Source organism: Manis pentadactyla, chromosome 12 (assembly GCF_030020395.1).
Source record: "Manis pentadactyla isolate mManPen7 chromosome 12, mManPen7.hap1, whole genome shotgun sequence".
In the NCBI taxonomy this organism is placed as follows: domain Eukaryota; kingdom Metazoa; phylum Chordata; class Mammalia; order Pholidota; family Manidae; genus Manis; species Manis pentadactyla.
In genome coordinates this window covers 35,938,324-36,010,412 of record NC_080030.1, presented here as the reverse complement: position 1 = coordinate 36,010,412, position 72,089 = coordinate 35,938,324, and the positions used below count along the sequence as shown (strand labels likewise).

At 42.7% G+C, this 72,089-nt stretch overlaps 1 protein-coding gene and 1 long non-coding RNA gene across 2 annotated transcripts in view; both read right to left on the bottom strand.

Moving 5' to 3' along the window:
- Positions 1–27,467: 27,467 nt before the first annotated feature.
- On the bottom strand, positions 27,468–60,812 carry LOC130679708 (uncharacterized). The gene is made up of 3 exons (XR_008992716.1): positions 60,689–60,812; positions 47,349–47,472; positions 27,468–28,821 (listed from the first exon to the last, which is right to left on the bottom strand). It is a non-coding gene; the product is annotated as an uncharacterized LOC130679708 (long non-coding RNA).
- A 9,897-nt stretch (positions 60,813–70,709) lies between these two features.
- The window catches only part of SOD2 (superoxide dismutase 2), a 10,377-nt gene continuing 8,997 nt past the window's right edge, over positions 70,710–72,089 (bottom strand). Inside the window, exon 5 of the mRNA XM_036886688.2 lies at positions 70,710–72,089. This exon is cut by the window's right edge and continues 1,455 nt beyond it. The gene's annotated coding sequence lies outside the window, so the exon portion shown is untranslated.

Here is a 72,089-nt window from a genome sequence, read left to right as displayed (position 1 = left end):
CAGAAAGCACAGGATCCTTTCCATCTCAACATGATAAATCCCTAGATTCTCTATGGGTTTTGGTTGAGCCTGATTTCAAAATTGACTCCAAATATTTCAATTTTAAATACAGATACCTAAACACAATTCAAACCTCTGGGTATTTTTCTAAATTTCTCTACCTCTTGGGAGCCAATAAATAGTATTTTAGGATTTAAACCATCAAATTTTGAAGACTCTCTAGCCTAACCCTGTTCAACTAAACCAAAGGATTTCAGACTTTGAGTATTTTGAATGGTATTTCAAGTCTATTTCTGGTTTGAGTTTAGCATTGTTTAGCAATGTTACTTAGCATTATAAGTAAACATGTCATGTCTGTCATCTCTTTTGATGTATTTGGAGCCTGGGATTTATAGTCATAAACTATTCACCAAGCACGTCATCCTCATAACAGGAATCAATCAAATCATCACGGTAAAGACGGGATTGGTGTGTCAGACATACTGATGACATTCTAGGCCGATGACACAACGCCAGGAAGGCAGTTAACTGGAGAGGACATATGTTCAACCTAATGTAGAACATTCTCAAATGATACACAGGCCGTCTTGCATCTTGTATGTTTTCCATAAAGCAATAATTGGTCAACACCTATGCTAATAAGAAGATAGCTTTGTTATTTCTTAGAGAATATGTTGTTTAGATAAAGTCCAACTGCTCCCAGAATAAAATCTTTCACGGAATCTCTATTTTGAAGATATTGTCTGTCCCAGACTTGTTATTCAAGATATTGGTATCTGTAGTGGGTTAAATGATGGCCCCCAAAAGTTACATCTACCCAGAAACCGTGGATGTGAACTCATTTGGTAAAAGGGTCTTGGCAGGTGTGATTAAATTAATGGTCTCAAGGTGAAGGGGTACTCCTTGATTATCTGGGTGGGACCTAACTCCAGTGATACGTTCTTAGGAGATAAAAAGACTCCAAAGAGGAGCTCCAAAGAGGAGCCCGTGTGAAGTCGAAGCAGAGACTGGACTATGCTGCCACAGATGAAGAAATGTTTGGAGCCACCCAAAGCTCAAAGAGGCCAAGAAGAATCTCACCCCTACAGCTCAAAGGGCATGTGGCCCTGCAGGCAGCCTGATACTAGCCCAGGGATGAGGATTTCAGACTGCTGGCCTCCAGACTAGGAGGGAATGAATCTCCTTGGCTAGTGGCCATATCACTCCCATTTTGCCTCTGTAGCCACATTGTCTTCTCCCCTGTGTATATATGTCTAATCTTCCTCTGCCCCTTTCTTATAAGGACATTTGTCATGGCATTTAGGACTCACCCACATAACTAGGAAAATCACCTCATCTCAAAATTCTTAACTTAATCACACCTGCAAAGACCCCTTTTCCATTTACAGTTCCAGGGATTTGGACTTACTATGTTAGGTGGCAGTGTCTGGAGAGGGGTGGCTCTGCAACTCGGTTTTTCATCTGCCTGCCACAACTCCTGGGTCTCACTGGCGTCACACAGTAAAGACCGACGCGGACCAGCGGCCCTCCTCCACCTTGTGGCATACCAGCTGGAGCCCTTGGGTGCTATGACAGCAAGGAAAGAAGAGAGATGGGAAAAGATTCCAGGCTCTTAAGTACCTTGGCCTGCAATCAACTTACAGCATTTCTGGTCACAATCCATTAACCAGAACTAGTCATATGAACCCAACCTCACTGTAAGGAAGGCTGGCCTGTGTAAGGGGCAAATGGGTATCTGATGTGCATTAACTTTCGTTTTTACTTGCTGAAAGGGGTCATAAAATTATATGGGATCTGTGCCACGGGAGACAACTACTGCCTCTGTCACCCAGCACTGTGCCCCACTTGGTCCTCTGTGGCACCGCCCACCCCCCTTTGGGGAACTGCTCCTCCCAAGCTATGTGGTTCCAGTCTCAGGGGGCAGTATTTCCCAGTCTGCCCAATCAAAGTCTTAGGGTGGAATTTTCCATTTCAGTGTCAAGAAGAAAAGATATCTTCCTTTGCCAGGTTGGTGCAATCAGATTCTGACTACCCAAAGCTGGTGCAAAGTGCGCAAGGTAAGGGTAAGTCCTGCCCCAGATCACCCTCACTCCTCTCACTATCTGCAAGTCCAGGGTCTCCGCTGCTACAAATGTGAAAGTTCCTACCACCTCGTAAGTTCAATAATTCATTAGAATGACTCACAGGACTCAGGAAAACACGATACAGCTTTATGATAGCAGAAGGATACCAGTCAAGACCAGCCAAATGAAGAAAGACGTAGGACACCACCTGGGGGCACTTCCAACGCAAAGCTCCTGCATCCATAGGATGTCAATTCAGCACGTATGATTGCCAGTACTTTTTATTGGGGTTTCACTCTGTAAGTACAATTGATGGGACACTTGGCCATGTGATTGAACTCAATCCCCACTCTTCTCCCCCCACCCACGCACTCCCCGCCCCCAGGAAATTGAGCAAAAATCGCCTAGCCCACAGCCCAAACCTTCTAATCACACGGTTGGCCTTTCCGGCATGGCCAGCGCCCACCCTGAAACTATCTAAGGGCTGAGCATGAGTCACCTCATTAGTATAAACTCAGGTGTGGTCCAAGCAACCCACAGTGAATTGCAAAGACACTCTTTTCACTCAGGAAATTCCAAGAGTTCAGAGGCTTTCTCCCAGGAACCAGGCACAAAGGCCAGCCAAATTATCAGACAGCAGCTGAGATGATAAAAGTTTTTATTGTCTGCTAAGCAGGTCACCTCCTCTCTACTCATTCCCTCTGCCCACCCCCATCACCTCCCACAGAGAGGAAAAACCCTTGTGATAGAATAAATCCAACACAAAGAGAGATGAGGTGAGAGATGGAGGGGGAGAACACGCCCCCACCGCATCGTCTGTTGTCTTCGATGCAGCCCTGCCTTTCCGGGCTACAGGGTCAGGAAACCCCAGCCCTCGCTTCAGCTACATGGAGCTAAGTTCCATTACTTGAAAGCCAAAGAGAGGAATATCCCTGCCCTTCAGGGGCATGCTGCTTGACTGAAGAGTGAGACACACAAATGGAAAATTAAAGAACAAGTGCCAGGCAATAATTTAAGAATAATCACATATCAATTTAATAGTAAATACCAACAGAGGAAGACAGATGGTTCTTCCAAGGAAGGTTCAAGAGGCTTGACACCTTTATTCTCATTCTCCCTTTATTCAACAACATGACCATGCTTGAAACGATGGGGCGAAATCACTGTGAAACAGATCTAAGAGTAGGAGGAACTCAAGGAACCGAGTTGGATCTTATTTTATACTCCAAGGCGTTTTTCACTATCTTCAAGGAAGTGGGAGTCCACTGGAAGTACGAGCAGAACCACAAAACTCTGAAAATACCTATTGATTTTAAAACTGAACACCAGCATCACATTTCAACTACTTTTTTAAAATATTGGTGTACATATTCCAAAGTAGATTGAAAATGTATCTCGATGAATGAAAGGTGGAGAGTAAAAATGGAAAATCACACCAGTAACAACATCTTCCACTGCTCAAAACATTGAAACACTACTTTGTACAATAGGCATGTTTCCAAGAATCTCTGTGACACTCCATATTCAGGTCCTATTTTCCATTGATGACTATGGTTATTTCAGAGTGAAAATCTGCTCCATTCAACCACACAACCAGCTGTCTGTGATTTCTTTTTTTTTTTTTTTTTTTAAGTCCAAGCAAAGTCTTTATTCAGCCAGCTAGCTGGGGCCGACAGCACCTCCCCTGACACGCAGGTCGAGTCCGAGCTGTCGACCTGTCTGTGATTTCTTCACCAAACCCTGTTGAGCCGGTAAGTGTAGCAAAAGACATTGCTTCTCCAAAAAGTATGTTTTGTGACACAAGCAGCATCCTGAATCTGCTGTGGGTGCCGTGAGTGGAGCCAGCCTGGCAGAGCCCCACTTGGAGCGCGTCTCACCAGTGCCGCCCAGGACCCCTCCTTCCCTGGAAGTGCAGCCCCAGGTATGGTTCTGGGGGCATGGGAGCAGGGGCAGCCTCCACCTCCAGCACCAATTCACAGAGCTTTGACAAGGAACTTTGGTCTGAAGGGTGCCCTTAAACCTGAGAAAACCGGACGGGTCAGACACTCCTGGATGGCGGTGAGAGTGACTGACAAAGGAAAAGCTGGGAGACTGGCACTTGGTACCTGGTGAAATTACCTGGTGAATGAATCCCTCTCCCTACACGCTGGTATATCCTTTTGAAATGCAAATGACGTTTTTGCTGAAATGACTTTACCCTCATGGATGTGTACTTTTAGTAAATTCTGATTCCTGGGAATAGTATATCTCAGATCTACCCACTGGTGTTTCTATGAGCCAGAAGTGAGTTTCCATGGTGATGATATGCTTCCAGCATGGCCGTTTAGAAAACCAGGGCTTCATAAAAAACGAACAGCACCTGAATGCCGATGGAAGACACTGCCCAATGGTGGGATGGTGGAGGTTTGAGAAACGAGCGTAGTAACTACCATCTATGTGTGCTCACTGTGTGCCAGATGCTGTGTTAAGAATTGTATAAATATCTCATATTCTCATAATGGTCTTAATTGTGTAATTAAATGCTATTATCCCCATTTTACAGATGAAGAAACTGATACTCAGAGATGTCACCCACTGTAGGAGGCAAATGTTTATCCTGCTTCAAAACCCACATTCCCAACACCTGCCCCCACATAGCAGATGCTGCTGATTGCCTTCTCATTGCCATTACCTGGCTCCTCAATACTTGCCAAACCCCAATTTTATACTAGCAAGCACCCCTTCCCCCATGACTCAAGTAAAGTATCATTTGTGTAAGCCACACTGTCCAATAGAAATTGAATGTCGGCTACAAATGCAGGCTACATATGTCATTATAAATGTTCTAGTAGGTACACTGAAAATACTAACATAAAAGAAAAAATTCATTTTTATAATGATTTAACCCAATATAGTAAAAATATTATTTCTACATATAATCAATTCATCAAATTATAAGTGAAATCCTATAAAATTATAAATACAAGGACAATAAAGAAAATAAAGCAATGTACATGGATAGAGAGTGAGGGGATGAAGATGGTCAGACTTTGAGCGGACACGGGGTATGAGGCGTGAGCCACATGGAATCAGAAATAAGCACTGGAAGCTGAGGGAAAAGCAAGTGCAAATTTTTCAGGTGAAGCTTCAGGACCTGTGGGGAGTCTGAGGAATATTCAGGAGGTCGATGCAGCCCGGAAGGAGTAAATAAGGGACAGCAGAAAGGCTGCAGCCAGAAGGTGAGGCTCTGCATTAGGTAGGGGTATACAGCCTGCTGTAAGGACTCTACCTTTAATTCAAGCACCATGAAAAACCACTGGAGGGCCTTAAGATAAACGACATGCTCTGTCGTCACATTCAACACACCCACTACTGAAGTGAGACACTGAAGGGGAGCAAGAATAGGTTATAGAGACCAGTTAGGAGTTATGGCTACAGTGATAGCCCAGGTGAGGACTGATACTGGCTGGAACTGAGCTGGTGAGAAGCTGTCAGAGTCCGGATATAACTTCAAGACTTGCTGGTACTTGGGAGATGTCAGAGAAAGTCAGGTATAATGCCAAGATCTAGGGGTAGATGAAAGGAAAGAATGGAGTTGCCATTTGCTGAGATGGGACAAGTGGAGGAAGAACAGGTTTGAGGCAGAGAAAAAAATCAAGATCTCCACTTTGATGCATTAGGTTTAAGAAGCCAATTAGATGCTCCATAGTCAAGTTGGCTTGGGGGACTTATAATGTGGATTCATGAATCTGGAGCTGGGTGGAGAGTCCCCAGTTGGAGGCCTAAACTTGGGAGTCATTCGCACGGAACTGATATGTAAAGCCATGAGACGGGATGAAATCACCGAGGGAGAGAACATGAACAGAGAAGGTCTGAGGACAGCTCCTGGGGTGTTTCAATCTTTGAAGCCCAGAAAACCAAAAGGAGACTGAGAAGGAGTTTCAGTGCAATAGAAGAGGACCAGGAGAAGCCAAGTAAAAAGACACTCAGGGCAAAAGGAGGAATCAGCTATGTCACATGCTGCTAACGGGCCAAGAAAGGAAAATTATTCACCTGTGGGACCTTGATGAAAATAGTTTCAGTGGAGTGGTGGTCATGAAAGCCCAACTGTGCCCACCACCACCGGCCAGCAGGGAACTGCAAACCAGTCCACCACAAGACACCACCTGCCATCCGTCAGGACGGCCACCACCAAACGGACAAGAGGTAATTTGCTGGAGTAGCTCACAGAACTCAGGATACCTGTTTACTGACTAGATTACCTGTTTATTACAAAGGATATTAAAGGATATAAATCAGCAGCCAGTTGAAGAGATACATGGAGCACGGTCCCAAGCAAGAGCTGGTCCTTGGAGAGCTTGGGGTCAGCACACTGGCATGTGGAAGCTTCTGGTTCCTCAGCCAGGAAGCTTACTGAGGCCCTCCTTTTGAATTTTTATGGAGGCTCCACTACATGGGCATAATTGATTAAATCATTGGCCATTGGTGACTAACTCAACCTCTAGCCCCTCTCCCCTCACTGGAAATCAGGTTGGTTCCCCTGGCAACCGGCCCACATCCTCAGGTGTTTTCTAAGTGACCTCATAAACATCAACCCAGTTGTAGTGGAAAAGGACTTACTGTGAATAACAAGTGTCTTGGCCAGTGGGTTTCAGCCCCGGGCAAGCTCACTATGGATTCAGTGGGACCGAGGAATGACAGCGGAACTTCCTGGGGTGAAAGGGTTTATTACCTGGCTTGTTCTCCCAGCGATAAAGGTTGAGCACTAGAATTACGTCTGGATCCAACAGTCTGCAGGTCTGTAATCCTCCGTCGTCTCGGCCTCCACGCCTCTCTACCCCCGCGGCTGTCTCAGTCTCCATCCTCAGTGCTGCCCCCACTCCAGTCTCATCTCTGCTCTCCAGCAGCCTTGCATCCGTGCCACCGATTTGCCCAGGGCACTAAGCAGGGCTCTTTATATAGAGTCAATAACGACATATTGCCCACACGTGTATAGTGAGCTAGCCAACCAGGCCAGGTGAGAATCCTAGCCACAGGAACCTTCACTTTATCCACACCAAGACACCCATTTCACCTTTATGCCTCTGAAGCATTTTCAGGAATAGGGACAAGAACCAAATACTGTAACAGAAGATGTTCCCATTACTCTTACCGCTCAGGAAATTCCAAGAGTTTTGGGGGCTGTGAGCCAGGAACCAAGGATGAACCAAATGTATATGAGAGGTGCATTTTGGTCATCTGAATGACCAACTGTATATATTTGTACAATATCACAGAATGGAAGCCTGTAGGCTTGGAGCCATATCCCTCTCAGACTATCCTAAGCATCAAGTTATAAAAACAGTGGGGAGCTATTTGGCCCTGGGGACAAAAGGATAGAGGGAAAAGAACCTATCAAAGGACCGGCTTTAGCAGCTACAGTCTCTCCAGAGATTTTAGCGCTTAACCAGTCTTACCAGCAAGGTCAATTATTCATCCCCTTAGCTACAGTATAGCACTACTAATGACTGATTGAGTCAGTAGGTCAGTTAATGCCACTGTTGGGTGAGGGGTCAGTTGGTTCCTGGAAAGAACTTTGTAAAACAATGCAAAAGAATGGTTTGAAAATGCCTGTATTTTAAGAAATTTGTATGGAAAACAGAAATTCTGACACTTGCAGTACCACACAGATGAGAGGTGGGGGGCTGGGCCAAGTGGTGGTCAGCACTTTCAAATGTAGAGCAGAATTGTCATTAATCTTAAAGTGGAAAAATAGAAAATCATCTGACAAGAAGGTGAAATGCAGAACATTTACCTATTTTTTTGCCTTACTAAAAAGTGACTTTGGAAGTTGACTTACTGAACAGATTTTGTTTACATTCTTTTTTTTTTTTGAGAGGGCATCTCTCATATTTATTGATCAAATGGTTGTTAACAACAATAAAAATTCTGTATAGGGGACTCAATGCATCATTAATCAACCCCAAGCCTAATTCTCAACAGTCTCCAATCTTCTGAAGCATAACGAACAAGTTCTTACATGGTGAACAAGTTCTTACATAGTGAATAAGTTCTTACATGGTGAACAGTGCAAGGGCAGCCATCACAGAAACTTTTGGTTTTGATCACGTATCATGAACTATATTTGTTTACATTCTTAAGTAATAACACTACTCCAAATAATCATCTCAGTGAACAACTACACATAGTGAGGATTTAAGGAACATTCCAGAATAGATTATTGCTATGAAACACAAATTTAAGAGTTAAAGGGAGTTTATCAAGGAAATGGTATATTTTCAGTTTTAAGCATTTTATATGGAAAATCTCAATAGTATAATAGTATACAATTTCAATAGTACAATTATAATTAATGAATCCTCCATGCCCCATAACTGAGCTTCAAACAATTGTCAACACCTGTCAATCTTGTTCTACATGCCCTCCTGCTTTAGCCCATCCCAGCCACTCTGAAGCAATCCCAGACAGCCTATCGGTTCATAAATACTTTGATATGTATTTCACAAAGATCAGGACTTTCTGGGATTTGTGATTTAACATAACCACAATACTATCCTCGCATCTAAAACTGAATCATTCTTTAATACCACAGTTGCTGTTTGAATTGAGAATCTTCTGAGAGAGTTCCATGCAAGTAATTTAAAACATTGTACTTTAAAGTATTCTTAAATTAAAATGAATATAAACATTATGTGTAACCATAAATATATAATGAAGTAGAATACAAAATTGGTAGGAAGTTTTTTGGTTTGTTTTACTTTTTTCAAATTTCTTCAAATATAAATACATGGAATTTTACATGGAATATATTTAAAGACTTTTTAAAAGTATATTTACATACATTGAAATAAGTAAATACATAGGATATATTTAAATAAATAGATGGGGTAATGTAAAAGCTGTTTGCTTGTTTTCTTGTATGCTTTTACCCATATAACCACACACACTGGTCAGCTCTCAATCTAGTATGTGCCTTCCTAATTTTTTTTCCCCAAGTGTATTCTTCTCTTGTAAGTATTGTAGGTTGTACGGTGAAAATTAAAACCCCTGAGCTTATATCCTTGGGCTACTTATACCTACACATACAAACATATACCATATATACATGGTGGGAACACATTACACAGTTTTCTGATTCTTGATTTTCTCACTCAACACTATGAAATCCACTGGCTTAGCTCTATTCATCCTCTTTAATGATTGCATAATCCTTAAGCATAGCCCATAAATTGTTTGACCATTTCCTTGACACTAAGATTTCCTTTTTTTAAATTTTTTTCCCACCACAGTCATCCTTACATATATGTCATTGCTTCCTGGTAATTCTATACCTATAGATTCAGTTCCTAGAAGTACAATTGTCAGGTCAAAGGATATATGTTTTTTATGTCACTTTTTGTATTGAGGCATATACAATAAAATGCACAAATCTTAGTGTACATCTTGATGAATTTTGACATGTGTATACACTCACGTAACCAAAGATATATGCACTTTTATATCCAGAATATAGGAAGATTTGTTAGAAAAAAAAATCGTGATAAAGAAGAGATGCTAAGAGAGAGAGACGTGTAGGGGCCAAGTGAAAGAATTTTGCAGAAGGGTGGATGATCAGCTCCGTCAGGTGGTAAGTCCGGGGCAAGGCTGACTCTTTTCTAATTCTTTATGCCGGGAAGCATTTAGAAAAATATTTTTCTCTTTAACCTTAGAGTTCTGCAGTTTTACTAGAAATTGCCGGGGCATATCCTTTTTCTCATCAAATTGGCCTAAGAACCTGGTTTATTCTTTTAAGAAGTTAGATTCTCAAGAGAATGAGAAGACAAGCCACAGGCTTGGAGACTGTTACCCAAAATATACAAAGAACTCTTCAAACTGAACATTAAGTAAACAAACAACCCAATTTAAAAGTGGGCCAAAGATATGGACAACCTACCAAAGAAGATATACAGACGGAAAGCAAACATATGAAAATATGGTCTACATTGTATGTCATCGGTACAATGAAACTTAAAACAACCATGAGATACCCTTTCTCATCTATCAGAGTGGCTAAAATCCAGAACACTGACAACACCAAATGTTATCAAGGATGTGGAGCAACATGAAAGCTCATTCATCGCTGGTGGGCATACAAAATGGTGTGGTCGCTTCGGAAGACCATTTGGCAGTTTCTTAGAAAACAAAACACACTCTTACCATAAATCCACCAATTGCACAGTTTAGTATTTACCCAAGTGAATTGAAAACTTATCTCCACATAAAAACCTGCACCTAGATGTTTATCTCACTGTTATTCATAATTGCCAAAACTTAGAAGCAACCGAGACATCTTTCATTAGGTGAATGGATAAATAAACTGATAAATCCAGGTAATGGAATATTATTCAGTGCTACAAAGAAATGAGCCATGAAGCCATGGGAAGACATAGAAAACCTTAAAAGCACATTACTAAGTAAAAGAAGTCAATATGAAATGGCCACATACTGTATAATTCCAAGCATATGATATTCTAGAAAAGGCAAAACGACGGAGACATTAAAAAGATCAGGGATTGGCAGAGGATGAATAGATGGAACATACAGGAATTTTAGGGCAGTGAAACTACTGTATATGATTCTGTAATGGTGGAGACATGTCATTATATATATGTCGCAATCCATAGAATGTACAACACTGAGAGTAAAGCCCTGTGGGCTTTGGCAGCTAGGGCGGTGTCGGTGTCGGTTCCCTGATGGTAGTAGATGTCCACTCTGGGGGGTGGGGGCCATTGATTGTCAGGAGGCTGTGAGTAGGGTGGAGTGGGTATGTGGAAACTCTGTTTTCTGCTCAGTTATGCTGTGAATCTAACACTACTCTAAAATATAAAATATATTATTTTTTGAATAAAGAAGAGAGATGGGCTCAGGTGTTTGCTTCAGTTCAAAGTTTTTTTATTATTAATATAATAGTTGTACCTCCTCTGTTGCTTTCTTTTTCTCTTTCTGCTCCTACTATTCACAATTCAAGGTTTTAGGATCTATACTCCAAGTTTCTTATCCTTTTCCATTTGCTTTCCATCTTTTTTTATCTTTGGTCTATATCAAGATATTTCTTGCCTTTGATTTTTCTAAGATGCTAATTCAGATCTCCATGGTGACCTTCCTCTCCTTCAATTCATCTACTGAATTGTATTTAGTTAGGAAATTATGGGTTTTAGATCCACAAAGTCTGTGCTATATTTAAATCTCCTTCAATGCTGTAATTTCAAAAAAAATTCAAATGGCCTTGTGTTCTCCAGCAGCTCTGTTTGCTTCGCATCGTCCTCCGCCATCCTTAGGAGGGATGCTGCCATCCTTTGTGGGCTCCTGTCTTCATGTGCCCTGGTGGGAGCTGTCTCAAAGGCAGAGCCCTCTCATCCACACAGTCCACATCATGAACACAGAGGGTTTCAGTCTCTGCTGAGGCCCCTGGACAGAGCCTCCTTGTCCAGTTTCAGGGACACAAAAGACCCAGCTCACCCACTCAGCCACCTCTTGGCCTCTTTAGGGCCCGAGGGCCCAGGCACACTCACAGGAACTAATGTTAACCTACCCCCAGGACATTCTCAGAGCTCAGAGTCCCTTGCACCCAGCTACCCACTAACCCTGCCGTCATTTGCCTCAGAAGTAGAGCAGGGAGACTAGAGTGGGGAGCTGTGTTTGTGGGAGAGCTTCCCAGAGTCCCCAGATGAACCCTCAGGGAAAGCAGGACATCACGTACAGGTGCAGGCCGGAGTGGCCCCAGGAAATACCCCGGCCCTCTAGAGGTGCACATTGCTCTTTCTTTGCGCTTGATGGTATTTTGGTGGGAACAGTGAGAAAATGGAACCACTGAAACCTGGAAGAACAGGGAGGTGAAAATGGTCTGATACATTGAAACAGATGCTTGGAAAAGCAAGGATCTTTTAAAGGAATTCTCAGAACATGACTAACTGGTCCAATTGCACTTAGTTGGCCAAAAAATTAGTACATATATTAGTCCTCTTGGCTGCTATATCAAAATACTGCAGAATGAGTGGCTTAAAGAACAGACATTTCTCGCCCAAAGCAATATACAGATTTGATGCAATCCCTATGAAACTACCAGCAACATTCTTCAATGAACTGGAACAAATAATTCAAAAATTCATATGGAAACACCAAAGACCCCGAATAGCCAAAGCAATCCTGAGAAGGAAGAATAAAGTAGGGGGGATGTCACTCCCCAACTTCAAGCTCTACTATAAAGCCATAGTAATCAAGACAATTTGGTACTGGCACAAGAGCAGAGCCACAGACCAATGGAACAGACTAGAGAATCCAGACATTAACCCAGACATATATGGTCAATTAATATTTGATAAAGGAGCCATGGACATACAATGGCGAAATGACAGTCTCTTCAACAGGTGGTGCTGGCAAAACTGGACAGCTACATGTAGGAGAATGAAACTGGACCATTGTCTAACCCCATATACAAAAGTAAACTCAAAATGGATCAAAGACCTGAATGTAAGCCATGAAACCATTAAACTCTTGGAAGAAAACATAGGCGAAAACCTCTTAGACATAAACATGAGTGACCTCTTCTTGAACATATCTCCCCGGGCAAGGAAAACAACAGCAAAAATGAGTAAGTGGGACTATATTAAGCTGAAAAGCTTCTGTACAGCAAAAGACACCATCAATAGAACAAGAAGGATCCCTACAGTATGGGAGAATATATTTGAAAATGACACATCCGATAAAGGCTTGACGTCCAGAATATATAAGGAACTCTCACGCCTCAACAAACAAAAAACAAATAACCCAATTAAAAAATGGGCAGAGGAACTGAACAGACAGTTCTCCAAAAAAGAAATACAGATGGCCAACAGACACATGAAAAGATGCTCCACATCGCTAATTATCAGAGAAATGCAAATTAAAACTACAATGAGGTATCACCTCACACCAGTAAGGATGGCTGCCATCCAAAAGACAAACAACAACAAATGTTGGCGAGGCTGTGGAGAAAGGGGAACCCTCCTACACTGCTGATGGGAATGTAAGTTAGTTCAACCATTGTGGAAAGCAGTATGGAGGTACATCAAAATGCTCAAAACAGACCTACCATTTGACCCAGGAATTGCACTCCTAGGAATTTACCCTAAGAACGCAGCAATCAAGTATGAGAAAGACCAATGCACCCCTATGTTTATCGCAGCACTATTTACAATAGCCAAGAATTGGAAGCAACCTAAATGTCCATCAATAGATGAATGGATAAAGAAGAAGTGGTACATATACACAATGGAATACTACTCAGCCATAAGAAAAGGGCAAATCCAATCATTTGCAGCAACATGGATGGAGCTGGAGGGTATTATGCTCAGTGAAACAAGCCAAGCAGAGAAAGAGAAATACCAAATGATTTCACTTATCTGTGGAATATAAGAACAAAGGAAAAACTGAAGGAACAAAACAGCAGCAGAATCACAGAACTCAACAATGGACTAACAGGTACCAAAGGGAAAGGGACTGGGGAGGATGGGTGGGTAGGGAGGGATAAGGGGGAGAGAAGTAGGGGGGTATTAAGATTAACATGCATGGGGGGGTAGGAGAAAAGGGAGGGCTGTACAACACAGAGAAGGCAAGTAGTGATTCTACAACATTTTGCTATGCTGATGGACAGTGACTGTAAAGGGGTTTATAGGGGAGACCTGGTATAGGGGAGAGCCTAGTAAACATAATATTCGTCATGTAAGTGTAGATTAGTGATACCAAAAACAAAGAAAAAAAAAGGGCAGTTCCTGTGTGGTAACCTCCAATGAGTTCTACACAAGGGTATAAAGGGCATATAAAAGTGTAGGCAAAGGGTCTTTTTGCGTCTATACAGAAGATCAAAGCCTAATTGGGCTACCCCGAAAATGAACTAAGATACGATATGAAAGAGAACTTCCAACATCAGCACTCTCTGGAAGACTCATGCCAGAAGATGATCATCAAAAAACCCCAACAAAGATCCATGCACTGCTACAGCTGTAGATGCACTCATCCCACCAGTTCCTGGACTTGCCATGGGAATGAGGAAGGAGATATGTAAGCTGGCCTGTGCATACAGTAAAACAACAAATTTGACTGGATCTATACTGTTGGAACTCAACCAAGAATTAGGAGAAGTGCAAATTGTAGCGCTCCAAAATCTTACAACTACAGACTATTTACTGTTAAAAGAACATAAGGGATGTGAACATTCCCCAGGAATGGGTTGTTTTGATTTGTTTGATTTCTCTCAGACTGTTCAAGTTCGGTTGGACAGTATCCACCATATCGTGGATAGGTTTTCACAGATGCCTGAGGTGCCTAACTGGTTTTCTTGGTTTCACTGGAGATGGCTGGTAATTACAGATATGCTTTGGTTATGTAACTATACTCCTATTATGTTAATGTGTGTGCACAATTTAAGTAGTAGCTTAAAACCTATGCATGCTAAAGTACTCTACAAGAAGATATGTCAAAGAAATAATCAATCTTCCCATGTTTTCTTCCGCCTGCTACTTCTATAGCTTTTCTTCTTCCTTCCTAATTACAACACTTAAATAGAATTTGTGCCTCATATCGAATTTACCGAGTATCATAATTCTTCCAAGTGGTAAAGATCCGCAAGACAAATGCTGGGCATAGAAGCCACAGGGCATAAATATGCAAAGAAGTAAAAAGCTAACCTTTTCAAACAATAAGGCTTCCCTCTCACTTACCAACTTCACATTTCCCTGTATGGCCCCGGAAGATGACTGGTTAGCCAGAGACGGGTAAGATTCCTCAAGGGAGGAACAACCTAAGACAGGCACAGTCGCAGGGGGGCCATCAGGTGAGAAATTGGGGATCAACAGAGGTGAGGCTTAGAACCTCACCCCCCCTGTTCTGAGAGAAATCTTCTGCATATGTGGATGTTTTATTGCCCTTGTCTAGCTTGGATTAACACATAGTCTACAGGCACACACCTGATCATCTACATTTGCTCTCTTACAACACTAAACTATGTTTTCTACCTTTATCTTGTATCTACCTACCACTTCAGCATTTTATTAAAAATAATAATAATAAAGAGAGAAATGTGGTATCCACATATAAATCAAGTATAAAAACCAAATGAGTATTCATATTTGAACTGACTGTTTAGAGTTCATAATGCATGAGCAAAACCGAAAGTTTCTGTGATGACTGCCCTTGTACTGTTCACTATGTAACTTATTCATTATGTAAGAATTTGTTCTCCATGTAAGAACTTGTTTGTTATGCCTCAGAAGACTGGAGACTGACGAAAATTAGGCTTGGGGTGGATTAATGATTGTGCATTGAGCATTGACTCCCCTATACAGAATTTTATTGTCGTTAACAACCATTTGATCAATAAATATGAGAGATGCCCTCACACACACACAAAAAAAATGGACAGACTTCCAATCGTAAAATACATAAGTAACCGGGATGTAATATATAGCATAAGGAATATAGTCAAGATATTGTAACAGCTTGGTAGGGTGATAAAAAAAAATAAAAAAAAAAAAAAAGAACAGACATTTCTCTTGCTTCTGGAGGCTGGCAGTCCAAGATCAAAGTACCACTTGATCACCTGATTCAGTTCCCAGGAAGGCCCTCTTCCTGGCCTGCAAAGAGCCCCCTTCCCGCTGTGGGCTCACATGGTGGAGAGAGAAGTCTCTCCCTCTTTCTCTTCTTATAAGACCACTAACCCCATCATGAAGACCCCAACCTCAGGACCTAATCTAATCCTAATTACCTCCCAAAGGTGACTTCTCAGCCTGTTAGGTGTTAGGCCTTCAATATGTGGATTTGGGGGGCACAGTGCGATCCACAGCAGTGTACGGCCACTAACTGCTATGTAACAGACACCCCCCAAATCTCAATGGCTTGACATCAGGGGATGTTCTCACTTACATGAAATCTAACTGGAAGTAGGATATGCTCCATGCGGACATTCAGAGCCCCAGGCTGACAGAGCCTCTGCCATTTTCAGTCTGACTCCTAAGATCTTTCTAGTAGCCAACATCCAGTTAGAATAAAGGAAGAAAAGTCAAGGCTCCTACATGGGAGATTTTTCTGGTTGAGTCCTGGAAATTATCCACATTAATTCTATTTCATTTCTTTGCCTATAACTCAGTCATGAGGCCTTCTATAACTGCAAAGGAAGCTGGGAAACAGTCTAACCATGTGCCCAGGAAGAAAAGGAATCAACTCTGGTGAACATCTGGCACATTGTCCCAGAAAGCCCTATTCATAAACGTATTGGGCATTTAACCCCCTAAGATTCCTTGCTCCCAGTTACCTAGACCTCCAAAATTAACATATGATGACTCAGATTTGGGCTTTTAACAGAACACATATGTTTTATAAGTTTCCTCATTGTTGTCAACTTCAAGGTAAGCCTTGCATTTATATAATTAATTTAATGAAATCCTAAACAGTAATGTTTTCAACAAGAAGGGTATTATTTATGGGACTTATTACTAAAAGTTTAATAATGTACAATGAGCCTCTGGGTATATTGCATCTCTATAAAAAGAAGGAAAATTACACCAAACACAGCAATAGATAAAGCAGCCAATTTACCCAAGAAAGAGCAGCAGAACAATCCTCAACAGAGTGCAGACCAAAGGCCCAGCTTACATCATGGCCAGTGGGTCAGCAGCCTTGTTCTTTGACCCCAGGTATATATGGGTAGCTTTTCAGGATCCTTTTCTGCCAGATAAGCCAGTAGGTCCACGTCCAAATACTGCACGCCAGAGAAGGACCTCTCAGATCATCCTTTCCAGTGGGAACCAGTAGGGTATCTGAATCCATACCCTTCAACTCTTGGGCATGCATTTAGATTTTATCTTTGAAATATCACTCATATCAACCCACTTCTCCACAACTCTGCCCCTGTTATCTTAACTGAAGCCACCATCATCTCATGTCTCACCTGGACCATGCACTGACCTTCTTAATAGTCCCCTACAGCCATTCTGCCTTCTTCTCATCCACTCTGCCCTTGACTAAAACACTGTAAGAGTTGCCCATTGCTCTAGAAAGCAAACATGGCTTGTCAGAGTCTGTGGGGCTCCTCCCTATGCTGCAGCCCCATCTCCTGCACCGTCCACTGTGCTTCAGCCACACTGGCCATTTCTCTGCCCCTGTATGTACCGCATGATCTGCCAGAAGTTTCTGTTGGCACACTTCTCCCTTCATCCTGCCTCCTGATCTCGGCTCGGACCTCATTTTCCAGCAGAACCTTCCTAACGTCTTTGAGTAGGTTCAGGAGAACAGAATTTGCTACCCCAAAAAATGTCTCTTTGGCATAAGGATTATTTTATGCCAAATAATCTTCAAAATAAAAATAATTATTTTGAAGAAACAGCAGACACTGGAGAAGCACTGAAAAACAAGCAGAAATTACCCTTTTGTAGAGATATTTACATGTATGGGGGAAATCTCCATTTGTAAGGGTATCTTCCTGTTCCAGGAAGAGGGGATAACTAAATCTTCAGTAACTGTTTGATGGAGAAGCCAGAGATTCAAATCTGCATAACAACTATGCCCTTATTTACTGTGCTTCTTCTGGTAACTCCCATACCTGACTTCCTACCCCTAACATCTTTGGTCTTTAAATGATGGTATTTAAGGTGATGGCTTTAGCCATTTCAAAGAGCTACTCAGTTTTCCTGGGTCTCTCCCAGGTACACAGGAGGTATTCGTGTCATCAAAGTATTGCTTGATTTCTCATGTTAATCTAACATCAATCTAATTATTAGACTAGCTGAAGAACCTAGAAGGGAAAGAGGGGAAACTTGTGTGCCTACATTGGTTATACCCTATCACGGGCTCTCGTGTCACAGTGCCTGTCTCCTGTACCACATACACTGATTTGGGTCATATGGTGGATGTCACTTACCCCCATAGAGAGTAAGTTCCAAGGAGGCTCTGTACCCCCACTGCCCAGCAAGTTGTCCAGCACAACACAGGTCATTCTTAAGTATGTGTTGAGAATAAAACAATGATGGAAGGGCACCTGAAGAGTTTTCTGCACTTTTCAAAGTGCTTTTGCACAGAATATGAAATGACCTTCACAATTTCGTTTTGAAGTCAACATTGGCACCTTCTTTCTTTAGACGAGAAAACCTAGTTTTCTCAAATTTAGTTTTGTTTTACTCCCCTGTGGTTTTTTTAAGGGTACTTCATTGCTCCTGCTCTTATCTTTATTATTTTTTGTCTTTATCTCTTTGGGATTTGCTCTATTGATCCTTTCTTTACTTCTTAAGTTCAAGTCATAGACTTATTAAACTTTATATATATGTTTAAAGCCAACAGTTTGCCTCTATAGATGGCCTTAGCTACATCCCACAATTTTTGATAGTTTTTATACTTAGTTTAAAATATTTAAATTCCTCATTATGGTATTTCCTCTAGGAACCATTTAGAAGTATTCATTTAATTTTCTTAAACGTTTATGTAACACATGAAATTTTCAGATGTCTTTTTAGTTGCTCTTAAATTTTGTTATACTTTGAGGAGAGATTTTATTATTGATTATATCAATTCTTTGGTTTTGTTGAGATTTCCTTGACAGTTAAGAATATAACCAACTATTTTTAAGTGTTCCATGAGCATGAGGGCTTGAAGCCTGAAAGTGACACCGGGCGGCCCCTTGGCTGGGGGGCTGGGAGACTTAGAGTTACCTGCTGTTTCTGTTGAGAAACATAGATGTAGAAAGGGCATTTTTTGCTTCCTTCTATCACAGTGTAATAAAATACCAGCAACTATTTCTGTTGATTGTTTATACATTTTTGAGCCATCTGTGCCATCTGCTGTGTTAATTAACTACTTTACAAGCGTAATCTAAATTTGTACAATACCCTCAGAGGGTAGATTTTCATTGGCATTCCCATTTTATAGATAAGTTTATGTGGCTTGTAGAGGTTAATCACCCTTCCCAGGGCAGTTCTGAGTCAGAGCTGGATTTCTCCCAGGTTTATATGACCCCAAAGTCTGCCCTTAGAAGTACGACCCACTGGACTGTCCAAGGGACTGAGCTGCCGGCCCTGGGTGGGGGCTGAGCCATGGGAAGCAGGGAACACCTTCCCTTCCAGCTAAAGGAAGCGGGGCCCTCTAGGCTATGGACAGCTCAGAAAAAAGATGTACATGTCCAGCAGGATCTGTTTTCCCCTACTTGGTTTTACAACAGCAAACTGTTTTCTCCTAATTGTTTTCAGTTACGATTAAATCAAGTTTCAGTTGTTCATCAAAATCAGAGGCAGTGTATACAAACTACAAATTGTGAAACGAGTTAGACATAAGAATGGAAGAACAGCATAGAGAATTTAGCCAACAATATTGTAATATCTTGGTATAATAATGGGGTAACTGCACCTGTTGTGGCAAGCATCTAGTAATGTATACAATTATCAAGTCACTTTGTTGTGCATCTGAAACCAACATAATATGTGCAACATAATTATTGCAAAAAAAAAATCAGAAGCAGTGTGGGAATCAGGATGAGAGCAGCTGGGCAAAAGGGCCTTGGAGCTCCAGTCCTGGAGCTGCCCACACATTACGGCCACTCCCTCTTCTTCTTCAGGATAGTAGGGCCCTCCCCACCTGGGCTACGGCAGCAGTAAAGTGCATCTTCTCTGCTTAAAATGTATCCAAGCCAGGGTTGCAGATAATGAGATATAGATATAATACTATTAAGACAGGAACAGAAAGCATCTGAAAGGAGAAAAATCAATATACCAAAAACCTAAGTTAATACACTTACTTTTAGTGAGCAATCAAATTTACTATGAGCTTTCTGGTAATTTTGGCCAAAAAGGAAATATGGTAGGTTCTGTAACATGCAATAAGAGCAAAGAATGAATACTAATTCAGCAAGAAAGGCTTTTTTTCTGACACACCATCTCTTTACTTCTTACTGTGGATTTTATAAGTGTTCAAAGCAAATGAAATCATTTCATCTCATGTGGTTAGACGTGTTCATACTGCTTATCTGTTGTTGACCATAAACTGCACCTAATACAGGTATGAAACAAACCCACGTAGAAGTAATGAGTCTAACAGATAGCTACGAAGCTCAAAGTAAAGCAGCTTGAAGCCAACACTAAGTCATGTAGGGTAGTGGTCAAAATGACAGGCTTTGTAGTCATAAAGGTCTGAGATTGTGCAGAGTATTAAATACATCTAAAAAGTTACCATAGAGCCTGGTATATAGCCAGTGTCAATAAACTAGTATTTTTAAATAATGGCTCCCTTGCTCCTCACTTTGGCATGCTGTGATACCAGGTACAGCCCAACCATCCACCATGTGTCTAATAATCTGGGGCCAGAGGGTACTCCAGACCTAGATTGTCTAGCTGCAGATCCTGGTACCACCATCTGCCTTGGGAAAGTTCTTAACCAATCTGGGCCTCAATTTACATACTTGTAAGGTAGTCATAGTAATGGTACCCACCTCACAGGGATGTTGTGACAATTAAGTGGGTGAATACATGTAAAGCAATTAAAGCAGTGCCTGGCACATCATAAAGGCCATGTAAATATTAGCTACAGCCATGGTTATTTCTCAACAGAAGAGAAACGAGGCCCACAATTAAAATGTATGTCCAAAATACTGTATGTTTTGGAAGCTCTTTCCAGAGGGAAAACGAGCCAGGAATTGAAGTGGAAACTTGAATACCATGTATTTTCAGTGGAGTTTGTGTCGACCAAACCTGATGCCCATATTCCAAATGCTGAGAATTTGTGTTCTGTAGCTGAGACTACGCCCATAGTTGAATAATTCTTCAAATAAACCTGGACTCTTCTATGAACAGTTCTCTGTTTTCAGTTGTTAATTAACAGAGACTTAATGTGGTTGTGTGGAAGTCGCCTCTGTTGTTTTTCCCAATCATTCACCTGCCACAATCTCATCTAGAAACTGGCCATCTGGGTGGGTCTCACGGGGGTAGCAGTTAATCAACAAGATGGAACTGGGCACCTTGGCTAGAGCAGCCCGCTGGAATGCAATTTAGCCTTCAGCAGGTTTCCATCTTTCTGACTGTTTCTCTTTTACAATTGAAACAATCGTCTCTCTGCCTCACAGGGTCACTTACATGATGAAGCAAGATTACACAGGAGTAAGATTCCCCTTAGCGCAGTACCTGGCCCAGAGCAGAATCCTGGGAGCTGTTTTCCACCGGTTGCCTTTCCTCACGGGGGAAGGAGATGAGCTGCAAGGCGGTGGACTAGCCTCAACCCCGCAGGGGACCACGGCCGGGACAAGAGCTCAGGGGTTTGCAGGGTGTGACTGAGCGCAGACCCCACACATCCCCGAGCAGAGCGGCAGCCTCTCAGGGGGGTCCGGGGGAACCCACGCAGACCCACGCTGACAGCAGCGCCATGGGGGCAGGCAGGTCTGGGCCCCCTCGGGAGGGCGAGCGTCTGATCGAGCGCGGAGGGGCGGCGGGTCTGACGCAGTGGAAGATCTCCACGGTGTCCCGAAATGTCGTCGAGGGATAAAGTTACACATCCCTTGTGTCATTGGTATTGTTTCTAATTGAGTCCATGAATCCACCAGGGTCACGGAGGTCCCTTTGAAAGGAAGCCCTGGAGAAGTGGGTGGCCCTCTTCTTTCACTGCTCAGTGACTAATAGTCTTGTTTTGTTTTCTGGAGTGAGAATTCTGTGAATGTTTTAAGAAAGAAAACAGACCTTTTCATACAACCCAAAGCCTCTGCTTTAAGCTGCTCTGAAGCCCCAGGGGGAAAGCACCCCCATGGCCCTCTTTCCCACCTAGGCGGGAAAACAAGGACACAGCTGGGCACCAGCTCCCGTGGATGGAAAACACCAACAGCCTCATTCCTGAGCTTGAAAGCGTGATAGGAAATTCCGCAGAAAAGAGAGCTGATGGCCCATGTTCTCACCTTGGTCATCGGGAAAAAGGCAGAACAGAAGCCTCTTTTAGTGAAATGAAGCCCTCTGAGTCCTGTGTCTGCACAGAATGGGGGGTCCCCTGCAGTGGCCCCAGCAGTGGGAGCTGCGGTAGCTCAAGAGACAGAGAAAACCACCTAAGTCAGAGGGAAATCCAGCCGAATCCATGTCGCACCAGGGTGGGTGGACCAAGGGCTGAGGCAGTACTGCCTGGTTCCCAGAATCATACTCACACTCATGGTTGGGACACAAAAGATAATTTGTGGGTCTGAAAGGCGATACATGCTCACGTGAATTATGTTTAATCATCTCATGATTGCTAAAAATAGGGCTGAAACAAAACAAACCCACTGCTATAGAAACCACTACCTTCTGGTGGACATACTCCTTTTATAGTTGTGAATTTCTAATTTATCATTACTTCTTCCCAAAATCACTTTGGTTGGAAGTTTGAGTTCTACCAGGCAGTAACTTCTAAAGGAAGTGTGCCCTTTAACCTTCCCTTAGTTTCCAAAAATGCCACAACACCCTGAATGTGTCATTCCACCCACAAATACCTCCCACCTGGGAGACTGAGCCAGCAACAGAGTGATGTAAACAACACACAAACACATGAAAACCAGTTCGGCGGCAATGATGAACTGAACGATGGAGGTACAGTAAGAAATCTATATTTAATTCTCAAATAGTACCGGGAGAGATGCAGCAATGAGTCAGTGAGGAGAAGGAGCCACATGCTGGGAGTGGGCCAGAGGTCTTGTGGAAGAGATGAGCCTGGATTTGAGCCTTCAAAAATAAGAAACTGGGGAATCAGAGAGGCTAGAAGACATTTCAGGGCAGAAAGATGATGTGAATAAGTCAAGAAATCAGTACTGTGTAAAAGTTCCTTAAAGGAAAATTTCATCACCTGATATCAGAGCCAACCAGCGATTAAATAAATAAGCAGGAAGAGTTCATGTGCTACCCTGCCACCTCTCTGCTGTTGCTTTGCTGCCCCAGGTTGCTGGCATGCAGGGCCAGCTCCAGAATTTGCAGAACCCCATGCAAGATGAAAATGCAGAGTCCCAGTGGAGTGGGGAAGTGAGCCTCCCCTTCCCTTGGACCCATCACCCCCGTCACATGGAATGGGTGACCTGGCACCACTGCCTGGCCCAGTTTGAGATGCTGAAGAGCCTCTCCAGGGTGAAGGACAGCAGGACGTGGGAATGTGGGCCTCCCCAGCCAACACCTCAGGAAAGAGGGCAGCAGGGATCCCGGTGGGCCTGGGGAGAGAGAGCTGGGCAGGATCCAGGCCGCAGGAGGCAGGATGCAGGCAGCTGTGAGCATGTCCCAGGGAGGCAGTGGGAGGCCCACACACATGCTGTGCCGTCCCGGTGGACCTCACTTACAAAACACAAACTCAGATGAAATTAAGAATTTCCAAGACGGCAACCGCAGAGCATCCAGCATCCAGAGATGGTGCCCCATCCATCAAGCCAGCCCTGCTGGCATCTCGCAAGGGCCCACCCTCCCTAGGCATCTCGCCATCCTGCAGGCCTTTCTGTCTAATCCCCCACCAGATTCATAGTTACAAGCACATTCTAAACCAGTCTGAAAAGCTCATCCTGCTAATCCTTTATGAGCAGGGGACCCCCACTTGTGCTTAAGCCATGGTGACCCTATGAGGCAGTGTTTCTTTGGGGCCACAGGACCAGCAAGTGGAAAGACCCATGTCAGCAAGTCACATTCCAGATGCAACCAGGCTGCTAGTGCAAAGATGAGGAACAAAGTGGAGGGGGTAAAAGATGATTCAGAGATCCTGGGGCCAGGTGTGTGAGGCCTCGCTGGCCCTGGCGCAGAGTTTGAATTTTATCCTAAATTCAAGGAAAATATATAGAGGTTTCTCTGCGAAGAAGGGTACAGTCTGAATTAGATTTCAAAAGGTCCCTCTGGCCATTGTGTGAAAAAGTGATTATAGTGCCTGTATGAGCTTCCTAAAGCTGCCGTAACTTCGGGTATCCAAGCTCAGGGTCTTCAAACAACACAAATGTATTGTCTCGCTGTTCTGGAGACCAGAAATCCAAAACCAAAGGTTGACAGGGCCACACTCCTCCTGAGGGCTCTAGGGAAGAATCCTTGCCTGCCTCTTCCACTCTGGTGGCCCCAGGCATTCCTGGCTGGTGGCTGCATCATGCCTGTCTCCTCCTCCTTCCGCACAGGCTGCCTTCCCTGAGTGTGTGTCTGTGCCTCTCCTCTTCTTAAGGGCGCAGTCAGATCAGATCAGGGCTCACCCTACTGATGTTACCTTAACTGCACCTGCAAAAACCTATTTCTAAATAGGACACATTGAAGATTCCCAGGGGTTAGGACTTCAACATAGCTTTTGGGAGGCACAGTTACACCCACAGCAGGGGCACGAGACAAAGGCAGGGGATGTCATGGGCTCCCACAGTGTGAAGATAGAATGGCCATGGCAATGGCTGGGGGAATGAAGAGGGGAAAAGAGGTAGGTTTGGGGTTATGCTTTTGTAACTTTATACACAAGGCTTGTGGAGGGTGAGGGCAAAGTAACAATTGAGGATGACCTCTAGAATTGGACTAACACAACAGGGAAGATGGTGGTGCCATTCACTGAGAAGAGAAAGCTTGGAGAAGGTCAGGTTTGGAGGGCAGATCCATAGCTGTATTCGGAACCTGTTAAATCTGAGATGCCATCTAACCATGCATATAAATCTGTCAAGAAAGCATTTCTTGGATATTTGTGGCTGGATCTCAGGTGAGAGGTAGGGACTGGACATGTGAACTTGGAAATTAGCAGCATATTGACCTGCACTTGAATTTCATTATGAGTAGGACAATTGAGACTTTGAATGAGGAAATAATTGTGAAGTAAATGATAAAGACTATTTTAATCATTTCACTTTTTCAGAGTCATAACTTGAAGCTTCACAGCTAAATGAGAAAGTGTCTTAATTTATATGGGGTACCTGAGGAAGTAAGGTGGGCTGTGTAATGCTGGCTTTGATACTCAAGGATACTCAACTTCCAAACCCTTGAATGTGGTTATCAATCAAGGATAGGTAAATCTTGTTCAGCATGATAAAATTTTTCCATATTTTGAATATTTGTTCTTAAATCCAAAATAAGCCTAAAATAAAGTGTCTGGCTCCACTTTTTGATGCTCGACTGCTGACAGCCTTTAAGCCTCACCTCTCACTCTTCCCCTCTATCCAACTGAGAGAGCTGATAAGACAGCCTGGGGCTCCCTCCTTGACCCCAGGGGGAGCGTCAAACCGCGCCAGCCTCTTCCCGCGCAGGGGGACTCCACCAGCCGGGGTCACTCAGTCAGACATCAGCCCCTCTTACAAGGGGAGCAATAGGGGGAGTTGTTTTCCATTGAGCCTCTGCAGAGCATGGACTGAGAGCCAGCTGGTAGCTTGCCAGCTTCCTCGGGGGATTTTTTTTTCCAGTACAAATCAAATTCTACACTTGAAAGAGAAATGTTGGTAAATTATAGAAATTTGCCTCATGTGTATAGGGCCATAGGATGGGTAGAGGAGGACGAAGAGATGAAGAAAGGGTCATGAAGCCTTGGCCAGAAGGAACAGTACAAAATAATACCCTGTAAGTTGTCAAAATAAAACAAGTGGTTTTGTTACCTGCAGAGCATCTGCCTGTGCAGTTCGAATAGTGTTTGCTCTAAACTACTGACAGTTTTCAGGTTATGCCTTCTCAGAGTCAGTAACCTCTGAACACGGGCTATGTCTTGATTCCATACCCTGTTGTGTACTTGTTTAGAGGAAATGTGCACCGAATTACAGGAAGGCTTGGTGGGGGCACAGGGTTTTGGGTCTGGTATGAGCGTCTCTAACAAGAACATGAAAAAGCACACCCTTTGAGCCTGTGCAGGAGAAGGGGGGCAGACAATTAGGGGGCATTGAGGACAGACTAGAAAGGAGCTCCAGCCCCAGGCTCGTAACTGACCCTAGGAAATTCATTAACATCGTGCTTCCTCAATTCCTCCTCTACAGAAGGAAGAGGTTACAGGGGATGGTCTCTAGGGTCCAAAATCATTACAGTCCCATAATTCAGCCTGAGCCCAGGGCATCACACTTAAAAATTAGCAGGTGTCAGGGAGAGGACACGGCCAGATCCAATTCCTTTCTAGCACGGTTTTTTTTTTAACCTGAGAATCCTTCTCAGTGAGATTCCCAGTCTCAGATCCTAGATCCTAGGAGATACCCCACTAAGCCCTGGCAGAGCAGCAGCCGCTCTCCTTCCCAGTGCTGAAGTTGCTGGATGCCAGTTTCCCATCTCTGCCACCCACCCCTTTTGAAACCACCCTGGGAGGGAGGCGACTGGAAGTAACTCGACCCTTTCAGCTCCTGTGCACATTGTACAAGTTTCTCCACGGGGGCCGCCGCAGACACCAGCTCCTCTCCGCGGCGTCCAGCTGCTGCTGTGCAACAGGAGAAGCGGCGTAAACCGGAGGGGACAGGGACAGCCGGCCCCGCCCGCGCCGAAGGGGCGGAGCCAGGTGAGGCGGCCAGGCACCGGGCACTGGCGGAGGCTGGGCCTCTCTGCGTTCCTGAGGCATGCGAGGAGTCCTGAGAGCCGAGTGGGGCTAAGAATGCTTTGGCGGTATCGATTATAATGCTTTTCACATGGTGCCGTTGGCCAGCCAGCCACCTGGAACATCTGTTTCTGGCTCTGAAACTGTTCATGGAAAATGCTCCAGCCATTGCTTTCTCCCCAAGCTCTCGTCCACCCTCAGCCACCCCCCTCACCTCTGGCACCACGTAAAAATCAAGATAAAGCTGGCTATCCTCATGGTGAAGACTAAGTCAGGTTCTACTGACTAAATTTAGGACTCTGCAGAAGCTACGATTAATTCACATCGAAACTGCATTCAGTTATGCCAGGAAATAAAATAGAGTTAAGCTTGGGCTCCTTGACATTAAGAGTTTCTCTCCTTTGTGCACTTATCATACACTCTGTGCACCAACCATGACTTCCTCCCTAAGTGATGCATATATTGCTATGGAATTCGTTTCTCCCTTCTTCCTTACAGATGGAGAGGTCTTCCCCCAAATTTTTCCTGCTTCCTGTCTACGAAGGTCTTCATCCACATGAAGCAGAATGACCAGCCTGGGAAGCTGAAGGACATCAAGCCTGGCCAGAAGCAAAATGACACTTTTACTTCCCTTTGCAAGATCAGAGTACACCCATAGGATTAGTATGTCCCTCATGCTATTTACATAATTCTATGAAACAATCAAATACAGAAAGATCATTCAGTCTTTGGGGGGCTGTGAGAATGAAAATGTCCATCTGGCTTAAGAGGAGCCCCTGGTTAGCAGGCCACCTCTGATGAGAAGTTCCCATTCTAGCAAGATTACCCCCAACACACACACACACATACACACACACACACACACACACACACACACACACACTCACACACATTCTTGCATATCAGTCAGAAGGGAACTAATTGTAATGTGTGCAAGCAATGCTGGCAGTAACAAGGCATAACTTATTTATTATCTCTGTGTTACAAATGAGAACATGCTGGCCCAGAGAGGCTATTTAACATGAGCATGTTCACAGCAGTGGGAAAACTCAAGTGTTTCTGACTCAAAAGCTTATTCTAGGTCCACTCTATTCATTGGTCTGGATGCTACTTGACTACAAAGGAAAGGAGAACAGAAGAGATTTTTTATAAACACATTAATCAGGTTGAAGAAGTTTCCTTCTGTTCCTAGTTAATGGAGAGATTTTATCATAAATAGCTATTGAATTTGGCAAATGCTTTCTCTTGGTCTATTGAGATGAAAATAAGGTCTGGTTTTTGGTTTAGTTTTGTGTGTATGTGTGTGTTTTCTTGTTTTTAGTTTGTTAACATGGTGAATTACATAGACTGATTTTCAAATTTTAAACCAACTTTGCATTCCTGGAATAAATATATTACATTCCTGGCAATAATATATCATTGTGTTTATATATTGTTGGAAATAATTTGCTGGAAGTTTGTTAAGAATTTTTACAACCCTTGCATGATGATATTAGTCTGTAGCTTTCTTATAATGTCTTTGTTTTCTTTTTTTATTGTTTACTATGTATTAAGAATTAACATTAGCCTCATAGAATGACCTACAAAGTATTCCCATTCCTTCAATTGCCTACAAGAGTTTGGGTAGAACTGATACAATTTTTTCCTTAAATGGGTGGTATGATTCATCAGTGAAGTAATCTGACTCCATAAGTACCAGAGCTTTCCCTGCCACCATTGGAACATTTGGCCTATGAGCCCCACCCCCTGTCCTATTTGCTCCCTGGTCTCATCCTCAGCTGGACATATCCCTCTCAGTTCCCTGTTGTATCTCACTCTTCCAAGCAATAATGGTGAGATGGTGAGTGCCTGACTGGGCAGTGCCCATGAGGGGGCTGGGAATAGGATGGGGCTCTTATTTGAAACCAGCAGATGATCATGAGAGAAGTTCAGCTGTGAATGGAACCAAGACTAAATGAGTAACTGGTTCCGATCCAACACGAGCAAGGAAGTGGTGTTGAATGAGGTAGGGAGGCTGGTGGGAAGGAAAAAGGGGCCAACCGTGGTCCCTTGAAGACAATGAGTTAATAACTAGACATTTATCTTTCAGTCCCAACAGAGCGACAAGTAACATCCAGAAGTAAATACTCTTCATATCCTGCCATTAGCCAACCCTTCCCCTAGATGCCTCCTCAGCCAGTCATCGGTGGGGATCCACGTGCTCTGGTGGCCATGGCCCCAGGCCTTCTTCCTCTTGCTGAAGCTCACCTTCTGCCTTACCTACTGCTTCCCATATTCAGCTTGCGACCTGTGAGATTACAGAAAATGCATGTATTGGTGTCTGGCCCCAGCTGTTGGCCCAGACCTCCTAAAACCCTTGTAATTTCCTAAGTGATAAGAGTACTAGGAGCATTTCTTGTTTTAAGACAGTTGACTCTTGAACAACATGAATTTGAACTGCATGGGTCCACTTATGTGGGTTTTTTCAGTAAATATATTAGAAAAAGTTTTGGAGATTTGCAACAATGTGAAAAAACATTTTCTTTTCTCCAGTTTACTTTATTGGAAGACTACAGTATATAATGCATATAACATACAAAACATGTTAATCAACTATTTTTTATTGGTAAGGCTTCTGGTCAGCAGGAAGTTATTAGTAGTTGAGTTTTGGGGGAGTCAAAAGTTATGCTGGGATTTTCAGCTGCGTGGTTGTCAGCACACCTAACCCTTGCATTGTTCAAGAGTCAACTCTATTTTTCTTTGACCCCCCCCTGACATAGGGCTCCTAAAACCCTTATAAATTCCTAAGAGATAAGAGCACTAAGAACATCTTTCATTCTGAGGTGACTGTAGGTAGGTGGGTTCTTGGATGGCTCCGGGATGAGGGCTGGTCATCAGAAAGACCAATCCATGACCAGAAGCTTGGAACTTTCACCCCTACTCCATCCTCCAAAGAGGGAACAGGGGGTTGGAAATGGTAATTGATCACTCCTACCTAAGGAAGCCTCCATAAAATCCCAGTAGTACTGGGTTCAGGGAGCTTCCAGGCTAGTGAACACATCCACTCAAGGAAGGTGACACAACCCATCTCCAAGGTGACAGAAGCACCTGTGCTCAGAACCCTCCCAGACCTTGCCTTCTATATCTCTTCATCTGGCTGTTCATCTGAATGCTTTTTCATATCCTGTAGTAAACTGGTATATGTAAGTGTTTCCCTGAGTTCTATTACCCACTCTAGAAAGCTAGTCGAAACTGAGGAAAGGGTCATGGGAACTTCCCGTGTGTAGCCCCATTGGACAGAAGTTGTGGGTAACTTGGGGACCTGCTACATGCAATTGGGATCTTAAGTGGGGAGCACCCTTATGAGACTAAGTCTTACCTATGGGATATAGCACTAACTCCAGGCAGATGGTGTCAGAAGCGAGTTAAACGCAGCTGGTATTGCAGAGAATTGCTTGGTGTGGGGGAAAACATCCACATGTTTGGTGACCAGAGTGTCAGAAGTGAGTGTGTTGTGTGAGTAGTTAGGGAGACTCACAGTAAAGATCACACAGGTGGAAACTGAGCTTCCTCTACACACTCCCTTCACTGACTTCCCCTGAAGTGGGCTCCCAGTGTCACTGTCCCCACTTACACTTGGATAAGTAGAGATGGAATTAATCCTGCTTCCCCACCTACTTTACCCCAACAGGAGTACTTGCCCCACCCTTTCATGAGGTTCTGCTGCCAACTACCTCTTCAGACCAGCATCACACTCTGCAGACCAGATACTGCAAACAGGTAGTCCCAGGTGGCAAAACCTTAAAAGTCAGGAGACTTTTACATTAAAATATTAATATCCGGGAGGGGCGGAAGATGGCGGCGTGAGTAGAGCAGCGGAAATCTCCTCCCAAAACAACATATATCTATGAAAATATAACAAAGACAACCCTTCCTAGAATAAAGACCAGAGGACACAGGACAATATCCAGACCACATCCACACCTGAGAGAACCCAGCGCCTCGCGAAGGGGGTAAGATACAAGCCCCGGCCCCGCGGGAGCCGAGCGCCCCTCCCCCCAGCTCCCGGCGGGAGAACAGCAGGCAGAGCGGGAGGGAGACGGAGCCCAGGGCTGCCGAACACCCAGCCCCAGCCATCCGGGCCAGAGTGCAGGGCGCTCGATACTAGGAAAACAGGGCAGCAAGAACAGTGAGCGGGCACTGGAGGCTGGGCGACAGAGGACATAAGAAAAGCGCGCGACCATTTTTTTTTGCTTTTTTGCTGTTTTGTTTTGGCGAGCGCTTTTTGGAAGTCTTAAAGGGATAGGGACCCCAATACTAGGGAAACAGGGCAGAAAGACCGACCGGTGAGCAGAGGCCTGAGGCTGGCACCGGAGAATAAAGAAAAACGAATGACCACCTTTTTTTTTTTTAATTAAAAACTTTTTTTTTTTTTTTAATTAAAAAAATTTTTTTTCTTTTTTTTTTGGTGGGCGTTGTTTTGTTTTGACGGGTGCTTTTTGGAAGTCTTAAAGGGGCAGGGCGGGTCACTTAATCCAGAGGTAGGGAATCCGGGATCTCTGGGCACCCTAACCCCTGGGCTGCAGGGAGCAGGGAGGCCCCTTACGGAGATAAATAGCCTCCCAGCAGCTCCTGCTCCAACGCGACTCCACCATTTTGGAGTAGCTGCCCGAGCCAGGCCACGCCCACAGCAACAGCGGAGATTAACTCCATAGCAGCCGGGCAGGAAGCAGAAACCCTGTCTGCGCGCAGCTGCGCAGCACAAGCCACTAGAGGCCGCTGTTCTCCCAGGAGAGGAGGGCCACAAACCAACAAGAAGGGAAGTCCTTCCAGCCGTCACTCGTCCCAGCTCTGCAAACGATTCCTATCACCATGAAAAGGCAAAGCTACAGGCAGACAAAGATCACAGAGACAACACCAGAGAAGGAGACAGACCTAACCAGTCTCCCTGAAAAAGAATTCAAAATAAGAATCATAAACATGCTGACAGAGATGCAGAGAAATACGCAAGAGAAATGGGATGAAGTCCGGAAGGAGATCACAGATGCCAGAAAGGAGATCGCAGAAATGAAACAAACTCTGGAAGGGTTTATAAGCAGAATGGATAGAATGCAAGAGGCCATTGATGGAATTGAAATCAGAGAACAGGAACGCATAGAAGCTGACATAGAGAGAGACAAAAGGATCTCCAGGAATGAAACAATATTAAGAGAACTGTGTGACCAATCCAAAAGGAACAATATCCGTATTATAGGGGTTCCAGAAGAAGAAGAGAGAGGAAAAGAGATGGAAAGTATCTTAGAAGAAATAATTGCTGAAAACTTCCCCACACTGGGGGAGGAAGTAATAGAACAGACCACGGAAATACACAGAACCCCCAACAGAAAGGATCCAAGAAGGGCAACACCAAGACACATAATAATTAAAATGGCAAAGATCAAGGACAAGGAAAGAGTGTTAAAGGCAGCTAGAGAGAAAAAGGTCACCTATAAAGGGAAACCCATCAGGCTAACGTCAGATTTCTCAACAGAAACCCTACAGGCCAGAAGAGAATGGCATGATATATTTAATACAATGAAACAGAAGGGCCTTGAACCAAGGATACTGTATCCAGCACGACTATCATTCAAATATGACGGTGGGATTAAACAATTCCCAGACAAACAAAAGCTGAGGGAATTTGCTTTCCACAAACCACCTCTACAGAACATCTTACAGGGACTGCTCTAGATGGGAGCACTCCTAGAAAGAGCACAGCACAAAACACCCAACATATGAAGAATCGAGGAGGAGGAACAAGAAGGGAGAGAAGAAAAGAATCTCCAGATAGTGTATATAACAGCTCAATAAGCGAGCTAAGTTAGGCAGTAAGATACTAAAGAGGCTAACCTTGAACCTTTGGTAACCACGAATTTAAAGCCTGCAATGGCAATAAGTACATATCTTTCAATAGTCACCCTAAATGTTAATGGGTTGAATGCACCAATCAAAAGACACAGAGTAACAGAATGGATAAGAAAGCAAGACCCATCTATATGCTGCTTACAAGAAACTCACCTCAAACCCAAAGACATGTACAAACTAAAAGTCAAGGGATGGAAAAACATATTTCAAGCAAACAACAGTGAGAAGAAAGCAGGGGTTGCAGTACTAATATCAGACAAAATAGACTTCAAAACAAAGAAAGTAACAAGAGATAAAGAAGGACACTACATAATGATAAAGGGCTCAGTCAAACAAGAGGATATAACCATTCTAAATATATATGCACCCAACACAGGAGCACCAGCATATGTGAAACAAATACTAACAGAACTAAAGGGGGATATAGACTGCAATGCATTCATTCTAGGAGACTTCAACACACCACTCACCCCAAAGGATAGATCCACTGGGCAGAAAATAAGTAAGGACACGGAAGCACTGAACAACACACTAGAGCAGATGGACCTAATAGACATCTATAGAACTCTACATCCAAAAGCAGCAGGATATACATTCTTCTCAAGTGCACATGGAACATTCTCCAGAATAGACCACATACTAGGCCACAAAAAGAGCCTCAGAAAATTCCAAAAGATTGAAATCCTACCAACCAACTTTTCAGACCACAAAGGCATAAAACTAGAAATAAACTGTACAAAGAAAGCAAAGAGGCTCACAAACACATGGAGGCTTAACAACACGCTCCTAAATAATCAATGGATCAATGACCAAATCAAAATGGAGATCCAGCAATATATGGAAACAAATGACAACAACAACACTAAGCCCCAACTTCTGTGGGACACAGCAAAAGCAGTCTTAAGAGGAAAGTATATAGCAATCCAAGCATATTTAAAAAAGGAAGAGCAATCCCAAATGAATGGTCTAATGTCACAATTATCGAAATTGGAAAAAGAAGAACAGATGAGGCCTAAGGTCAGCAGAAGGAGGGACATAATAAAGATCAGAGAAGAAATAAATAAAATTGAGAAGAATAAAACAATAGCAAAAATCAATGAAACCAAGAGCTGGTTCTTCGAGAAAATAAACAAAATAGATAAGCCTCTAGCCAGACTTATTAAGAAGAAAAGAGAGTCAACACAAATCAACAGTATCAGAAACGAGAAAGGAAAAATCACGACGGACCCCACGGAAATGCAAAGAATTATTGGAGAATACTATGAAAACCTATATGCTAACAAGCTGGGAAACCTAGGAGAAATGGACAACTTCCTAGAAAAATATAACCTTCCAAGATTGACCCAGGAAGAAACAGAAAATCTAAACAGACCAATTACCAGCAACGAAATTGAAGCGGTAATCAAAAAACTACCAAAGAACAAAACCCCCGGGCCAGATGGATTTACCTCGGAATTTTATCAGACATACAGGGAAGACATAATACCCATTCTCCTTAAGTTTTCCAAAAAATAGAGGAGGAGGGGATACTCCCAAACTCATTCTATGAAGCTAACATCACCCTAATAACAAAACCAGGCAAAGACCCCACCAAAAAAGAAAACTACAGACCAATATCCCTGATGAACGTAGATGCAAAAATACTCAACAAAATACTAGCAAACCGAATTCAAAAATACATCAAAAGGATCATACACCATGACCAAGTGGGATTCATCCCAGGGATACAAGGATGGTACAACATTCGAAAGTCCATCAACATCATCCACCACATCAACAAAAAGAAAGACAAAAACCACATGATCATCTCCATAGATGCTGAAAAAGCATTTGACAAAGTTCAACATCCATTCATGTTAAAAACTCTCAGCAAAATGGGAATAGAGGGCAAGTACCTCAACATAATAAAGGCCATCTATGATAAACCCACAGCCAACATTATATTGAACAGCGAGAAGCTGAAAGCATTTCCTCTGAGATCGGGAACTAGACAGGGATGCCCACTCTCTCCACTGTTATTTAACATAGTACTGGAGGTCCTAGCCACGGCAATCAGACAAAATAAAGAAATACAAGGAATCCAGATTGGTAAAGAAGAAGTTAAACTGTCACTATTTGCAGATGACATGATACTGTACATAAAAAACACTAAAGACTCCACCCCAAAACTACTAGAACTGATATCGGAATACAGCAAAGTTGCAGGATACAAAATCAACACACAGAAATCTGTGGCTTTCCTATATACTAACAATGAACCAACAGAAAGAGAAATCAGGAAAACAACCGCATTCACAATTGCATCAACAAAAATAAAATACCTAGGAATAAACCTAACCAAAGAAGTGAAAGACTTATACTCTGAAAACTACAAGTCACTCTTAAGAGAAATTAAAGGGGACACTAACAGATGGAAACTCATCCCATGCTCGTGGCTAGGAAGAATTAATATCGTTAAAATGGCCATCCTGCCCAAAGCAATATACAGATTTGATGCAATCCCTATGAAACTACCAGCAACATTCTTCAATGAACTGGAACAAATAATTCAAAAATTCATATGGAAACACCAAAGACCCCGAATAGCCAAAGCAATCCTGAGAAGGAAGAATAAAGTAGGGGGGATGTCACTCCCCAACTTCAAGCTCTACTATAAAGCCATAGTAATCAAGACAATTTGGTACTGGCACAAGAGCAGAGCCACAGACCAATGGAACAGACTAGAGAATCCAGACATTAACCCAGACATATATGGTCAATTAATATTTGATAAAGGAGCCATGGACATACAATGGCGAAATGACAGTCTCTTCAACAGGTGGTGCTGGCAAAACTGGACAGCTACATGTAGGAGAATGAAACTGGACCATCGTCTAACCCCATATACAAAAGTAAACTCAAAATGGATCAAAGACCTGAATGTAAGCCATGAAACCATTAAACTCTTGGAAGAAAACATAGGCGAAAACCTCTTAGACATAAACATGAGTGACCTCTTCTTGAACATATCTCCCCGGGCAAGGAAAACAACAGCAAAAATGAGTAAGTGGGACTATATTAAGCTGAAAAGCTTCTGTACAGCAAAAGACACCATCAATAGAACAAGAAGGATCCCTACAGTATGGGAGAATATATTTGAAAATGACACATCCGATAAAGGCTTGACGTCCAGAATATATAAGGAGCTCACACGCCTCAACAAACAAAAAACAAATAACCCAATTAAAAAATGGGCAGAGGAACTGAACAGATAGTTCTCCAAAAAAGAAATACAGATGGCCAACAGACACATGAAAAGATGCTCCACATCGCTAATTATCAGAGAAATGCAAATTAAAACTACAATGAGGTATCACCTCACACCAGTAAGGATGGCTGCCATCCAAAAGACAAACAACAACAAATGTTGGCGAGGCTGTGGAGAAAGGGGAACCCTCCTACACTGCTGATGGGAATGTAAGTTAGTTCAACCATTGTGGAAAGCAGTATGGAGGTACATCAAAATGCTCAAAACAGACCTACCATTTGACCCAGGAATTGCACTCCTAGGAATTTACCCTAAGAACGCAGCAATCAAGTATGAGAAAGACAGATGCACCCCTATGTTTATTGCAGCACTAATTACAATAGCCAAGAATTGGAAGCAACCTAAATGTCCATCAATAGATGAATGGATAAAGAAGATGTGGTACGTATACACAATGGAATACTACTCAGCCATAAGAAAAGGGCAAATACAATCATTTGCAGCAACATGGATGGAGCTGGAGGGTATTATGCTCAGTGAAACAAGCCAAGCGGAGAAAGAGAAATACCAAATGATTTCACTTATCTGTGGAATATAAGAACAAAGGAAAAACTGAAGGAACAAAACAGCAGCAGAATCACAGAACTCAAGAATGGACTAACAGGTACCAAAGGGAAAGGGACTGGGGAGGATGGGTGGGTAGGGAGGGATAAGGGGGGTGGAGAAGTAGGGGGGTATTAAGATTAGCATGCATGGGGGGGTGGGAGAAAAGGGAGGGCTGTACAACACAGAGAAGGCAAGTAGTGATTCTACAGCATTTTGCTATGCTGATGGACAGTGACTGTAAAGGGGTTTATAGGGGGGACCTGGTATAGGGGAGAGCCTAGTAAACATAATATTCATCATGTAAGTGTAGATTAGTGATACCATAAAAAAAAAAGGGCAGTTCCTGTGTAGTAACCTCCAATGAGTTCTACACAAGAGTATAAAGGGCATATAAAAGTGTAGGCAAAGGGTCTGTTTGTGTTTATACAGAGGATCAAAGCCTAATTGGGCTACCGCAAAATTGAACTAAGATACGGTATGAAAAAGAACTTCCAACATCAGCACTCTCTGGAAGACTCATGCCAGAAGATGATCATCAAAAAACCCCAACAAAGATCCACGCACTGCTACAGCTGTAGATGCACTCATCCCACCAGTTCCTGGACTTGCCATGGGAATGAGGAAGGAGATATGTAAGCTGGCCTGTGCATACAGTAAAACAACAAATTTGACTGGATCTATACTGTTGGAACTCAACCAAGAATTAGGAGAAGTGCAAATTGTAGCGCTCCAAACTCTTACAACTACAGACTATTTACTGTTAAAAGAACATATGGCATGTGAACAGTCCCCAGGAATGGGTTGTTTTAATTTGTCTGATTTCTCTCAGACTGTTCAAGTTCAGTTGGACAATATCCACCATATCATAGATAAGTTTTCACAAATGCCTAAGGTGCCTTAATGGTTTTCTTGGTTTCACTGGAGATGGCTGGTAATTACAGATATGCTTTGGTTATGTAACTATACTCCTATTATGTTAATGTGTGTGCGCAATTTAAGTAGTAGCTTAAAACCTATACATGCTGAAGTACTCTACAAGAAGATATGTCAAAGAAATAATCAATCTTCCCATGTTTTCTTCTGCCTGCTACTTCTATAGCTTTTCTTCTTCCTTCCTAATTACAACCCTTAAATAGAATTCGTGCCTCATATCAAATTTACCGAGTATCATAACTCCTCCAAGTGGTAAAGATACCTCAAGACAAATGCTGGGCATAGAAGCCACAGGGCATAAATATGCAAAGAAGTAAAAAGCTAACCTTTTCAAACAATAAGGCTTCTCTCTCACTTACCAACTTCACATTTCCCTGTATGGCCCCGGAAGATGACTGGTTAGCCAGAGACGGGTAAGATTCCTCAAGGGAGGAACAACCTAAGACAGGCACAGTCGCAGGGGGGCCATCAGGTGAGAAATTGGGGATCAACAGAGGTGAGGCTTAGAACCTCACCCCCCCATTCTGAGAGAAATCTTCTGCATACGTGGATGTTTTATTGCCCTGGTCTAGCTTGGATTAACACATAATCTACAGGGACACACCTGATCATCTACATTTGCTCTCTTACAACACTAAACTATGTTTTCTACCTTTATCTTGTATCTACCTACCACTTCAGCATTTTATTAAAAATAATAATAATAAAGAGAGAAATGTGGTATCCACATATAAATCAAGTATAAAAACCAAATGAGTATTCATATTTGAACTGACTGTTTAGAGTTCATAATGCATGAGCAAAACCGAAAGTTTCTGTGATGACTGCCCTTGTACTGTTCACTATGTAACTTATTCATTATGTAAGAATTTGTTCTCCATGTAAGAACTTGTTTGTTATGCCTCAGAAGATTGGAGACTGACGAAAATTAGGCTTGGGGTGGATTAATGATTGTGCATTGAGCATTGACTCCCCTATACAGAATTTTATTGTCGTTAACAACCATTTGATCAATAAATATGAGAGATGCCCTCACAAAAAAAAAAAAAAAAGGACAGACTTCCAATGGTAAAATAAATAAGTAACCGGGATGTAATGTATAGCATAAGGAATATAGTCAAGATATTGTAACAGCTTGGTAGGGTGATAGCTGGAACCTAGAATTATGTATATAAATGTTCTACCACTGTGTTGTACACTTGAAACTAATGTAATGTAATACTGTGCGTCAACTACCCTTCAATAAAAAATAATTATTAAAAAAAAAAAATAGAAAAAAAAAATTAATCTAGAATGCTTCATGGAGAGAATGGAGGCAGCTTTGAAAAACTGAATAAGGTAAAACAAACAAACATGCTACTTTAGAACTAGGAAATGAATAAAATTTAGGTGAAGCAAGATGAGTTTACTGGACATATACTGTACTAGCCAAATACTTAAATAGAATGATTAGTTCTACAAAAAAGAGTCTAATGAGTAAAAGAAGAAAGTATTGTGATACAATGTTTAGTAAAGTAAAACAAAAAATTTTTAATGTGTGTATGTGGTGGGAAGGGAGGGGAGGTAAAATAAAGTAAAAGTAAAAACCTGAAAAAAAAAATATATTAATATCCCACCTACCTTGAAAAATCTGAAGCTATGGCGACCCTGGATTGGCCTTTCTCAGTGGCACCTCCCTTTAAATAAGCAGTTGGATCCAGGTGGCCATGGCTACACCTGCTCATTTCATGCACATAATTTACCATAGACATTTGGTGGTACTCCTTCTGCCACAGAATGGAAACTTGTGCAGGATAAAAGTGGGCAAATGTTTTCTTCCCTCTCTGTTGATACCATAATTGATGTAGGGATCATAAAACATTTGTACTAAATTATAAATTGTAATGATAATACTCGAAACTTTGCGTGGAGGAATATTGAGAGAAGACTTTCCTTTCGGCTCCTCACCTGCCTTGATTCTCAGAACTGTGATTCAATCTACTGCTTATTCTTCAGGACTTTTATTCTTAAAAGATTCATTTTAAAATACTTGTATACTGGTATACAAGCTTTTGGCAACAGCATTGCCATCCTCTGCTTTTAAATCAAAATGGTATGGAAAAGTACATCACAAGGAAATTTTGAACCTCAAGGAAATGCATATTTTAGCACATGTTTTCAATTACATTGGAATGAATTTGAAGCTATGGAGACCCAGCTTGGCACAGGGAACAGCTGGCCTGGTGACCATCCCCACAGCTTTCATCGGATGATACAAACCAGCCCTCCAAACAGAGCCTTCTGAGGTCAGCTTCCAAGTGTCATCTGGCCCAATCCAGAACCTTTACGAAAAGAGGAAAATATGTATTGTCCACCCCTCAAGCTCATACACCAGTGAATAAATCAGGAAGTGAGATTCTGTCATTTCATTTGTCCTGAACATTACCTCTCAGAGGAACTGGCCTGTCTTGCTACTGTCTTCCAGGTTTCATTCTGCATTTGAAACAGAAAAGCCAATCAGGGTAAAACTTTGTTTTCTACATGTGTTTTCTTAGGAGATGGTTTGCTTCTAACACCCACTGAGGTCTAGCAACAGTCTTTCATGAGTCAAAAATGGCACAGTATTATTTTATGACCAAATGTAGTATTTCTTTGAATGTGTTAGAGGCTGGAAGATTGCAGGGGCCAACACTGGACTCTAGGGAGACTTGAGTAGCCCAGTAGGAGTCAAATTCATATGTACCCGGTGGACTCCAGAAAGTCGCTCCTTTCAATGAATGGCTTCCCAACCATTCCTTAAGAGGCTGGTAGTTCCCCAAAAGTGTTCATGGGCTGCTTCAAGGAGGAAAAACCAAGAGTGAGGGTTTAGCTCCTGGCCCAGGCTTCAGCTAGGGAAGCTGTGTTTCATCTGTTTTAATATGAGCCTATTTAGAGTGATATTTCACTTAAAGGAAAACCTGATAGATAAAAAATTTTAAACCACTGCTTAAAGATAGATAACATTTGGGTGGCCTAAATACGACCCCAACCCCCCAAAAACAGGTTTTTTAATAAGCAGCATATGTGATCTAATATAACTATCCTGAGCTATTTGCTTCCTGAATTTAGTAACAGGAAGCCAGACAGATTTATACACTGCTTCTTTTGAGTGACTGCTTCTAGGCTCTCACATTGGTAAGTTTGCATTGAATCTTCAATTAATCATATACTTCTGATCTTTTCACATTTTAATCACTGAACTTCAATAATGACATTTGGAAAAGATTACTGACACCCAGAAAAAGGATATGACTAAAGATGCTACACATTTGTTACCAATGTTCAAGTCACACCTAATACTCACATCATCATTCTAACAAAGAAAATGTTAACAAAGTTCACCCGCATTTGGATTTCTGATGGTGTATGTCAGCTCACAACTGAAAACACAAAAATACTTGGTTACCCCTGAGTTGAGGAATTGCTTTACCTGTTATAAGTGTGAATCCTCCTGCAAGGTGACCCAATTCTCAACCACTAACACCTTAAGTAACTGAGCTATGCAAAAAGCTGAGCTCGGGGTCTTAAGGGAATGGGGCCCCTCGAGGCAGTGGGTCTGCTGTGAGCCCTATAACCATGTTTCTCAAGTCTAAAATGAGAACTCATAATCAAACAAGTCCAATTCTGCTTTGGGAGACACTTACACTAAATATTTAAACTCAGGATTATCCTAGAATGTCCTGATTACACACTTGCCAAAAGTCCTGAGCCCCCATGGAAAGTGTGGAAAGCTAGAAGGGAAACACAGAGGGCAGGAGGCACCCGGGAGCTGGCTGGGCACACACCTCGCTCACCTTACCATTTGTTCACTGGGAGTCCCAAGCTTCACAGCGGATGCTTACAGATGGTGAAACTGAAGCCCAATAGGCTGCCGGGCAGGTGTCAGCTAAGTTAGGAGGATGCCTGGGCTGCTCAGGTACACAGTCAAGAACTTGTGCTTGGAACCAGTCCTTAAAATGGTTCCATAAATCAGAGAGCTCTATGTGGTTTTTCTTTGGAGACAGAACCAAAGTTCCCAGCATAGTAAGATGCTATAGAGTCACTACTTGTCTTCTCTGTGTTATACTGCCTTCCCCATGCTCCCCCCTATATTATATGCGCTAATCATAATGCCCCTTAATCCCCTTATTGCTCCCTTCCCAGCCACCCTCCCCAGTCCCTTTCCCTTTGCTAACTATTAGTCCATTCTAGTCTGCTGCTGTTTTGTTTCTGGATTAATTTAATGGTGCTAGACCAGTGCTGTGAAGGCAAATAAGGAAAGGTTAAATATTAGATCATGTCTTCATAAATATAAATGTCCTAATTTTAAAATACGAAAGGTAAAGAAGAAGAAAAGCATGACTGACAGCCCATCAGAGGCTTCCCCTTGTTCCAGAGAAGAAGCTGGGAAGTAAGAATGAGGATGAAGATGATGGAGAGCTTGACAGAGGAACAGGCTCTGAGTCATTTTGTTCTCTATTCGTCACCCAGGCAATGGCGAGCAGCCCACTGCTGGGTCAATGGGATCCTTTACCTGCCCAGGCAGGGCCAGTGCATTCCATCTAGACAGGCATCTTCTCTCAGGAATAATGGGTCAGAGCAGACAAACAAACCATGATCGTTTATCCTTTCAAAATATGGACAAAGAAAGATAGAAAGATACAGCATGTAGATGGAGAGTTTGCAAAGGAAAGCCAAATTTCTGCATCCTTTGTTACAAGTTTTTAAAAGATATGATCTCAACATTATGTGTTAATGAGCACTTGACTATCAGTATTATTTCCATTCTTCTAATACAACAATAGCTCCAGACCTGTGAGCCTCTGATCTTGGTGGGTCTGTGGCATTATTACTTCAGACAGGAAATCCTCATGGCTATAGACTAAATAATAAATAAATAAATAAAGTGATATATGTACCACTTTCTCAAATGTCCTGTGAGCCTCTGATCTTGGTGGGTCTGTGGCATTATTACTTCAGACAGGAAATCCTCATGGCTATAGACTAAATAATAAATAAATAAAGTGATATATGTACCACTTTCTCAAATGTTTACAAATGCTTTATAAATAATAAAATATGCATTTATAAAAGCATTACTGAATTCATATCAGCTTTTATATTTATATTTTTGCAATTATTTGACATTAAATAACTACCAGAAAGCAAATTAAATGGAAATAACCACATTTATTTATTTTTCTCTCAATCAACTTGATTCCCATTCTGAGTTCCCATCCCCACAGACAGCCTGGGAATTCAAGCTGTTTTTCTCTGGGTTTCCCTCGCCCACACGAGCTGCTAGTGTTACATCATCAATTCTCATCCATTCTCTCCTGCGATTTTGTCAAGGGTGGAAATCTGCAGTGAGTCTGGGTATCTGGTACTTGGTCTCAGTGGGTACATCTCACAGCTGAGATCTGGCACCTGCCAGGACCGGGACCACAGAACTCCTTCTACTCTAAGCTTCAAATAAGAAGGAAGTAAAATATATAAGGGAACAAACATTTCTATCAATCATCCTACCATTGTCTTGTATCAGTCAGGGTCTGACTAGGAGACAGATCAAGAGAGCCCTAAAGAATACCCGAGGAAAGGAGGAGACCCCCAAAGAACAAACTTGGAAAGGAGGGAACCCACCTCCCCAAAGCTGGGAATCAGATATCATTGGAAAAGGTGCGGTTGCGGCCCACTAGACTGAAGAAATTCTCGGGGCTGACCTGAGCCAGAGCTGGCCCACAGTGTCTGGGCAAAGGTTGGAGGGCAGGGTAATGTGGGCTGGGACTGCGACGTTGGGAGCCTCCCCCTGGGGAACCACAGCTCAGACTGGCAAGCAGGAAACACCCCACCAGAGTGTAGGAGGCTCAAGGCTGAGAAGCCAAGCTCCAGAGTGCCTGTAGGGTGACTGCCACTGAAACTCAGTGGGGTGAGCACCAGTGGATGTCCCCTACTCGGGCCCCTGCTGCCTCAGTAGAATAAAAAGCACACACACGTACACAGAACCAGGAAGTGATGCCCATCCCCTTACTGTTGGTCTAGCACCCTCTACTGCCTGAGCTTCACAACATGCCAGCTGCAAAGGGGGAGGGATGCTTACAAGGTCCTGCTCCACTGTTACAGAGCAGCCAATGACAAATGGATTTAGTGCTGCAAGGAAATAAAGAGCTCAGTGGCACACATATAGAGATCCCCAAAAATGTTTTATGCTACAACCAGGGCCTCATGTTCACATGTTAGGGAACTCACAATAACATTAAATAATAGTTGCCTTACATCCTGTTATCCATTTCTAAAGCCAGGGTTCCATCTCTGGTGGACGTCATCTCTGCAGTCACAGTGCCCACCTTCCTAGAAAGACCTAGAGTGGAGACACCTGCTTTCTTTTCCAGGACCCAGTCCCCATCTCACCCTTACCCCAGAGGCCAGCCTTGTCTCCTCACGCCCAAGAACCCAACACATCTAACAAATCTCCAGCGTCTTCAAAGCCTCTTTGAGAATTAAAAGGCAAAGACTACAAAAATTCTTATATATCCCATAATCAAATTTTCAGTGAAATTTTTATCAAAACCCTTTTCTGGTACAGCTGTATATAGAAACATAATTTCGAAAAGTAGCTCACATGCTAGAGATATGCTTCTTTGACAAGAAATAAAATCGAATTATGTTGAATGACTGCAGCCATCCACAAAGAACACACTTCATTATTACATATTATACACTTACCTATCCAAATATATCAAACTAGTTCTAACAGAAATAAAATAAATTTTGGCACTTTTTATAATTTGAAATTAAAGTCTTCATTGAACCGCAAAATGCTTATAAATTTTCTTGAGAGAAATAAATGCATAATGAGAAAGAAATCATTATTTGCAAACAACACAATCCTATACCATGAAAAGTAAAAATTCAGATTAAGAAAAGTAGAATTAATGATGACATTCAATAAAGTGATAAGAAATGAGAAAAATACCTGAACAACTTAGCAAAAAATATAAAATAGGATGAAAAATGTATTCCATTATGAACATATCAACAATGGTGTATATTTAGGAATAAATAATAAAGAATTTCTACACCTTTCTGAAGAATAACTAATGTGCAAAGAACATAATCAAAGACCTTATTGTAAGATGATAGTGCTTAGTTCAGTGCCCAACACATAGTAGGCTTCAAAAATATTTACTGAATGGACTAGAATTGAAAAACCTAACACATTTTGGCAAACTGGCTTTGGCTCATCCAATCACATTTGAAAATAAACAGTTATATGTCAAGTCAGCTGAGTTTTATCCTCAAGATTCTATGCTTGACAATTTTGTTATCAACCAGCTTTGTTTGGTTAGAGAGAACTGCCCATAGCATGTGATTGGAATGGCACATTTGGTAATATTCAGAGAGGTGTATCCAGGGAATGTCCCTGCAATGCCCAGGAAGGCTAGGCAGAGCCTGGGCAGAGTGATACGAGTAGGTGGGGAGGGAGGAAGACAGGAATCTTTGCTAACCTAGCAAGGGACCAAAATTAGTGAGGATTATGGAAACTGATCGAAAGCCCATCAAATCAACAACTCATGCACACACGTACACACACACAAACACATGCACACACACACATGCAGCAGGATGAGAGGAATGAGATGCTCATCATCAGGACCAAAAAGTGCATCCAGACAAGACTGCAGCAGCAGACGGTTAGAATATGGGGAAAACCCAAGCTCCCTCAAAGCACTACCCATCTCAAGGTCACATCACTTATAAGAACTCCAAGCTGCACTGGTTCTGGCCTACGCTTGCCAACTGGAGGACCCACACCCTCGCACCTCAAAATTGGCATCCCCTCCAGCACCCTGCATCTCCACCATGTGCCAGGGCGCCCTGCCCCAGCTGCATTTGGCTCTCAGGGAGCCAAGCTCTTCTGAGTTGAAATGAAGCAGGATGCCTCGCCATCCACTTGACTTGCATGTGGGTGAGGTTACTAGAGGGATTCCCTGGTTCTCCATGTCCACAGAGATTATAGGTAGATTATTAATAGAGATTATAGCTTCCAGGACCAGAACATATAACCAGGGAGACAAATCACAACATGCACGCTGGAACCTGGAAGAACTCTCCAGTGTTAGGGACCTTACAGCCCTGCCTGCCCTTCTGCAGACTCAGGCGCCTTTCCCACGGTCGGCTTTCCAATGTGCCCCAACTCCAGCATGGTCACAGTTCACATCCTATCCCAGGAGGCTCCTCACTGGGAAAAGTGTGAAGACGGAGTCGAAAATACTGGCCTCCTTACCTCACCCCACCGCACTGTCAGCATCAGCAGCTCTCTTCCAAGTTCTCTGATGCATAAAAGAAATCTTGTGTAAAGTACTACACCAGTGCAGCTGTGAGACAAGCCCCCAGCCTTACGCCCTTCCACCTGGATGGCCATCCCAGGCCCATCCTCTGTAAGGCTCCGGCATCTCTGCCTGCATGGATTCCCACCCTTACCCCCACAGAGAGGCTTCAGTGGAGCCTGTCCAACTCAGGTGATAGATTTGGAGGAGCACATTCAACTCCTCACAGAGTGGAACCGGGACCCTCAAGCACCCACAGCCACTGTCCCACCGTCCTTCCTACTGCTGGACGAGCAGGGAAGCAGGGGCCTCCCAAACCAACCCCTTCCTCATGCCGTTTCTAAGGTGCACTTTACAATAAGAAGAACTCTGTGGTAATAAAGAACGAGAGAACAATGAATATTTAAAGTGTAAGGATTTTAGAAGAGTTGCCCGAATCTGAAATCTACTTGGCATGTCAGAGATGTGCCCTCGATTTACAGCAAGTGGAAGTAGGATGAAGAGTTGGTTGTCTGGCTGTGATCCCCAATTAGGATGTGAATTATTTGGAGTGGTTTTTGGTTGAATCTGAGGGAGTTTGGGTTGGTTCATTCATTTTTTTAGGGAGTGGGTTTGTGGGTTCATTGGTCAGTGGGCATTTTAAATCATGGAGACTAGTTTAGTTTTGACAGAGCAAGTTTGCCCATGAGCACTGCCTTAATAAAGCCAACTCAGGAACTCGAGACTCAGAGACCAGAAGGGAATAAAAGTATCCAGTCATCCCTCAGTCTTCCGGCACAGACATTAAGTCTCAGGGCAACTTTGAGCTCATGTTTATGCTTAGGCCAACCTGCGAGGCAGTCATCTGAACCTGTAATATTCCCAGCATCATCCCTAGCCTCCAATGGCCACGGGTCCCACTGACTGATTCAGTCTTGTGGTCAGATTGTTCCTGGTGTTCAATATCTACTCCTCCTGCTGGCAGTTTTAACCACGATTTCTTATTCCCCTGTTTTTGACTAATTAGAACAATCAAAGGTTCTCTCTTCCAAACCTGAGCCACAGGTCATTGAGTCAGCATCACGCTGGTTTGAGTTCTTATCATAAGCTTTCCATATTCCTCTTTTTTTTCCCCCAAACTCCAGGTCAAACTCCACAGTCCTCTCTACTTTCTGCAACATGTGATTTTTGAAAATATAGCAAAAAGAAAGTCTGAATAGCTGGGGCTATTCAGCTGGGACCCAGCAAGAACCAAAGGAAGTAGAATAACGAAGCATGTTCTGCTATTTAGCCTGAGTCTGTTACCATGTCCTAATGTGGCATTTGCCTTTTGTAGCATTTCGATAGTATCATTGACTTACGTTCCTTAGGAACCAATTTGATACATCCATTACAGCCAATTCCAGTCCCCACTTCCTTTCTTAACCAGTCTCTCTCTCTATGAACCATCTGCCCAAAGCCAGTTTTCTATAATGGCATGTTTGATGGGAACACTGTTCACAGATAATTTATCCAATTGCTCTTTATTAACTCTTGTTTGATTGCTGACACATGTTTTCTCCTGCTTGTCAAGATAGGTAATATATTTTTCATTCCCCTTTTACATATTAAAATATTTCCATTTGCCATATTATTTGGCTCCTTGATGGATTTTTTTTCATATATTCTCACCACTGGACATCCAGGTAATGCCCAATAATAAGAGCAAATTTTTAAATAGCATTTACTATATTCCAGGCACTGTTCTAAGCACTGTATAGTTATTAACCCATTAAATCCCCCAACATCCCTGAGAATTACATTCTACAGATGAAGAGGCTGAAGCACAGAGAAGTAACTCACCCAGTGTCACACAGCTAATAGTGCTGAGCCCATAACAAGTATTTGTTCCTCAGCATCCAGTGGTAACATTTCACATTGTTTTTGTACATGCTTAATTATCCTCCAATTCTTGTTTCTCTCTTTTCTAAAACAAGAAGAAAAGATCATACAAAATCATCATGAGCACAGTCAAATGGAACCAGTCATACCCTTTGGACTTACTGATTAATTGGGCTGCTTGTACCTCTGCTCTTCCAAGAGAACAAGTAATTCCCTTGGAGAGAAATGACTCCGATACATTAGCTTTTCCAGACCATGCGGCTGCTGTTGAACTCATCAACATTTAAGAGATTTTTTTTATCCAAGTTCTATATCTTAGCACAGCAAACTTCTCACAAACTGCCTCCAGTTCCCTCTGCCTGTTCTTGTCTCTGACCTCTCCCCTAGCAGGTCACCACCTTCCCATGGCCTCGTACTCACACCTGTGTTCAAGCCACTAGCCCTGAATGCCCTACCTACCCCCAACTTTAGTTTCATTTTCAATTATTTTTTACTTTTCTCAAAGTTATACATGTATATAATTTTAAAAGAAATATAGTTCTATGAAGTTTCCAATAAAGAAAAACAGCAGCTTGCTACTCCATCTTTCCCACCAAAGCCTTAACTACTTTCATCTCTTTTAACTGTGTCTCCTCCATGTTTCTAAACAATGTTTGTTAAATAAATTAGGATTATGTTCATTTGAAAGTAACAGAGAACCTTTCTACAATGACTTAAACAAGTAAGGAGTCTATTTATTTCACACAAAAAGAGGCCTGCACACGGACATGAATCTCAACAGGTTCTTCAGAAATCAAAGTCCTTCAGCTTCTCTGTTCCACCATTCTTGTTTGTGACACTCATCCACATGGTCACAGTATGGCTGCTGAACCTCCAAGCACTGTGCCCACATTCCAGGAAGAAAGAATGGGGAAGGACAAGATATCGTTCCTAGTAAGAGTTTGCCTCTTATTTGAAAAGGAATATCCTCTGAAGAACTTCCGCCTATGTCTTCCTTAGTCTTTTCAAAATTTTCAGTTATTGGTGTTAGGGAGGAAGAGGAGTTCTCTGCTGCTTCTTGCAATGTCTCTATTTGCTCCAAGTTCCTTTCTCCTATTTGTTTTGTCTTTGTCATGTGCTTGTTATTGATCTGTCTTTAGTGTTGGAAGCTTTCCCTAAGTTTTATGATCTTTGCCTACTCGTTCATTTTTAAGAGTAAAGTGGTTGGAATTTCTGTGTTCACAGGCAGGACTTGTGGACAGGGGGCTTCACTGCAAGGAAATCGAGGTGTTGTTTTCATCAAACACACATAGCGGTTAGTACCTGAAGGTCTTTTATCTTGGGTATATGAGCTTGGCTGCCAGCATCCTGACCATGAGTGGAGAAGGTTCTAGGGAGTCTCACCATCCAGCATGTAGCCTTCAGCCTTAACTGTGGCTGGTGTCCCTGAGTCCAAAGCGCATGTGGTCTGACATCTTCGGAGAGTAGTCGTACAGTCTTCTGCTAGGGGAGAAGAAGGGTAGCTGCCTAATGGCAAGGTGTGGGGAGGGAACCTAATTACTCCTCTTGCAGACTCTCAACAGGTCCTCCCATCCCAGCCCCAGCTGCCCCTTTAGAGGTTCCTGGGGCTCCAGATTCTGAGCCATTCTGGGGTCCTGCTGCCCAGAGCAGCGGCATCCTGGGCTTCCTCTCCGCCTGCTTAGGTTTCTGGTGTATGTGCTCCACTTGGTCAAGTCTCACACATCCACATGGTTTTTGGCTTCCAGAATTTATCATCTCTACTACTGTTTACTTAATTGTTTATAATTTTAAAAATATATTTAAATCACTACATGGTTGTTTGAATAGAGATTCCAGAGAAAGCAGAGGTCAATCCGCCAAGTTTATCCAGAAATAAGCTTTTAGTATCATGAATGCAGTCATCCCTCAAGGCAAGTTCAAATGTCTGCTTGTCTGTAATGCCGTCCTGGCTTCCTCTCCATTTTCCCCAGCTGATAAGTTAACCCCTTTCTCTCCTGCCTCCCCACGCTCTGCACTGACTGCTCTCTCGCACTTACGCACCACACCATGATGAGGGGTGGCCATGTCCGCCCTCCCACCTGACACTGGTAATGGCCATCCTGCATTCCCACCTCCTGGCCCTGTGCTTGACCCAAGTAAGGTCTTACCATTTTTTGACAAATTCATGAAATTTGATTATTTCACAACCTCCTTGGGAACTGAAATGAGCCCTGGCCCCCATATGCAGAGGCCAGGAGAGATCAAAAAAAGAGGCAGATCACTCCAGATTGGCAGGTGGCAGGTTTAATAAGCAAGAGAACTTACATACAAGGCTCATCTTAGGCGACTGCAAGATGAGTAAATCTGCATACCCACCCGCCAAATCTCAAGTTTATATAGAGGCCTTAACTGGATTCAGTCATGTATACCATCCGGATGGTGTCAACACCACATGGCTGTCTCAAGGCTACGTCCCTGGTGCAGCTTTTGGGAGTGGGAAAGGCACGCAGAACCCACATTGCAAGGACCCACATTGAAGGGTGAGAAGCCTCTGATTGTCGGGGTCCAGCTCACAGGTCAACCAGCAATCATGTCCTCTCAGTGACCTCCCCCAACAGTGATATTAAAGAGAGTGGACTACGAGGCAAAGTCAACCAGCTATAGTGTTGAAATAGTTATCATCACCTTGTTTGTGTGTCTTAGTCAGCTCAGTGGCTCTAACAAAATAACCATAGATGGGGTAAACATAGACATTTATTTCTAACAGCTCTGGAGGCTGGGAAGCCCAAGATCAAGCTGCCAGCAGACTCCGCTCTCAGTGAGGGCAGTCTTCCTGGTCTGCAGACATCAGGTTCTCGCTGTGTGTTCACACTGGGGTGGAGTGGAGGGGAGCTGCATCAGGCTCTGGTCTCTCCCTCTTCTTTCAAGGACACTAACCCCATCACTGAGGACCCTATTCTCAGGATCTCATCTAAACCTGATTACCCCCAAAGGCCTCACCTGGGGGTAAGGCTTCAACATATGAATTTGGAAAGGGAGGGGCTGGGGAGAGGAGGAGCAAACATTCAGTGTATAACAGTGTGTTTTCCCGCTTGAAGCCAGGGCTCGACAGCTGGTGCTCACTTCGCTGTCAGTCTCCCTAAGCGGTGAAAGTATTCCTCTCATACTGGGATAGAAGGTGAACAGTGTGCTGACCGGGAAGGGGAACTCCATGATCAGGACGGTAGTGAATAGCTTTGGGCCACACTGTCTCAAGTACACCGTGGGAAATATTCTGGTATCAGAGGCAGTTCAGCCACTAAGATGGCCAGTCGTTTGTATTTTTCAATGGCTTTGTGTGCCGTAAAGTAAAACTGTTCACTCTTAATCAGTAAATTTGCACTTAGCCTAAATCATAGTCATTTAATTAAAGTGTTAGCATGCTTAAAATTCTTACTAGAGATGTCAGTCATGAGAAGTTTTTAATAACTATTTTGATAGCATACTAATGTTGTGGGTGGCCCTATTTTACAGAAGTAATACATGCAAAAGGCAAACGTGGATGTGTGTCAGTGGTCAAGGTAGACATGAATCCATATGCCTTGCCTCTCAATCCGGCTTCCTTGCTGGGGTTGGCATGGGGTACAGAGGTATTCCAGGATCTACATGTGCTTTGTTTAGCAATAGCACTGGTAAGACACTACAAGAGGCCCAAAATAGTCACAGATGCTAAGCCCCACATCACCGAAATGAGACCTGACTTAATTACAGTCCTGGCTCTTCTAGAAACGGAATCTTACAACCATCATGAAGAATCACCAGATCAGCATTAGTTAGTAACCTGCCTGGTAGACCCCTGATACTTGTTAATTTCATACATTGTTAAAAAAAAATTACAATCAGAAATACATATATAAAAGAATAGAAATAGAATGCATAATTTCCACATCAGTAAAGAAACAAAAGATAAACTATTAAAAAGAAGAAGAAATGAAATAGAAGGAAAAAAGCTTTTTTTGTTCAGCAGAATGAAGTAAAGGAAAAAGGAGGTATCAAAGAAAAACATAGTAGATTCAAAATGAAATGATAATAGTCCAAATGCATAGTAACTAAAATAAATATAAACATATTTTGACTTATCAATTAAAAGACAGAAAATCCCAGATCTTTTCTTTATTTTTACAATAGGCTTTCATTCTAATAAAGCCAGTTTAGTAGTACTCATTTAGTCAAATAGAATTAAGGAAAAAAACATTAATGAAGATGAAGAGGGAGATTACTTAATAAAAAGGGAAAAAATATCCAATAAGATACAAAAGTATGAATTTGCCTTACCTAACAAAATAACCTTGAAATAAGTATATATATATAAAAAATCACCAGAATTAAAAGGAGGAATGGACAAATCCATACTTATAAGGAGGCTTTTTTTTAACACATCTCCATCAGCAACTGTTACATCAAGCATAATAAGAGCACAAATGATTCAACAAAAGCAATCAAATAGCTTGATATACATCACAGTAAACATAATACACAATCTTTAAGGAAAACAGAGAAATTCTCAACAACACACCAAAATATTTGTGTAAGGAAACAGGTTCTGTGATCACAATGCAATAAAATTAGAAACAATAACAGATTTTTTAATTGAAAAAATTAAAATATCTTTGGAAATTAAATTTTCTTAAAAAAATCTGTGGGTTAAGGACAAACCGACATGAAAGTTACAGAATCTGTAGAGTGAACAATAAAAGCACTACCTATCCATATTTATTGGCTGTACCTCAAACAGGAAGGATATTTTAAAAAACAAAAAAGCAAAAATGAATGAGATAAATATTAAAAGTCAAGAAGGTACAAAACTGGAGAAGTCACAAAATAGAAAAAAATATTTGAAAATCATATCTGATAAGGAATTTCTGTCATAAAGGACTCTCAACAGTCAATAACAAGAAAACAGCTCAAGTACAAAAAAAAATTTTTAACTTGGGCAAGTTTTGCACAATCATTTTACCAAAGAAAGCATAAAGATAGCAAATAAGCATATGGAAAGATGCTCAACATATTGAGTCACTAGGTAAATGCTAATTAGAGGCAAAATGAGATGCCACTGTTACTAAAGTGATTGGCCATACAACTGGTGATGATTCGTGGAGCAAGTAACAAGTAGGAAGTTCTTTAAAAGTCAAATATGCATCTACCATAAGACCCAGACATTCCACTCCTAGGTATTTATTTACCCAAGAAAAATGAAAACATATGTTCATACAAAACTTGTATTTGAATGTTGTTATCAGCTTTATTTGTAGTAGCTAAAATCTGGGAACAATCCAAATGGCCATCAGAGACTGGACTGACAAATCATGGTATATCCACACAATGGAATACTGCTCAGTAGTAAAAAGGAATTAACTCTTGAAATTCACAACTTGGAGAATCTCAAAATGATTGATTATGCTAAGTGAAATGAATTCTACAAAGAAGAGTACATTCTATGTGATGCCATTGATACGTAGTCCAAGGAAATGCTTACTCATCGATAACAATGGAAAGCAGATCAGTGGTTGCCTGAGAATGGGGAGCGGGGAAGGGAAAGAGGAGATTTCCAAGGGTCACAGTGAAGTCTTGGGGGGCTTGGTATGATCATTGTCTTGAGTGTAGTGATGGCTTCAAGAGTGTGTAAGTAAACCTAAATATATGCAGTGTATTGTATGTTAATTATACTTCAATAAAATCTGTTTTAAAAAGTTTGGTATTGGTGCAGGAATTGATAAAAAGATCAGTGAATCATAATAGAGAGACCAAAAATTGACCTGTATATATGTGGAAATTTGGTGTATGATAAAGGTGGCATTACAACTGATGGAGAACTGATGAACCACCCAATAAATAGTCTTAAGGCCGTTGACTTTCCATATTGAAAAGTTAAATTAGATGCATACCTGCCAAAATCAAAACCAGACTGATCAAAGACTACAATGTAAAAAGGAGCAAAATGGCTTACAATTATTAGTAAAAAGCCTACGAGAATATATTTATGACTTCAGGGTAAGTAAGGATCTCCAAAACATGACACAAAAGCCATAAACAGAATTAAAAGAGAACCTGCAGACTGGGAAAAGGTCTTTGCCTACATAGAACAAAATAAGGATTAATATCCAAATACACTTTTTCAAAACTTGGGAATCAACAAGGAAAGGCAAACACCCAATAAAAACATGTAAAAGCAATGACCAAGGTAATCCTCTGAGGAAGGAATCTGAACAGCCAACAGATTAAAAAAGCTCAGCTCCACTAGTGATTAGGAAAGTCCAAATCAAAACGAGGAAATAGTACTTTTCACACCGACTAGCAAAATTTTAAGACATGAAAATATGAAGAGTTGGAACGGATATGGAAAAATTCTCCTACAATCCTGGGTAAATTTTGAACAATTGCATCTAAGACAAGTCGACACTACTTAATGATTTTAAAATACATTTTCCTCAGAACCCAGCAGTTTCATCTGGGGTTGGGGCAGGGGAGTAATGGCAGTCCAGTCAGTCTGCGCCCCCTGTGTTCCCTGAAACATCTAAACTGTCTCACAAGCCCACACTCCAGGTAACTCATCTTCCCCGTGTGCTGAGAAGGTGGGGCCGAATGGAGTCACTCAGCAGACCAGCAGGAAAAGGCCGCTTTGTAATGGCCCCACATCTATTTGCTCATCTACATTGCCTCTGTGGGATTTTTCCTGCCACACTCTGCCCAATAAAACACCCAATAAAACATGTAAAAGCAATAACCAAGGTAATCCTCTGAGGAAGGAATCTGAACAGCCAACAGATTTAAAAAGCTCAGCTCCACTAGTGATTAGGAGAGTCCAAATCAAAACGAGGAAATAGTACTTTTCACACTGACTAGTAAAATTTTAAGACATGAAAATATGAAGAGTTGGAACGGATATGGAAAAATTCTCCTACAATCCTGGGTAAATTTTGAACAATTGCATCTAAGACAAGTCGGCACTACTTAACAATTTTAAAATACATTTTCCTCAGACCCAGCAGTTTCATCTCTCAGCGGCTGCGGCCACCAAACTGCTCAGCCCCGTCAGACAACCGTGAGTCTGAGCTCAGGGTCCTGGCAGCCGGCCTGGGCCTCCCGGCGGCCCCAGCGAAAGGAGGGGAGGGCATTGCACCCTCCCCGGCAGACCTGAGCAGCCTCCCCGCGAGGAAATAAGTACTGCCGCTCTTCTCGTCTGCAGAACACAGCGAGGCAGCTTCGTCTGTGCAGGTAGCAGGCCTGCGGGTCTGTGGGCAGAGGACCTCGCCAGCCCCCCTCGTTCCGGCTGGACGTGGAGACATTTCCTGGCCAGCCAGTGGGCCGGACGGGCACGCGCTCGTCACCCGAAGCCCTCGGTGGGGCTTCATGTGGGTGTGGGGTGGACAGGGGGCCCACAGCTCTGACCTCACCGGGGCCCATTGTGCCACCTGAGCTAACCAACACCGGGCAGTCCCCTATTTCAGGAAGAGGGGCGGCAGCACTGTCATCACCCTGTGATTCACAACACAAAGTAACACGTCCATGTGCACCCACCACCGCCAAACAGATGGTCTTTAAATGCTTGCTTAACGTTGACTTATTAAGGCCAGTGCTTACTGACTGATTCTCTCCTGATAACCACGTATGCATAAACAGGCTCATTACTGATTCAGCCCGGCAGGCCGGCGCAGAGCTGGTGGTTGGGGGAAAGAAACTGGCATGCTTCCCACTTTTCTGCGGCTCCCTCTTCCGTTTCCTTTGGGCCTTTCAGGATTACATAGCTCCAATAGGTAAATCAGGATAATAGACCTGGTTCCCAGCAAACAGAATGATGCATGCATCAGCCTTTCCTTCAGCCTTGACTTTGAGGTGATAGCCTGGAAGCACCCCCATATCGCTAAACACATAGTGACGCTTGGTGTGTCCAGGGCCGCTGCTTCAGCCCCTGCCACCACCTCGACCGGGGCACTTCCCATCCAGAGGGCAGGACTGCTATGCCCCCAGTTATGAAGGACTCACATGCCCTTAGAATGACCCCAGTCTGGGGTTCATCCCAGCAATGGTGCAGTGACATCTGTGAATCAGATTCCCGCCAGGCCCACCTGCCCATCACTCAACTCTAAGTTCAGCTGAGCCTTCTGGCATGGCCAGCTCAGACTCCAATGTGCGAGGGTCCTCCACTGAAACTGAGATTAGAAGACTTCCATTTTAACAATTCTGCTGTGTGTTGCATTCAGTTCAGCCTGTCCCAGTAGCTGAATTTCTTCATTACCTCTTAATTCAATCAGCATATTGAAATCAGAATAATTCCCACCTGCCTATAGCACATATTCCCTGCACGGTGTCATGCCCTGGCCTGCTTTCTAACTTCTAGAGCTGGGGCCACATACCCCCACCAGTATCTGCAGCCCTACAATGAACCCGTTGGGGGGAAGGCAGGAGCTCTACGTCATATCCCATCCACTCCATATGAAGTCAGTTCTTGCTTATCGTTGGTATCCACAGGTTTCTGAAATTGAGACCCAGTCTTCACATCTAAGATGTCCTATGTGCCACTACCTTGTGTCCCCAGTACTTTCAGGGACCAAATTCCTCACCCAGCACCCTGGTTCTCCCAGCCACCATGATGGGATTTTTATCTCTGAAACCCCACCCCACGAGATTAGGTTTTTAACATCTCTGCCCAGTCCTTGACTCACCCTGTGAAAAACCTGGATGTTGGGTTGGGTTTGTACCTTTTGCTAAGGAGAGGTATTCTTGTCACATGTATCTTTTCTCCTTTCCTTCCCCGTCCATTATGGTTGACCTCTGTCTAGTATTGCAGCAGGAGGCTTTGAGGGACTGGTGCCAGCTCCACGGATGGACCCTAACTGGTCTCTACTAAGAGGCCTGGCCTGCACCCAACACCTAAGCCCTCAGTGAACAGACTGGTTCACTGACAGGCATGAGGCTCAATTCAAACCAATGGGCACGTAAGTTTGGGTTTCCAGGTTTCTTGCTCCGGAAACCGTGGGACACCAGATGCCCCTCCTGCTGGGTATGAACAGACAAGCATGAAACCCTGACTGAATTGCAGCCAAACCTCAACTATTCAGAAAAGGAGCTTTTGCATGAAGCTGGGTTGCGGATGTTGACAGAAACCACCAGGATGATTGAGCACACACTGAGGCGCTGGGTCAACCAGGCCTGAATCCGTTCAGTGTCTCTGTAGTTGAGCCAGTGTGAGTTGGACTCTTTTTCTTGCCACTGAAACACCCTAACCGATCCACTCACAACCTGGACCAGCATCAGCCTCACAGCTCAATACTCCTGTCACCGTATGTTCAATGGAGGGCACACATTTGTCTATATATTCATATAAACACCTCAAAAAACGTAAAATGAAAATTGAAACTTCTAACATATGATTTTTCTGTATTTGTATTCTCTACAATGTGTCAACAACTTAAACATTGATATACACAATAATTATTGTGTGACTGCAAGTAGAAGACACACACATGCACAAATACAGCCTACTTGGCATAATCTTAACTAGGGAGGAAAAAAATCAGTGTTGCATGTCATGAATAATGACACTTTACCACAATTACTTTAATGGTATCACCCTGTGGCAGCAGAATGGAAATGCTTTGGGGTAAAGTTTCAGGATAGAATTTTAAAAGTCATCCTAATAACCATTAGGACTCTAATAAAAACAACAAACAAAACGTGATAAATAGGCATGACACTGAGGCTATCACAATGGCAAATTCCATATGAATACATATGTCTATTAGCTATGCTACACTATGGCCAGCCCTATGTAATGCCAAACATCTGGTTCAAAGATAAAAATAATGAAATAACAATGGGTGTGTCTAAATAGACATGGATTTAGAATATGAAATAGAATTTCACATGTTAAAATTTTTATTCTATGGTCTAACTGTAATACAATTTTGCTCAAAGTCAGAGTTAAATTTCAAAACTAAATTTTAACATTTTGTTCATTAATAGCTAAAATTATTTTGTTTGTAAACCACTTGTATTGCTCTATAAATAGAACTACAAAATAAAACATGAAATTGACTTTGAAGTCCCTACACATTCTGTGAATATGGTCATCTAAGCATTGATGCTCTCATACATCTCAGGATGTAGATTCTCTACCTCTCAAGATTCCACATTAATTTCATGATTTGATTTTGAAACAAATATATTTAAAATGCTCACAGACGTCAAGAGTTCAAAAACTCAAATTTAAGACACATACATTCTTTGGCAGTAGCAAAGTATATTATGTATTTTTTAAGAATTCACAGAACACTTCAGAAAACATTTGTGTAAAGTCAAGAAAAAAGTAATGACATGGTAACTGAAGTCTGCCTCAGGACAATTACAAAAAGCTGAAAACAGATCATTAATCTGCTTATTAATCTGTTTAATCTAAACAAACACCAGTAAGTTTTAGATAAACTATTTAATGGCTAGTCTGAAATATAAAAAATGTTAAACATCATCTCCAAATAAAAATTTTAAATATCTGACTTAAGTGGAAAATAAAAAGCAATAGTCTTGGTATTTGCCCAAGACATGCATTCTTATATTCTCCTATTTATTTACTAGAACTACATAGTACCTTTCATCTCAAGAATTCCAACTTAACGTTAAAATCTTGAAAATAACCAGAGGCAAACATACTTTGAGATTCTCCTCAAAGGTCTCTACAAGAGATAAGTGTGCCTTTTATAATTTAAGGACCAGCTTAAAATAAACAATTATATTTAAAGGATAATTCCTCTTGCCTTTCCTTCCTCCTTCCCTCCTTCCCTCTTTCTCTCTCTGTCTCACACACACACACAAAGAAAAAATACCAAATTGATTATTTGGGTTTGAATAAATCAGCAGTAAGTAACTATTTAGCCTAATGCTGTTAAGCTACAACTTCCTGATATATTTTTTTTGGAGAACTCTTAAGTTTTTCTGTGCAAATTAATAAATTGTTCTTTTTTTTCATTTCAGTAGAAATTCAAGACAAAAATTTTTAACTCAAGCGTTTTCTGGGCTATTTGGATATCCACTTTATATCTGAGAATGGCGAGATGATTTCATCTGCAGTTTGAATTGATTACATGGTCATCAGGTTTAGGCTTGGAGAGCTAAGCAGAAACGGATTTAACAGATAAATGAAGGATTTTTAACCCAGGAATGGTAAAAGGTAAATTGCACTGCAGATGACAGAAGGAATATATATTTTGCAATATTCTGAGCGAGTTGTGTTAGGGGAGCTGCACCGCCTCAGGGTGACTGTGTGAAAGCCTGCCCAGGAAAACACAGCGGGGAGAAGCAGCCGGTGGAATGTCCACATGCAGGGGTGAAATTCAGTTTCACTGATGCTATTCATTTGAATCATATTGGTTTCATAATTGCCTTTGTATTAACTGATATGTTCCTTTGGCTTTATACTTGTATAAGATCTGTAAAAATAGATTTTATATAGGTTTCTATTTTTACATATTGATATTAAATATAGTAAAAATGATTTGTTTAAAAAAAACTGAATCTCCTGAATTCTTTCATTTACAAACAAAAATGGGTTTTCTCATCATCTCTTACCATTCCTCTGATATCTTGTTGTGTGACTTTCTGACAAACTGGCAGAGGGAACGTTTCAGACAGTTGCTGATCATGACAAAAGCTGTGCCCCATCACCCAAATCTTGCTGGCATAAAATGCAGCCATGCAGTGTATTCTTAAATAGATAGGTTTTCATCCAACAGTATAATTGTCTATGGCTCTGTGAATACAGGCCTCATAATGTGGGGCCCTAGCATTATGGCAGTAAAATCATAAAAACCGCCACATTGATTCAATGCGTTTGTTCATTCAATCAATACCTATTTAGTACGCAAGGCAATGTAGGGGCTCTGGGGATATAATGCTGATATTGGAAACAGCCCCACAGCCTCTGCCTTCTCGGAGAACATGGTCTAGTGGAGGAAACCGCTGCTAACCAATCACGCTAGCCACCCTCAGGATGGGCTCCGAAGTCATCGGTGCTTCAGGAAGTTTCAGGTACTCACTCAGCTTCCATCACCCCAACATTCTGTGGAGATGGGGCCTCTGCTTTGATCTGGAGGGTGATGGACACTAGCTTTTTGGCTGTCTACACAAAGAACACAACCTTGGAAGTCACATAAATCATACCTTTCATAATCTGAAAACCTGCCAGAGGCTCAGGGACATAGCTGACCTGATATTCAGGAAAAAACTTCCTGGTGGCCTACAGGAGGAGGAGGAAGAAGCAAGGAAGGAAAAAAGGAGAGAGGAAAGCGAGAGGGAGAAAGGAGCAAAGAAAGAAAAAGAGAAAGAGAGAGGAAGAAGGAAACTGTGAGACGCAACCTGAAGGGCACAGCTGGCGCCCAGTGGTCTCCGTCTCATCCAGAGCACAGCCGCTGTTCTCCCAGAGGCCCCCAGGCCTGAGTGATGACGCCCCCATGCTCACCACTGGCTTCTAACCCCCTTGCTCTCCAGCCCCGTGGTTCCTCAGGCTATTCGTGGGACACACCAGGAGCTCACTCCTGCACCAAGGCTTTAGTGGGGTGCTCTGCCCCTACATACCTGAGCCCCTCACCCCCATTTCCTGCAAGCGCTTGCTCAAACTCCTCCTCAATGAGGCGCACCAGGACCACATTCTTAAAACGCCCCCTCTTCACCCTCTATCCTGCTCTGTTTCCATAGCACTCTCACCTTCTAATGCATTAAATAATTTACTTATTTTTATGCCTCTTGCCTCCCTCTCCCACCGACAAACAACTAGAATATAAGCTTCCTGAGGGCAGGGACTGTGTAATGTTCTGTTCATTGATCTATCACCAGCAACTAGAATTGTACCTGGCAGTAATATTCAGCCAACAAATACTTGTCAAATAAACAAATAAATGGACATCTTGGCAAATCCCTACCACAACACCACAAAGGACCATTCTAATGTTACCCCTACATAGGCCAATGTTAGCACACCAATGACAGTTAACAGTTATGCCAAAAAGCTTTAATAGTTTTTAAAATATATCTGGAGTACTTACTATGGACCAGGCATTGTACTAAATGCTGCACATGAATTATTTTTTTAATTGTTGATGCAACCCCGTCAGGGGCATTCTCATTCTGTGTTATAGATGGGGAAAGTAAGACTTGAGAGACCTTGTAAACCAACAGTGGTTACACAGGTGTGGGGTGAGGGTCGGGGAGAAGGGCCAGATTGGAACAGGATTCAAATCAAGAACATCTGTCTCTGAAGCCCAAGCTCTCAACCCCTGGCTTGCAGTGCTCACCTGCTCAGTCAATGGAGGCCCCCAAGAGGCCAAAGTAATGCCTGGCACATGGACAGCAATCCAGCGGTCTGCCTAGCCCGACAATGACCTTTAGAGGGTCTAGCAAGATCTAGAGAACAGATGAACTGCATCACCTTTCTCACCTTAATCACCATCACGTATCAACAAGGAGGAGGCAGCAGACATCATGACGGTGAGGCAGCAAACCCTTCACTCATGAAGGATCTCCACATGATGTACTAAGCGGTCAGGCTTTCTATAAACATCAGTGTGGATTCCTGTGACCGGGATTCTCACGTGGCCCTGGTTGGCTAGCTCACTGCACACATGTGGGCAATACATTTTTATTGACTCTATATAAAGAGCTTCTCCCAGTGCTCTGGGCAACACGGTGGCACAGCTGCAAGGCTGTAGGGAAGACTGGAGTGGTGGCAGCGCCGAGGACAGAGACTGAGATGGCTGCAGGGGTAGAGAGGCCCAGAGGCAGAGACTGACTTGCTGCATGCAGACTCGCTCTGAGTGGACAAATCGTTCACAATAACAAAGTCTGAAACAATCTGACCATCAAAATAAATGACCCATTGAATAAAATAGGACTAAAAGAGGAATTCATCAATCTAAACTGGTGTAAACAAATGAGTAAATAATTTGAAACTTTGATGATAAACGTGATACGTAAGTCTCAAAGTACCTCCTCCCAAAAGTCTTATTAGTTATAAAAAAGGAAAAGAATATCTTTACAGTGGAGAAGGCTGGCAGACAACACTGCAATCAAGTGGTGGAAGTTAACATCTGTTAACCAGTACTGGCACAAATTGAAACCATGTGCCACATGATAGAATGAAGTGAAAAGAACACGTCACCTCCATGATATTCCTGTAAACATGCACAAATTCAATCTAATATAGGGAAACACAATATTGAAGAACATTCTACAAAATAACACCTGTAATCTCAAAAGTATCAAGGTCATGGAAGACAAGAAAGACCTTGGAACATTCCATTTGAAGGATATTAGGAGTCATGGTAACTAAACATAATGGTGATTCTGGACTGGATCTTTTTGCTGTAAGGGCATTATTGTGACAGTGGGTGGAACTTGAGGAGTATCTGAGGATTACAGGATAATAAAGTATAATTATTCATTTCCTGATTTTGAAGGCTTTCTGGTCACTCTGCAGAAGAACATCCTTGTTTGCAAGAAATATACATAAAGTACCCGGCAATGATGGGTCATCACACTGGCAACATCCTCCCACGACTCTGAAAAGCTAAGGTTCTTGTACTATCACTGCAAATTGTATGTAAACATGAGATTGTTACAAAATAAAAAGAATTTAAAAGTTTAAAATGAACAAGATTATCTGTTCTCAAATGAACAAAACAAAAAATGTCCAGGCAGTGTGCGCCCAGGGGAGCCTCCTCTAATACTGTTCCAACACCCTGAACCCACTCTGCTTTTTTCATAAATCCTGCTTTTAGCAATGGAAGGGAGAAAAGCATAGAAATACTGCCATCTCCTGGTCTTACCGCAGGTACACACAGAGTAATAAAAAAACAATCCTGAGTTTTCCTCCGGACCACCAAGAACAGAGCTTTTTATGGGAACTGGCTTTTAAAGGCTGTCAGAGAGGAAGGCAAATAGACCCTTTCACCTTGAGGCCTGACTAATAATTAAATCTGAGACTCGAAGCAGATGGCCAATGACTCTGGGTTTCAGATGAGCCCAGGGCGTACCCTAGAATGAGGAGCCTAACAGGAAAGGGTACATTTGGAGCTACAATAAAGACACAAAATTCTCCTCCCCACCTCAGCAGCCTCGGAGAAGATGAATTCTCTAGGAAAGAGAAGACATGGGAGAACTGGCCCCACAGCAGTGTGCCAGGCCAAGACCCAAAGAGAGAGAAGACCACCAGCGAATCCAAGCCAACTACCTGGCAGCTTTGTGGGAACTGAGCAGAAGCAGCTGCAGCAAGGGGGCTGGATTTCAGCCCAGGGCTCACATTCCGCCTGACAACCTGTAGGGCACCCCTCGCCAATCGTATGCAGAGGTCCTGGCTACTGGAAAGACTTGCCCTATAGTGGTGCGAACATTCAACTATCTAAAAGTTATTTGTAAATCTTTTAAAACCATTTCTGCTTGCCTAAACATACTCATACTATAGATCCAGTAATCACGCTCCTCGGTATTTATCCAAATGAGTGAAAAACCTATATCAACACAACGCCTGCACGAAGATGTTCGCAGAAGCTTCATCCATAAGTGCCAGAACTTGGAGGCAACCAACATGTCCTTCAGAAGGCAAGTAGATAAATAAGCTGTGGTCCAGACAATGGAATACTATTCAATGCTAAAAAGAAATGAGCTGTCAAGACATAAAGAGACACGGAGGAACCTAAAATCCATATTGTTAAGTGAAAGCAGCTAATCCGAAAAGGCCTCATCTTGGATGATTCCAACTACATGACACTGTGGCAGTCAAAGGCAGTAAAAAGATCAGTGGTTGCCATGGGTTTGGGGGAATGGGATGAATAAGCAGAGCTTATAAGAGGGTTTTTTTAGGGCAGTAAATCTATTCTGTGTGATACCGTAATGATGGATCCCTGTCATTGTACGCTTGTCCAAACTGAAGAGTGCACACCAAGAGTGAATTTTAATGTAAACTATGGAATTTAAGTGATTCTGACATGTCAGTGCAGGATCACTTGATTGTAACAAGTGTACCCTCTGGTGGGGGAGTGGACAATGGGGAACATGAGGGGGACAGGGGATAAATGGGAAGTCTCTACTTTCTGCTCAGTTTTGCTATTAATCTAAAACTGCTCTAAAAAGTGAAGTCTGTTTAAAAAATTCCATCTCTATTTCACCAAAACCATAGTGACAACAGAATTTAGCTGAAGAGAGTAACAGAGATTGGGCATATAATTGCCCACATCTTTCCAGTATTTAAAGTGTTACAAATTCATGTATTTGGGTTAAATTTTAACCTTCAGGGAAAAAAAGAGAGAACTCCTTAAAAGGATTGAAATATTGATTTCATCTATTTCCTACCTTTGTAATCAGGAAATATTCAAGTCCTCTACTCAGTAAAAATACATATATAAACAAAGCTTGTGTTTAGTTTAACACTTCAAAAGGCTGGGAACTCTCCACATTAAAATGCTCCAAGTGCACATGCTCCTTAGACAGACTAGGTGCTTTGAGAACATTTTGTACAGTTGTCTTAGGGTTAAAGATGGAAATTTACATCCTTTGCCAGATTTCCTGCATCATTAGGACTTGACCTGTTTATAGGAATATTGTGATTCATACAAAGACCCATTACACACTTGGAATACCGAGGTATTGGGGAAGAAAAGAGCTTAGAGAGATTAGACAGTGCTGCAGGCTGACTTGTCCCCCACAGTCCACCCATGGGAGCCCCAGCTCCCAGTGTGAGTGCATCCGGAGACAGGGTCTTCAGAAGGTCCTCAGAGTTCAGTGAGGTTGTAAGGGCAGGGCCCTAACTGGATGAGCCAAGGACTGTGGCCTTCTAAGAAGAAAGAGAGAAAGCTCTCTCCACCGTGTGGGGTCTCAGCAAGAGGGAGCCTTCTGCCAACCAGGAAGAGGGCTCTCCCGGAACTCGATCAGCTGGCGCTGTGCCCTTGGACTTCCCGCCTCCAGAACATGAGAAATAAACCTCTGTCCTTTATAAGCCACCCAGTCGAGGTCCTGTTGTTATGGAAGCCCATGCTGACTAAGACCAATGTAGTGTCGACTTGCTGGTGGAAAACTTGATTCCATGAAGACAGCTGCAGGTCTAAACTACCTGGCTCTGTGTCCCTGTCACTCCAACTGAAATGAACATGAATCAAGATATTATAAGTGGTTTTCATTTAGTTCAGGAGGATTACAAACTCTAGAACCAGTAGAGACCACAGAGAATTTCTAGGCCAGAGGGATTCAAACTGCACTGTGAGGCCCTCCTCAGGGCCTGCCACTCGGAGAGGAGAGTTACTTACTGAGCACCAGCTACGTGCCAGACACAGGATGCAGCAATTCAGCTGTGAATGGCACAGCAAAGCCCCTGCCTCCCTGAAGCTCACAGTCAGATGGGGACAGGCACGTAATAAACAAGTAAAGGAATACAAGTACTTACAGACTCACCAAGGGTGGGCATAAATAGTTCAAACAGGATGGTCTGGGAGGGGTCTCCAAGGAGGTATGAGCCCTGAAGCACAAGAAGGGAGGGGTGGTGCATGACGTCAGAGGAGACAGGAAAAGCAGGGGAGAGCCCGACCATGCAAGGCCTTGCAGGCCTTGGTAAAGACTGTGGACTTTATTCTAAGAGCAAAGGGATGGCCCGGAGAGTCTGAAGCAGAAGAATGTGCGCTTCCATTATTCTGGCTGCTACCAAGGAACAAGCTGTGGAACAAGAGCGGAGGCTGAGAACCATTCAGGCGCTTGGAGGAAATGCAGGTGAGGGACATGGAGATGGGAAGGCCACCCTATGGAAGGAGGAATGACAAGAGTTGCTGGTGAGGTGGTTAAAGGGAGTGAGAGCAAGAGAAGACTCAAGAGTAGCTGAGGTTCCGGGCTCCAGCCATTAGGGGCCACCATGTGCTGAGGGAAAAGACCCAGCAGCAAGCAGGCCTGGGGGGAGGCATCACCCAGCGTTCACTTTGGAGAACGTCTGCCCATCTGTCCGTCGTCCTGAGTGCCTGACAGCTGCGAGGCCTGGAGAGCAGAGCTGGAGCGAGGATCCGGTGGGGCAGGGTTGGCCAGGGGCACGATCCAGCTCAACTGGCCCAAGCAGGGTGAGTGACTACCTGAAAGCGAACCACAAGCATCTCAGGAATTTTCAGCTCACGTAAGCCGAAAGCCCAAGCAGTAGCTTCGGGCACCACCGGCCTCAGAGAGTGACATAGGGGCTCTGCCTCTCTCCGTGACTCGGCTTTCCCTTCCTACACTCACAGCCAGTCCTGCAGGCGGCTCGCTCAGCCGTGGTGGACGAGATATGATCACCTTGCAGGCCCTCCTGGACAGGAGTCCAAAGGGAGAGGAAAGCCCTCTTCCCACGGCCCACATGCTGAGGCTTCGGGAAGATTCTCATTGACCCAATTTGGGTGCAGCCTGAGTATCATTAACTGAAAATTCCTCAAAGGTACCTCGAAGGTGCAGCCAGGATTGGGGACCATTTGGTTTAAATAAAGGAAAGACATCTAATAGTTTAAAGTAACACAGAGAGGGACCAACTATCTTTCTAGTCTTAACACTAAGAAGTGCCTGGTGGTTACCATGGGGGAGGGCTTGGGGTGGGTGGGTGAAACAGGTGAAGGGAATAAAGAGGCACCAAAAAAAACCCATCATAATATAAATTAGGGATGAAAGTACAGCATCGGGAATATAGTCAATAGCTCTGTAATATCTGTGTTGACACTACACTAGTGGGGTGAGTAAGAGTGTTAACCAACAAAACACTATGTTGTATACTTGAAACCAATATAACATGGTATATCAACTATACTTCAATAAAAAAATTAAATAAAAGTAAAACTCTAGTCTTAAAAATTTGAGAGAATGCCAATTAGCCCATCTTGGGACAAGGGGCCATCATTAGAGCATGGACAATCCCAAGAGTTTGTGAAGAACATGCGAGGGAGAACCACAAATGTTCACCAGTATTCAGCACACACTGGATGTGGCATTGTTCATCAGAGGTGTGAAAAACCCAGAACTTGGTGTGATCAGTGGCCAGGGCGTGGGAAGGCACTGTGAGTACCCACTTCAAGGAGTTTGCCTGGGAAGGGAATGCGCGGTCGGAGAGCCTGGTCCTAGGAGATTTGAGCTGATGCACGAAGGAAAACAAAGCACAGCCTATGGAGAAAGCCCTGGCCAGGGGCGTCCCTGAGCGGGAGAAGGTTGGGACGCCCGCATGAGGAAGCGGATCAGAGCACCCTCTGTGCAGAAGCCAGAACTTGCCCCCATTTGGAAAAATTTTCCATTTATTCCAAAAAAAATGTCACTTTCAAACTTCCCAAAAATCTCAATTTGCTTACAAGAACCATGCAAGGAATCTCACTCCTTCACTATTGGGTGGCTCAGTCAAAAACACTACAAAGTAAGGCCACACCTCCTTTCCCACTTGCTGTCTTTACAGGGAGGGATACATTCACTCTTGAATTATCACAGGCCTACTCACCAAAAGGCTCAACCAATAAAAATAAGCTTTTTAAAAAAAAGTGTTTTACAAACACGTACATACTTTGGTCCTGGGGAAGCAGTGGAAGGCTATGTTTAAACATGTATGCAGAGAAGTAAACTGAGAACATTGGTGGAATTTCTTTATTACATTAGGAAATTACAGCTTTTTCCTAAATGCAGAAGTTGTTTTCCCCTTTTTATATAAGGTAAAAATGAAAGGTATTCTTAAAGAAGGTGCTACTATCATGGAAAGAACACTGGACCCCATGGCCAGTGATGTATGTCTCTGTCCCTGTGTCTGAGCTCTCCGTGCCTTTCCTGAAGGGTGGCGGAATCAGACAAGAGAAATGTCAAGAAGATGCATTAAACAACTGCTACTACCACTGATTTGAGAGTCCTTATTACATGCCAGGCACCGCACACATATTAAGGCATCAAAAACTCAGAACCCATTCTTGGAGCTGCAGAAACCTCAGTGTACCACTTAAAGTCCCAAGGCTGTATGATTGATATGCTCTTCACAAAACCCGCGTCGTCTTCTTCCTGACACTGGAGTGGACCCGAACTCCATTTCCCAGCCTTCCTCTCTGTGAGGCACATTGTCACTGCCAATGAAATTTGCACAGAAGCAAAGGCACCATCTCCAGCCTGGCCCATAAAGCCTCATGCTCATGGTCCTCAAGCTCGTTCACACCACCGGCTGAAGATGACGAGAGCTGCCTCGGATGGCACTTGTGGAGATAGCAAAGCAGTAAGACCCAGAGAGCCTGGATCTTTGAACCACCACTTGGAAGAAAGCTGCCTGCTAACTGGAAACACCAATGGCAGACTTTGCATGAGGGGAAAAAAATCGATGCATTTGAGCCATTATATATGGGGTCTGTTGTCAAAGCAGCAATTTGTTACCCAAATTAATTCAAATTTAGGGCCTTGAAGTGGGTACTATCCCAGGAAAAAACTTAAACTAGGTGACATTGGCTTAGTGGGCAGTGATAAAATTGTTATCAGCAGCTGAGAAGATGGAAAGCCATGTTACTCAGTGGCAAGTCATGCGGTAAAACAGTTTCCTGCAGTTACACCAAAGGCAAGGCCGCTGCAGCTCTGGGAATGCTTGGGAAGGGCCAGACTGCCCCTGCACGCTGGCTCTTATCTCCTCCCTTAGCGGGAGTATGTGCGCTGCCTGATAAGTATTCAGGAAAGAACTGGTCAGTCTGCTAGCAGAAATGAAAGGGAATATAGTGAAGAAATTTGGGGCCTCAAAGGCCAGGAATGCTGACTGCTCCTAAATTCCAAATAGTGACACTGAAAAAGGCTTCGAGCAGCAAAGGCTGAAGACTCTGGCCCAGTGCAAACATGAAGGCTGTGGGCTTCCCGTGTGAGCCTATCCCTTTACTAGCTCACGGCAGCTGCCCTTACACTGACGGGGTGAGGAAACAAGAATGTGACTCCATCCTGAGAAGTACATCTGGTAAAAAATTTTAGAAGTGGATACTGGCACATGAAACTGGCTGCAGATAGGTTAGAAACTCACAAAGTTTTTAGTGATATTGTGTTGCTAAAGGAACAATGAACTGAGTCTAAACAGTCTTTCACTGTTTTAATGTCAAAAACCATCAGACTTCCCAACCTTGTGCTGGCATAAATCAAGCCTTGAAACTTGTGCACCCTCCGAGCAGAGGAATCTGCCCATCACCTCCTCCAAATGAATCATGGGGGATGTGCAAATTAGGAACTCCAAAGGGTGCAGCATGAGAAAAACACACAGAATTATTCCTCCTGGGGGCAGAATCTGTGTTTCATCAGGGAACCTCTGTCTCCTTCCCATGCCAGCCCTGAGCCAGTGTGTGCCGAGTACACCTTCTCTCTCGTCTAAACAGGACTGTCTAGTGCGGTTTTGCTCGTGTACTCCCACTTATATTGGGTTGGGACGGGAAGGTCAGCCAGACACTGCCTTTTTGGTTCATCAGACCATGAGGGCCCACAAATGAATCTAATGGGTAGGGCTGTATTTGGAGTTGGGACCTTGAGTTGTCTCCCTTGGAGAGGGGATAAGTGTTCTAAAAATGAGAATGAAACAGTTTTGGTGCCCAGAAAGGCACATTGCTGAAACTGGCAACCTGCTCAGCACACTCATTTTCTTTCCCCCAGGTCACAAGACTACTTTCTCACCAGTGTCCCTTGCAGTTTGTTGTTGCAACATTACTAAATTCTAGCCAATGAAATTTGAGAAGTGAATAGTGGCAAACCGTTAAACACTTCCCATGAGCCACGTGCCATGCTCTCCCTCTGCTGGCTTGATGCTGACAGTACAGAGCCCCAGAGGCCACGTATTGAACTGTCTTTTGAAAATGGGGGCACACAGCAGAAGCCTGAGTATGTGAATCACTAACAGGGGAGTAGGTCACGGGATAAAGCACTTGGAGCTTTATATGAAGAAAATCAATGTCCATCACTCATTCCCTTAGGGGCTCTTGGTGTAGCACCTAGCCAAAGCACGGTGATGAAACTGGGCCACAAATCCATCCGGGCAGCCTGGCCCCATCTGTACTGTTCTACTGCCTATGAACAACTTTGAGGGGCTATGATGAACCTCTTCTTTTGCCAGCCCCAAAGGCTGATGGGGACTAGGACTAAGACTTCGATTTTTCCTCCTTCAACCCAGTGAAAGCTGGAGCCGGCTGAGAGCAATGCCAGCAAGTCTTCTGCTGGTCAGAGAACCCTTGTCCAGAGGATATATATCAGATGCCTTCTCTAAGTGACATGACCGTTTCATACAATCAGAACCCATTTATCCACCATAATTTTAGTCAATACACAGATGAATTCATAAAATGAAGTTGGCACCTAAGAAAGCCTCTCTCCAAACCTATTTTATGCCAAAGTGATAGACAGGACCTAAAACAGGCATGCGGGCCAGACAGGAGCATAGGAAAAGCGCCAGGACCAGGACCCAAGCCACCCAGACACCCATTGTTCTTCCTGTGCTGTGTGCAAAGGTGAGCAGCAGGGATGGCGTGGCAGGAGCTATGCTGTCAAACATCTTTGTGGCTCTTGGTTTCAGTACGTTAACTCCTGAACCTTGTGGATACCCATGTTTACAATACTATGGCTATATTAAACCATGTCACTTGTTTGAATATGGACCTAGAACTGTGTGTTCAGTACCAAAGACACAAATGAACCTGTCTGCCCTGGGCTTCTGTGGGGCTCACGCTTCAGTGGGAGCAGAGTCGTGGAATTACAGCCAGGTTGTGCACTATGAGCAATACACAGGAAAGGAACAACTAGCATAAAGCAGGAACTCAGGACTTCATTCTCTTCCCCTTTCACAAACTAAACTGAGATGTCTCACATTTTTTAAAAACATGCTCCCAAAGCATCTTGAACAGCATTCACTAATATTGTAAGCACACCTGGAATGGCAGACAGCCTGACTTCACCAAGCTCAGGTGAACTTCCCTTCAAGAACATTCTGTTGGCTGCCCCAGAAACTGCTCAAAGGGAATTCCTACTTTCCAATACTGGAGAAGAAATGCCACCAGTACAGAACTTTGTGTAAAATACATCTTGTGACAAGTCTACTTTTTTCCATGGAGTTAAGGCAATATTCATGTTCGTATTCTAAGATGTTATAATTTTATAATTTAGTATATATAAAATGCTAGGCTATCATATTATCAGATGATGTTGCTCAAGACATGACTGGTGATACAGTTCATATGCCTTCTGGGTTTTAAGTTATCATTTTCGTATTCCTCTCCCACAGAAAAGTAGTAAAAATGATAAAGTGTTACAGGATTATTAATGTTTTCACACATTCACAACACAGACTTCGGCTGCTGGTTGACAGATTCTTTTATTAATAATCAAAAAACTTTGCACTTACAATAGGAAAATAAATGTTTCCCTAATGAATGATTAAATGACAACTACCCCAGGCCCTTACAGATTTTGAAGCATACCTTAGAAAATAGGACATTAGCTTGCCCAAATCATTAGAGACTGGCTGAAAATGAGAAATGGTAATTTATCAAACATTGCCCTTAGCTTTTCCAAACAGTAGTTCCCCAAAATTAAAGCAGGAAATAGAATTTAAATTTAGAACTAGTTTTACATATGACTCACAACTTAAATGTATGATTTTTATGTTACTTTTTAAAGGTATTCAACAGAAATTCAAGCCTTATTTCAAGGTCATGAACATGAGATGTGCAATAAAGTTGTGATTTCTCAACATCAGAGTTTAATTATTACACAATAGTTCAAGCAGTAGATACGACTCCAGACTCTATTTGTTCTGTGTCCTTTTCCCCTTCAGCACCAGTAACTCGAAGGTGTTCAGAGCCATCCATGACTAGGGCAGGCTGCTGATTCGTCCCAGAAATCCTTCACAGATGTGTAATACTTGTTCTTTTCAGAAGAAAACTGTTGATTTGCCTTTCCTATTCTTTTTCTATTATGAAAAACAGGGCTAAACAAAATTTCAAGTCTCATTCTGGATGATGAAAATCATTATCTATAAATTATCTTTAGTTTCTTAAAATCTATCCAATAGGGAAGAAAAACTAAAACCTTTGTGAAGGATAGTGTGCCTTCCCCATTCCCTCAAAGTCAAAAGCAAAAATAAAGCCCCAAAGAAATTTCAACATTGAATTTTTTTGAAAATTTAAAGCTTAGTAAGAGTCAAAAAGCTTTACATAATTCGTTCATCTCTCCATCCTTCTTTGTTAGTTCAATACAAGGCATGATCTAGCAAACTTCTATTCAAAAGCCCACTTTTCAAAAGGTATGTTTCTAGATGGTATGTTTAAACAGTTCACTGTCTTGCTTATGTATGTGTATATGTAGATGTAAATATATATATAGGTTAGCAATAATCACATGACTACCATTTGCACTGCATGAAAGTCATTCTACTGTGGCATATAAAGGATGGCAGTCAGTCTATGAAGTATCTTCAGTTCACACACACAGACTTATCACTAGTCCCATCAACACTGCTGACAATCAAAAAGCCTAAATATTTTTCTAACTGAATTCTGATAGAAAAGTGTGAGTATAAATTTTTTTTAAAATTTCAGTCTTCAATATTGAAACTGCTAAGTTACTTTGTTTTTCCACGAAAAAAAAAAAGGAAAGGAAAGTTGGGGAAAAAATAAAAAAATAAATTTAGGAAAACATCCTATTACTAAACATGTTTAAGAAAAAACCAATATA